This window comes from Pristiophorus japonicus, chromosome 10, assembly GCF_044704955.1.
Source record: "Pristiophorus japonicus isolate sPriJap1 chromosome 10, sPriJap1.hap1, whole genome shotgun sequence".
Taxonomy (NCBI): Eukaryota; Metazoa; Chordata; class Chondrichthyes; family Pristiophoridae; genus Pristiophorus; species Pristiophorus japonicus.
This window is the reverse complement of record NC_091986.1, coordinates 20,265,101-20,337,189: the sequence shown is the minus strand read 5'-3', so window position 1 is coordinate 20,337,189 and position 72,089 is coordinate 20,265,101.

The following is a 72,089-nucleotide window of genomic DNA, read 5'->3' as shown; positions in this document are numbered from 1 at the left end:
AGGCCCAAGGCAAGACCACAGAAGCCAGAAGGTGGGGACGCGGGGTCCGACTCTCTGGACGATCCTACATCTGCTGCTGAGGAGCTCCGATTCTCACCTGTCAATTGCTAGGTCTGTTCCCTTGGATGAGAGCGCGGACTTTGAGGAGTCTGCATCGCCACGCTCCAGAACCCATTCCCATCTAGTGGTTCTCCGGTTATTCCTGCCTCCGCTCTGGAGGTACCGGCCCCAAGCACCTCATCACAGGGCACCCCATTTGTCCCGAGGATGTCACCGACCCCGCGGAGGTCTCGTTGACGCGGCAGGTCTGTTCCACGAGCACCACATGATAGCGGAGAGATGGTACATTTGTCCAGGAGGACTGTAGATAGTGGTGACCAGCTCATCGAAGCATTGGGGGTATCCCGACAGCTGGCCACCATGACAGAGCACATTCCACGGATGGCGAAGGCCCTGGATGCGATAGCCAGGAACACTGCTGCCACAGGCCTCCCAGTGATCCACGAGCGCGGCACTCCACCCCTAGGTTCCACACCACCACTGCGAATGACAGATGAGAGCAAGGATTAAGATCCTGCTTCTGAATCAGAGAATGTTGCCCCCTCGGCACCCCCCGCTCCCGTACTCATGCAACTACCACCTCTGCCTTCATCCCCCCCAATGAGGCATCGCCTGAGGAGCTCCTCGGCTAGGTGCCGTGGAGCAAGGAGGGGAAGGGGTAGAGGTGGGGAGAAGAAGGGGAGGGGAGAAGGAAAGTGAGGTGCATGTCCACAGGTGATGGCTGTGTTATATCTCCACCTGGGTGTATGCAATTTGTTGCAATGTATGGGGGGAGGGTACCACCCTCCTGCTTTGCCTTTGTATTCTGTGTTGCTGGACATGTGGAACATTTGAATGATGTCAATGGTGGAAAAAGTGGGGTGTGAGCGGGGGTAGTGTGTTATTGCCTGTGATACTTATGATTTCAGACCAATGTTGGTATAAAAAATTTTTTATTGAACATAACCTCATTGCGCATTGTTTCAGATAGCTGGACGGTTACACACTGATGATTCCTTAACATGAAAGGGCTAAATACAACTTAACTTCAATCAACATTAATTTTAACGAGCACTAAGGTGATGGGCACCATTGATGTCTGAGCTGCACGCACACAGCAGTGTGTCAGCATTGTCACTCACATCAACACTCTTTCAGGTAAATCATTCAGATATCAGCTCCTCACGTAAGAGTCTTGTAGCTATCTAGCCACCACGGGCCCTTTCCTGCACTCTGGAGGGGGTCATGGGCATGGTTGCATAGCCAGCCTGATTGTCTGGCCCTAGGTCAGCATCCAGTCCCTCGTCATCCTCTTCCTCTCTCTCCTGAGGTGGAGCATCAGTGCCTTCTGGCAATTCTTGGCCACTCCTGATAGCCAGATTGTGCAGCATGGAGCACACCACCACGAATTTACATACCTGCTCATTGCTGTATTGTAGCTCCCCTCCTGAGTGGTCAAGACATCTGAAGCGCAGCTTAAGCACAGTTATTGTTTGCTGGCCCCATTGCATTGGAAGTTAAATAACGATTGATCAGAAGCAATGATTTCCTCACTAAAATACACCAAGAGTAAACCCCCAATAGCCCAAAGTCTGAAAATATATCTGTTGAGATGTTCACTTCACCTGAGAAAAATTCCAGAGTCAATGCAAACTCCCCCAAAGTTGAAGCAGCCTTTTGAATGAAGCGATCTGCGATTTTAAAAATGGCAGCCACACCGCTGGTGTTCGTTCAGAACAGTTTCACTTTTTCTGGGCGTTTTTTTGGGCGAGCGATATTGTGAGCGATATGTGTGCAAGGTGGTGAAAGTGACAGTGGGCGATCTCCTGGGCGTTAGTTTCGCCAAATGTGCTCTTCACAACAAAAAAAAGTGGGCAGGCGGTATTATTGAATCTCAGCGTTAATTCCGTGGTGAAAGCAACGCTGGCCGATATTATGGGCGTTGATTTCGCCCATTCTGATGGTTCCGCCCCAAAAAAGTGAGCGGGCAGTAATATTTTTCCCAGCGTTAAGCACATGGGGAAAGTAACGCTCGGCGATAAGTTTCCTACAGGTGCCCGGCAGTTTCTATTTTGTGCCAAAATGGGCGTTATACGTCATTTCAGCGGTAAAATGGGTGTTAAGTGGGCGTTAAGCATGTAAAAAATGTGAAGGTTCCAGCACATAGCCTCAGAATAAGGTGCCAATTCTGGCCAGTTACGCAAGTTTGGCCAGCTGAGAGTTACTCCAGTTCTGCTTAGGCCAGTGTATGTGGCCTCTGCAGAAAAACTTTCCGGAGAGTTAAAGCAATTGGCGCAGGTAAGGAAATTGGACAGCAGCAGCAGGAAAGGTAAGATTGAGGGGTATAGAGAGATAGGTGGGGGGGGGGAAGTGGGTGTGGGGAGGGGGGGTGGTGGGGGAGAGGGGGCGAGGGCGTGGGGGGAAGCCTTTCGAGTGTAGTTAGGTGCGGGGTCTGGGAGGGAGGAGGCCATTCGTCCTGGGATGGGGGCGGGGTAGCGCACCGGCAAGCCCTGCGGCCTGGGCTAGGAGCGGGGAGTGGGACCGGCAAGGCACTCTGGGCCAGTGTCGGGCAGGGGATCGGACCGGCAAGGCACTCAGCCAGGGCTAGGAGCGGGGAGCGGGACCGTTAAGGCACTCGGGGCTGGGGGGGGTTGGGGGAGGCGGCGGCGGGGGTGGGGAGTGAGACCGGCAAGGCACTCGGGGCTGCGGGTGTTGGAGGGGCGGGGTGGTGGTTAGTGGGAGAGCTGGAGCTGGAGCTGGTCCGGCACAGGCAAGTGGCTCGGGGTGGGCTAGGGAAACAGACCGACAAGCCCTTCGGCCAAGGCTAGGGGTGGTGAGCGGGACCGGCTTTAATAATAGGAGCTGAGTTGCTGCAATATATTTTAACGTGTTTTTAAGTTGATGCAATATGTTTTAATGTGTTGGGAGCTGGCTGTATGTTTCACTTTGCAGCCTCAGCTCGCATTGTGTCCCTGGTTATCATGGCAACCCAATCTTTTTGGCGCAGATCAAGGCTCCACCCCCAAAACTAAAGGACAGGTTAGGCTATGCCAAACATGAAGAAATCCAACTGGGAAACTTAAAACTTTTTTTTTTGTTGTACTTGGGCCCCCAAAAAACGGGCGTAACTCTTCAAGTACGCCAAAAAAAAAGCTTTGGGGAAAATTGAGCCCATAGTCTTAGAAGAAGGGGTCATCCATTTAAAATTGAGATGAGGACAAATGTCTTCTCTCAGAGGGTTTTAAACCTGTGGAATTTTCTGCCCCAGAGAGCTGTGGAGGCTGGGTCATTGAATATATTTAAGGCGGAGATAGACAGATTTTTGAGCGATAAGGGAACAAAGGGTTATGCGGAGCGGGTAGAAAGTGGAGCTGAGTCCATGATCAGATCAGTCATGATCTTATTGAATGGCGGAGCAGGCTCGAGGGGCCATATGGCCTACTCCTGCTCCTATTTCTTATGTTCTTATAATTGGACCATCTCAAGCTCCACTGAGATTCATTCTACTTTACCAAAACTGTTTACCACTCTGGAATGATCCTGGCAGCAAAGATAATGCTAAACTCCTTTTCACCATGACTAACTGTCTCCTTAAACCGATATCCCCTGCCCCCTCCACTGCCATCTATAATAAGCTCATGAGCTTCTTTGTCACCTGAAGCCTGTCTGTCTCGATCATAATGTGAGCTGTATGTTTGTCACTAAAATAGGGAACATTAATTTAGCTGCCTCTGCTGTTTTCTCCCCATACCTTTACCCATCTAACATCCCTTTCTTGTTTCTCTCCCGTCTCCCCACATACCTTCTCTGATTTCATCTTATCCATGAGACCTCCTGCTCCGTTAATCCCATTCACAATAAACTGTTGATGGTTCATCTTCATTTGCTGGCTGCCATTCTAATTGGTCTTGCAAGTGATTCACATTCCTGACACTGTCACCCTCCATTTTCAAAATACCCGGATAGATTTTTATCATCGCTGCAGGGCAGTAATCTGGCAGAGTCGATCACCTACCTTTTATGGGACCTGCCTGATTTTCATTCCATTCACTTCTGGTGAAGTTGCAGATCTACCCATGTCACCAATCACTGTTCAAAAACACAACCCAACCCCTCTGTCTTTGAAAACTATGTATCATTTCCAAAATCCCTTTCTGCTCCAAAGTCCTTGAATGTGTTACTATCTCCCTGATCTGTGGCGATTCCCCTGTTTGAATCTATCCAAACAAGCATCCAATCCTCCTACTGCACCACAGTCATGACCAACATTCTATGTGACGATGACCATGATGCATTATCTCTTCTTGACCTTTCTGCAGCCTTTGACATGACTGCACCATCCTCCTCCAATTTTTTCCAACATTGTCCAACCAGTGGGAATATCCTTGCTTAGTTACACTCTTACCTATCTAATCGTAGCAAGAGCACCTCTAACAATGACTTTGCTTCCCATTCCTATACCATTACCTCTGGAGTTCCCATAGAATCTATCCTTTGCCCCCTCTTCTTCTTCATCTATGAGCTGCCTCTTGGTGAGATCATTCCGAGATGTGGACTTAGCTTCCCCATAGAGATCCAGTTCTGCCTCTCCACAACCTCTCTCAATCCTTTCACTGACTCTGTACTGTCAGACTGCTATTCCAACAAGCAATCTTGGGTAAGCTGCAATTTCCTTCATCGAAACATTAGGAAGGTGAAGCCACAAACTACATACTTCTGTGACCGTCTCTCGACTGTTCGCAACCGTGGCATCATATTTAACCCCAGCTGAGATTCCCACACTATAACCCCAAGTTTCCACATGATTTGCTCGTGATTTTTTAGGAGCAACTGGTGTAGAACGGAGTGTCTTAGAAATCGGAATTCTCATCATTTAGTTTGCTCCAGTTCTAGTCAGTTAGAACAGTTTCACTTTGGAACAGAATTTTTTTTTCAAAAGGGGGCGTGTCCGGCCACTTACGCCTGTTTTCAAAGTTTCGGCAGTGAAAACTTACTCCAAACTAACTTAGAATGGAGTAAGTGAAGATTTTTGTACGCTGGAAAAAACCTTGTCTACACTTTAGAAAATCAGGCGTAGGTTACAAATCAGGCGTAGGGAATGGTGGGGGTGGGCGGCGGGGGTTTAAACGGAAGTTTACAAACATTAAACACTTCAGTTTTACAAATAAAGAGCCATCATCAATAATAAATAATAAATACATCAATAACTCAACCAATAAATCAATCAAATAAAATTAATAAGAAATAATTTTTTTTTTAAATCAATTAATAAAACATTTTCTACTTACCGACTGCAGCACCGGGAGCCCTCCAACAGCGTGCTGGGATGCCCCCCCCCCCCCCCAGTGTGTCTCTGTCAGTGTCTCTATCTGTCTGTGTGTGTCTCTCATTCTCTGTCTGTCAGTGTCTGTGTTTCTGACAGCGAGGGGATGGGGAGGAGGGGGGGTAGAGGGAGGGAAGGGGGAGGGATGGGGGAGAAGGGGGAGGGATGGGGGAGAAGGGGGAGGGGGCGAGAAAGGAGATGGGGGGAAGGAGATGGGGAGGGAAAGGAGATGGGGGGAAAGGAGATGGTGGGGGGGGAAAGGAGATGGGGGAAAGGAGATGGGGGGGAAGGAGATGGGGAGAAGGAGATTGGGGGGGGAAGGAGATTGGTGGGGGGGAAGGAGATTGGGGGGGCGGGAAAGGAGAAGGGGGAGGGAGGCTGAATGGGCCGGGCACGAGACTTCGGGCAGGGCCCGTCCCCAGCACCAGATTTACAGGTAGGTGGCGTTGGGTCGGGTCGGGGGGAGCGCGGGAGAGAGGGAGAGGGAGGTCAAGTCGGGGGAAGGGAGGTCAGGTCGGATCCAGTCCGGGGGCGGGGGGGGCGGGAGTGGGAGTCGGGTCGGGTCGGGTCCGGTCCGGGGGCGGGGAGGGGGGAAGCGGGAGTCGGGCCGGTGTCGGGTCCGGTCCGGAGGCGGGGGCGGGGGGGCGGGGGGGAGCGGGAGTCGGGTCAGGTCTAGTCGGGTGGGGGGGGGGAGCGGGAGTGGGAGTGGGAGCGGGAGTCGGGTCCGGTCCGATCCGGAGGCGGGAAGTGGGAGTCGAGTCGGGTCGGGAGGAAACAGGAGCTGGTCGTGGGATGAGCCTTATTCACGCAGCCCCAGTGAGGCCATTCGGCCAGGGCTAGGGGCTGCGTGCTTCGGCCCCTCCCACACAGATTTGGGCGCCTGGAGCTACTGCACATGCGCGCCCACTGTAGCGCGCATGTGCAGAGGTCCCGGCACTGTTTTCAGCGCAGGGACCTGGCTCCGCCCCCTACAGCTCCTGCTGTGCTGCGCCGAGGGCCAGAGGACCTGCAGGGAGCTGGAGAATCTGGAGGGTTTTTTTAGGCGCACTTTGTGGCGCGAAAAACGGGCGTCCAGGTCGGGACTGCGCCGTTCTAGGCGCGGCTCGAAACTTGGGCCCTATATTTTCACATCACAAAGGCTGCCTAATTCTACCTCCACCTGTACCCATTCTTCCGCTAATCTTCTGTTGAAAGCATCATCCATGTCTTTGGCACTTTCAAAGTTGACCAATCCGATGTTTTCCAGACTGGATTCCCAACCTCCATTCTCCGTAAACTTTAGCTCATCCAAACCTTGGCTGCCCATATCCTATCGCACACTAAGTCCTGCTTACCCATCACCCCTGTCCTTGCTGGCCTACATTGACTGCAGGTTCCTGAATATCACCTGTTTAAAATTCTCATCCTCATGTTTAAATTCCTTTGTAACCTTGCCACTCCCTATCTCGGTAACCCTCTCCAGTCTGACAACTCCTCCCACCCAACCAAACACTACATTTCTCTTATGCTAACCCCCACCCCCCCACCCCAGTATGGGCGAGCATGTCTTTAGCCATCATGCTTTGAAATGATCTCCCCAAACTCCACCGCCTCTCCCACTTCCTCTTCTCCTTTAAGATCCTTCTAAAAAACGACCTCTTCGATCAAGCATTTAATCACTTCTCTTAATACCTCCTTCTTTGGTTTGGCATCCATTTTTGTCAGTTTTGCCTCTGTGAAATATGTTGGAACATTTGTTTATGTTAAAGGTAATTTATGTGTTGTTCTTGTCGCTGTTATCATTGCAATCGTTGTTCATCCACCCCTCCCCCAGCCCTTGTTCGCCCCACCACTGGTGGCCTTGTTTCCAGTTGCCTGGGCCCCATGCTTTGGAATTCCCTCCTGAAACCTTTCTGCATCGCCATCTCTTTATCCTCCTTTAAGACGCTCCTTAAAACCCACCTTTTTAACCAAGCTTTTTGTCACTCTTCTAATATTTGCTTCTTTAGCTCAGCATCCATATTTTCCTTATGCCTGTTTGAAGTATTGTATCACTTGAGGGTGGATATTGTTGGGCTTGAAAACACAGTGTCGGGCCCAGGAAACCGAACTCTACGATTAACCTTTTGAAACATTCTGGGCTAGAACCTCCACTTTTTTTGCATGCTTACCCACTTAGCGCCCATTTTACCGCTGAAATATCGCCCACTTTGCCACAAAATGGAAACTGACAGGCTTTTTTCAGAGACTTATTGCCGAACGTTACTTTCCCAATGGGCTTAACGTGGTAAAAAAGAGTTTTCAGCTCGCCGGCTTCTCACCCATTCTCAAAACACCTAGTTTACAGCAACTCCGCCATGCGGAGAATGAACTCGGTCCTGGTGGCCAGGTGTCAGGATATGCCCCCCAATGCTTCGAAGAACTGGTCACCAATGTCTACAGACCTCCTGGACAACTGCACCATCTCACCGCTGTCATGTCTCGCTCGTGGAACAGACCTGCCACGTCCACGGAACCTCCGCGGAGTTGGCGCCTTCCTGAGGACAAATGGGGTGCCCTGTGGCGAGGTGTTTGGGGCCAGTACCTCCAGAGTGGTGGCAGGAATGACCGGAGGACCACTAGATGGCCTTGGGGTGGAATGGCTTCTGGAGCGATGCAGGTTCTTCGAAGTCCGCGCTCTCATCCATCGAGAACAGACCCAGCGGATTGACAGAAGAACAATCGGAGCTCCTCAGCACCAGATGTAGTAGGATCATCCGCCGACTCCGGCCCCACACTCCCACCTTCTGGCCTCTGTGGTCTTGCCTTGGGATGTGCTGCTGGCTGAGCTGCAAGGTACAAATGAGGTTATAAGAGGAGAAGGAGGTGCTAGGGTCACAAGGTGAGTCCAGCGCTACACACAGCATATGCACGACAAAAGCACCACGCTCTAAAAATCATCGCAGACATCACATTTCATGACCATCAACATATTGTGCATTGCAATGATTTTCAATAGGTCAGCATTATTTCTATGACACTTTTAGAAATCATCTATCATATATGATTGTTTGGATATGAGTGGGTGTGGCATCTATTGACTTTACATCACGCAATGGTGTAAGCTTTACTCACATGGCATCACTTCAGGGTCTGCAGATGCGTCCGTGGCTGTCCGGGGGTGTTTCCCCACGAGTGCGAGCACCCGCTCCTCCATCTCAGTGATGTCGCTGGGGACTGGTGGCCCCCCACCCGTTCGCCTCTGCACGGACCTCATCGTCGATAGCTTCTTCTGTAAAAGCTGACAGGACGACATGGCATGAGATCATTGCATGATATCATTGCTAGGTACTGTCACAGAGACTGATACAACACATAACCGACATGTAATCATGATTATTATGGTAATTATCATTCTTTACCTAAAGACGTGACCGTGACCGCAGGCTTTGAGCAAAACATTCCCGGTAAAAGTGCAAGACCTCACATCTGCTGATAGTCACTCATGACCTTTACAAATCAAATTACATAAATACATAAGTACATGTAAATCAATGTAATACTTTTGCGGATGCCACAAGGTCGTTCCATCATTTGCGGCATTGGTTGCCCTCACGCACATCTTTGGTCGCCGACGAGACCCCTCGGCTATCTCGGTCCTTATTCTCTAGTATACCTTTGGGGTGGGCTTCCGACACTCTCCCTGTGCCAAATCACCTCAGCGTAACTCGACCTCCTGCAGGAGGGAGGCATTTGCCTTGTCTGAGAACCTCCTGGCTCTTTTGTGGCCTCCAATGTGCTCCTCTCCCACCTCACTGCTCTCTTCAGTGTTAGTCTCCACAGCGTGTAGTGATGCCTCCTCTCTCTCCATTATAGGGCAAATTCGGTCAACTATGTGGCTGGTAACAGCTAATTTTTGTTTGCCTACATGCTGTGAAGCTCTAAAGTCTCCCTCCTTCCTCCCAAAGCAGCCACACTACACCCAGCCACGCCTTCAGTCCCTCTGAGCTCCCTCTCTCTCTGCCTCCTCTTTTGCGCATATCATGATGACCCTTGACCTTCGGAATCACAGGAATCGAGCGTTGCCATGCCGTTGCTAAGGATGGTCACACTTTACTGGAGACGGTCAAAAAAATTTAACGCTACCGCCCATTTGATATCGCTCGCGGTAACGCCCATTTTCAAAAATGTAAACTAGGTGTTTTGAGAATGGGCGAGAAGCCGGCGATCGGAAAATCCTTTTTTACTGCCCGCGCCGGAAATAACACCCATTTTTGGGGCGATAAGTCCAAAAGTGGTTCTAGCCCTCTGTATAAAATGCTTAATGTAAAGCACAAAATCTGTAAATACTAACTTCCTGTAATATGCAATAACTCCTGGCGACTCCTGTTTAAAATGCTTAATATTAATCTGTGCTAGAAACCCCAAAGACAATAGAAGCAATACTGACTATTGAGAAACCTTTTGTGGAAATGTAAACACTGATACTGACCAGACCTTTGTAGAAATGTAAATACCAATCCTGAACACAGTGAGATCCATGATAGCGTTAGACTAGACAATAGGTCAGTTTCCGAAGTGCTAAATGCATGCTCACAGAAGATAGATCATCGATGGATCAAAGGAAGGATTGGATGAGTGGCAGTAGCCATGGAAACAACACCTGAGAAAAGGCAGGGACAAACACACAGACAGAACAGCAGCCGGCAGTCGTCAGAGAGGGGTGACCTGGTCAATCATCAGAAGTTGTGTTCCACGAACCCGTCCAACCACCGGGTCGTGCGCAGGGAAACTGAGGCAGAGGGGCTGAAATTCAGGTGCACCAGAAAGCTGCCGCAGCTATGAGTTTTTAACGCGTACTCATCGCTGGCACTCTTGGTGAGCTGAGTAGCTCCATTTTCAGGACTTTGAATTTTTTTGAGCCTTAGACTCAAAGCCAGGCTGACTGGCAGAAAATGGGTTGGTTGGGCCGTCCACCGCTGTCAATCAACGTGGTGGGGGATGGAGCTGAAAATGGATAGGTAAGTATTTCTTTTATTTTAATTTGACGGTGCATCTAATAGGGTGGGATGGGGTCTAGGCCGAAAAATCCCTGACCTTAATTTAGATTGGGTCAGCTTGTTAACCACCGAGTGGTGGCCATTCGATGTTTAGGATTACATCTCTTTGAGACCCAGAATTTTGACCCAGAGACTCAGTAAAGATGGGTGGGAACACGGCTGCCATCAAGGAAGGGTGACCTGGTCAGTCATCAGAAGACACGCATCACGACACGTCAGCGGATCACTGGGACTGATATGTCCAAGATAAACTAATGTGATTGAGTACTGTAGACGTGAGTAAGTGTAACCTTAGTCTCTTTATTCTCACTCCAGAGTGTTGGTACAGCATGTGAGGGCTGATTATATACAGTGCTCCCAAGGGATGCTGGGGGTGATAGAATGCTGGTTACATAGGGTTACACACATAACATCATTCCCTCCCAAAGTCAATAGTACACTTATTTACATGGTGAGACGATCTGGGGCTTTTCGCTCCCTTGTCGATCAGGTGCAGGTGAGTTGGTTGGTTCATCGCTGGGCTGCTGCGCAGCTGGTCTTGCTGGGCTGCTGGGGATAATGAGTTCAGCTTCATGGTCAAACGTGATGTCGGTTGCCACTTATGTGTGTGTCGGAGGGTCAAAGTTGGTGGTGACTGATACGTTCCTAGTAAAGGATGAAACTGAGTACTGTGTACAATGAGCAAGTGTGACCTTAGCTCCTTTCATAAGACTCCAGAGTGCAGGTACCTTGTGGGTGGGGGGGCCTGCTTATATACCATGCTCCCAAGGAATGCTGGGATCCCTTGGGACTCCAACAGATAGACCCTCTTATGATAGTGTAATACAAGGGGTTAAATACATAACATCACTCCCCCGTGATGTCAATAGTACACTTACTTACAAGGTGAAACGAGCTGGGGCTTTTCGCTCCCTTGTCGATCATCTCGGTACAAATGCAGGTGTGGGTATAATGAGTTCAGCTTCGTGGTCAACCATGATGCCGGTTGCCACTTGTGTGTGTGTCGGAGGGTCAAAGTTGGTGGTTTCTTCTTCGGGTTGTTTGTAGCTGTTGGTGAACCGCAATTTGATTTGGTCCAAATATTTTCTGCACGTTAGTCCATTGGCCAATTTGACCTGAAACACCCTACTCCCCTCTTTGGCTATGACCGTGCCAGCGAGCCATTTGGGACCATGTCCATAATTGAGTACAAACACAGGATCATTGATCTCAATATCGCGTAACAAATTTGCGCGTTCATGTTACACACTTTGTTGATGCCGCCTGCCCTCCACGTGATCATGGAGATCAGGGTGAACAAGAGAAAGCCTTGTTTTGAGCGCCCTTTTCATGAGCAGCTCGGCTGGGGGAACTCTGGTGAGTGAGTGGGTAGCGGTAGCTGAACAGCACACGGGATAGTCGGGTCTGCAGGGAGTCTTCCGACACACCTTTCAAGCTTTTTATGATGGTCTGAACTGCCCGTTCTGCCTGGCTGTTGGATGCAGGTTTGAACGGGGCAGATGTGATGGGCTTGATCCAATTGCGTGTCATGAACTCCTTGACTAGGACATCAGGCAGGCCGTGCATGGCAAACATGGTTCGTAGGCTTTCAATAGTGGCCGTGGACGTGTTTACAGACATTATTGCACATTCATTCCATTTTGAGTAAGCGTCCACGACAACCAAAAACATTTTGCCTAGAAATGGGCCCGCATAGTCCACGTGGATCCTCGACCACGATTTGGAGGACCACGACCACAAACTTAGTGCTGCCTCTCTGGGTGCATTGCTCAGCTGAGAGCAAGTGTTGCACTGGCGCACACATGACTAAATCTGAGTCATTGCCTGGCCACCACACATGAGATCTGGCTATGGCTTTCATCATTACAATGCCTGGGTGGGTGCTGTGCAGTTCACATATGAACGTATCTCTGCCTTTCTTGGGCAAGACCACGCGATTGCCCCACAACAGACAGTCCGCCTGCAGGGACATTTCGTCTTTGCGCTTGTGGAACGGCTTAATTGCCTCCTGCATCTCCGCTGGGACACCGAACCAGCTCCCATGGAGGACACAGTTTTTTTACCAAGGACAGTAAAGGATCCTGGCTGGTCCAGGTCCTGATCTGGCGGGCTGTAATGGGGGACTTTTGGTTTTCGAATGCATCCATGACCATAAGCAAGTCCGCTGGCTGTGCCATTTCCACCCCGGTGGTGGGCAAAGACAGCCAACTGAGAGCATCTATGCTGTTCTCTGAGCCCGGTCTGTGGTGGATTACATAGTTGTATGCCGACAGCGTGAGCATCCATCTTTGGATGCGGGCAGAGGCATTGGTGTTAATCCCTTTGCTCTCAGAGAACAGCAATATGAGCGGCTTGTGGTCAGTTTCAAGCTCAAACTTGAGGCCAAATAAGTACTGGTGCATTTTCTTTACCCCATAAACGCACGCCAGAGCCTCTTTTTCAATCATGTTGTAGGCTCTTTCTGCCTTGGACAAACTCCTGGACGCATAAGCGACCGGTTGCAAAATCCCCGATTCGTTAAGCCTGTTGTAACACACACCCGACCTGTAACCAGTATGTCGTCCTGGAAAACCACGGTGCAAGGAATCGACTTTAGCAGACTCTCCATGTTCCGTTGGAACATTGCCGTGGCCGACGGAATCCCGAATGCACATCCATTATAGATGAACAGAACTTTGTGCGTGTTGATGCAGGTGAGGCCTTTCGAAGACTCCTCCAGCTCCTGCGTCATGTAGGCCGAGGTCAGGTCCAACTTGGTGAACTTCTTCCCACCAGCCAGGGTCGCAAATAGGTCAACTGCCTTGGGTAGCGGGTACTGGTCCTGTAGCGAAAAACGGTTAATCGTTACTTTATAGTCCCCACAGTTTCTGACCGTGCTGTCCTCTTTGACTACCGGGACAATCGGACTAACCCACTCATTGAATTCTATCGGTGCGGTGATGCCTTCTCGCTGCAGCCTGTCCAGCTCAATTTCCACTTTCTCATGCATCATATATGGTACCGTCCATGCCTTGTGGTGGATGTGTCGCGTACCGAGAACCAAATGGATCTGCACTTTCGCCCCCGAGAAGCTTCCAATGCCTGGCTCGAACAACGATGGAATCCTGCTCAGAACCTGGGCACATGAGACATCGTTGATGGACGAAAGCGCTCGGATGTCGTCCCAGTTCCAGCGGATTTTTCCCAGCCAGCTTCTGCCAAACAATGTGGGGCCATCCCCTGGCACAATCCATAGCGGGAGTTCGTGTACTGCTCCATCATAGGAGACTTTGACTTCTGCACTGCCGATTACAGGGATTAGTTCCTTGGTGTAAGTTTGGTGTGAATGGGGCTGAGCTTGGGCCTATGTGCCTTTTTGCCCCATAGCCTGTCGAAGGCCTTTTTACTCATTATGGACTGACTCGCACCCGTGTCCAGTTCCATAGATACTGGAATTATATTCAGTTCAAATTTCAACATTATTGGTGGACATTTCGTGGTGAATGTGTGCACCCCGTACACTTCTGCCTCCTCGGTACGAGTCTCCAATTCAGCCTGATCCACGCTGGATCTATCTTCGTCTGCAACGTGGTGGTTTGCAGGGTTTGCAGGGTTTGCAGCTCGCCTGTACCTTCGCTGGAGGTGTCCCTTTGTTGCACGCTTGAAGCGGCATTGATGGGGCCGATGATCACCTCCACAGCGCCAACAAGGTGTTAACTGCCTCGCATTAAAGATTGATGGCGGACTCTGGGTCATCTGAGGTCAGGTAGCTGCAGCCGACGTGTACATTCTGCCATGTATATTCCTGCTCGAAAACGACATTACTTTGTGCACAGTACTGGGCAAAACTTCTTTACTCTGCGAAATCTGGTTGGTGTTGTCGCTGGTGGATATAAATGTCTGGGATATCGTTATGGCTTTACTTAGATTCAGAGTTTCAACAGTCAACAGTTTGCGAAGGATTACCTCATGGCCAATTCCCAGTGCAAAAAAGTCTCTCAGCATTTGTTCAAGGAATCCCTCAAATTCGCAATGTCCTGTGAAGCGCCTTAGTTTGACCATTTAGCTCGCCACTTCCTGGCCCTCCGAACGTTGACACATGTAGAAACGCTATCTCGCCATCAAAACGCTTTCCTTAGGATTTAGGTGCTCCCGGACCAGCGTACACAATTCTTCGTAGGATTTAGCTGTTGGTTTTGCCGGAGCTAGGAGATTCTTCATGAGGCCATAGGTTGTTGCCCCACAGACAGTCAGGAGGATCGCCCTTCGTTTGGCAGGATTCTCGTCTCCTTCCAGCTCGTTGGCCACAAAGTATTGGTCGAGTCTCTCCACGAAGGCCTCCCAATCATCTCCTTATGAGAACTTCTCCAGGATACCAACTGTTCCTTGCATTTTCGCGCGGTTGTTCGTTACCTCGTTGTCAATTGATACGTTCCTAATAAATGATGAAACTGAGTACTGTGTACAATGAGCAAGTGTGACCTTAGCTCCCTTAATAAGACTCCAGAGTGCAGGTACATCGTGGGTGGCCTGCTCATATACCTTGCTTCCAAGGGATGCTGGGATCCCTTGGGACTCCAACAAGTAGGCCCTCTGGCGGTAGTGTAATACAGGTTACAAGGGGTTAAATACATAACAGTGACCTCTTCGGGTTGCTCGTGGCTGTCTGTGCATCGCAGTTTGGCTTGGTCCAAATGTTTTCTGCAAGTTAGTCCATTAGCGAGTTTGACCTTAAACATCCTACTCCCTTCTTTGGCTATGACAGTGCCAGCAAGCCATTTGGGACCATTTCCATAGTTGAGTTAAAATACAGGGTCATTGATTTCAACATTGCATGACAAATTTAAGCGATCATTGTACATGCTTTGTTGATGCCGCCTGCCCTCGACATGATCATGGAGATCAGGATGGACGAGAGAAAGCCTTGTTTTGAGTACCCTTTTCATGAGCAGCTTGGCTGGGGGTAGCCAATGTAATTCCACTTTTTAAAAAAGGAGGGAGAGAGAAAACAGGGAATTATAGACCGGTCAGCCTGACATCGGTAGTGGGTAAAATGATGGAATCAATTATTAAGGATGTCATAGCAGTGCATTTGGAAAGAGGTAATATGATAGGTCCAAGTCAGCATGGATTTGTGAAAGGGAAATCATGCTTGACAAATCTTCTGGAATTTTTTGAGGATGTTTCCAGTAGAGTGGACAAGGGAGAACCAGTTGATGTGGTATATTTGGACTTTCAGAAGGCTTTCGACAAGGTCCCACACAAGAGATTAATGTGCAAAGTTAAAGCACATGGGATTGGGGGTAGTGTGCTGACATGGATTGAGAACTGGTTGTCAGACAGGAAACAAAGAGTAGGAGTAAATGGGGACTTTTCAGAATGGCAGGCAGTGACTCGTGGGGTACCGCAATGTTCTGTGCTGGGGCCCCAGCTGTTTACACTGTACATTAATGATTTAGACGAGGGGATTAAATGTAGTATCTCCAAATTTGTGGATGACACTAAGTTGGGTAGCAGTGTGAGCTGCGAGGAGAATGCTATGAGGCTGCAGAGCGACTTGGATAGGTTAGGTGAGTGGGCAAATGCATGGCAGATGAAGTATAATGTGGATAAATGTGAGGTTATCCACTTTGGTGGTAAAAACAGAGAGACAGACTATTATCTGAATGGTGACAGATTAGGAAAAGGGGAGGTGCAAAGAGACCTGGGTGTCATGGTGCATCAGTCATTGAAGGTTGGCATGCAGGTACAGCAGGCAGTTAAGAAAGCAAATGGCATGTTGGCCTTCATAGCGAGGGGATTTGAGTACAGGGGCAGGGAGGTGTTGCTACAATTGTACAGGGCCTTGGTGAGGCCACACCTGGAGTATTGTGGACAGTTTTGGTCTCCTAACCTGAGGAAGGACATTCTTGCTATTGAGGGAGTGCAGCGAAGGTTCACCAGACTGATTCCCGGGATGGCGGGACTGACCTATCAAGAAAGACTGGATCAACTGGGCTTGTATTCACTGGAGTTCAGAAGAATGAGAGGGACCTCATAGAAACGTTTAAAATTCTGACAGGGTTAGACAGGTTAGATGCAGGAAGAATGTTCCCAATGTTGGGGAAGTCCAGAACCAGGGGACACAGTCTAAGGATAAGGGGGAAGCCATTTAGGACCGAGATGAGGAGGAATTTCTTCACCCAGAGAGTGGTGAACCTGTGGAATTCTCTACCGCATAAAGTTGTTGAGGCCAATTCACTAAATATATTCAAAAAGGAGTTAGATGAAGTCCTTACTACGAGGGGAATCAAGGGGTATGGTGAGAAAGCAGGAATGGGGTACTGAAGTTGCATGTTCAGCCATGAACTCATTGAATGGCGGTGCAGGCTAGAAGGGCCGAATGGCCTACTCCTGCACCTATTTTCTATGTTTCGATGTTTCTATAACCCCGGTGAGCGAGTGGGGTCTGGTGCAGTAGCTGAGCAGGACTTGGGACTGGTGGATCTGCAGGGAGCCTTCCGACACGCATTTCAAGCTTTGCTTGATGGTTTGGACTGCCTGTTCTGCCTGGCCATTGGATGCGGGCTTGAACGGGGCAGATGTGAAATGCTTGATCCCATTGTGGGTCATGAATTCCTTGAATTCAGCACTGGTGAAGCACAGCCCGTTGTCGCTGACAAGGACATCAGGCAGGCCGTGCGTGGCAAACACGGCTCGTAGGTTTTCGATGGTGGCAGTGGACGTGCTTACAGACATTATTACACACTCAATCCACTTTGAATAAGCATCCACAACAACCAAGAAAATTTTGCCTAGAAACGGGCCAGCGAAGTCAACGTGGATCCTAGACCACGGTTTGGAGGGCCATGACCACAAACTTAGCGGTGCCTCTCTGGGTGCATTGCTCAGTTGAGAGCAAGTGTTGTGTTGGCTCACACAAGACTCCAAATCTGAGTCGATGCTGGGCCACCACACATGGGATCTGGCTATAGCTTTCATCATTACTGTGCCTGGGTGGGTACTGTGTCGGTCGCGTATGAACGTTTCCCTGCCTTTCTTGGGCAAAACCACGTGATTGCCCCACAAAAGGCAGTCTGCCTGTATGGACATTTCGTCTTTGCACCGCTGGAATGGCTTGATCTCTTCATGCATCTCCGCTGGGATGCTGGACCAGCTCCCATGAGGACACAGTTTTTTACATGGGACAGTAAAGGATCCTGGCTGGTCCAGGTCCTGATCTGTCGGGCCATAACGGGTGACTTTTCGTTTTCAAATGCATCCATCACCAAGAGCAAGTCTGCAGGCTGTGCCATTTCCACCCCGGTGGTGGGCAATGGTAGCCGACTGAGAGCATCAACGCAGTTCTCTGTGCCTGGCCTGTGGGAATTACATAGTTATATGCAGACAGCGTGAGCGCCCATCTTTGGATGCAAGCAGAGGCATTGGTATTGTTACCTTTGCACTCTGAGAATAGCGATATGAGTGGCTTATGGTCAGTTTCTAACTCGAACTTAAGTGCAAACAGATACTGATGCATTTTTTTTACCCGGTAAAAGCAGGTCAGAGCTTCTTTTTCAATCATGCTGTAGGCCCTTTCGGCCTTGGACAAGCTCCTGGATGCATAAGCGACCAGTTGCAATGTCCCCAATTCGTTTGCTTGTAGCAACACACACTCCACCCCATACGTCGATGCATCGCAAACGTTTACAAGCAATATACAGAACAGTTTGAAGGAACATAACAAATTTCAGACTTTCTCAAAAGCTGTCTCTTGTGTTTTCCCCCATACCCAGTCATCTCCCTTGCGTAGCAACACATGTAGAGGTTCTAGCAAGGTGCTTAACCCGGGTAGGAAATTACCAAAATAATTGAGGAGTCTCAGGAACAACCACAGCTCCGTCACATTCTGTGATCTCGGTGCGTTCTTGATGGCCTCCCTCTTGGCGTCGGTGGGTCTGATGCTGCCTGCTGTGATTCTTCTCCCTAAGAACTCGACCTCTGGTGTCAGGAAAACATACTTCGAGCGTTTCAACCTGAGTCTCACACAATCTAGCCGATTTAGAACCTCTTCCAGGTTCTGCAAGTGTTCGATGGTGTCCCGACCTGTGACCAGTATGTCGTCCTGGAAAACCACGGTGCGCGGAACCGACTTTAGCAGATTCTCCATATTCCTTTGAAAAATAGCTGCAGCCAATCGAATCCCAAACGGGCATCTATTATAGATGAACAGACCTTTGTGCGTGTTGATGCAGGTGAGGCCTTTCGAAGATTCCTCCAGCTCCTGCGTCATGTAGGCCGAGGTCAGGTCCAACTTGGTGAACGTCTTCCTTCCTGCCAGGGTCGCAAATAGGTCGCGGGTACTGGTCCTGCAGCGAAAAATAGTTCATCGTTACTTTATATTCCCCACAAATTCTGACCATGCCATCACCCTTGAGAACCAGAACAATCAGACTGGCCCACTCGTTGAACTCCATCGGCACGATGATGCCCTCTCGTTGCACCCTGTCTAGCTCGATCTCCTCTTTCTCTCGCATCATGTATGGCACCAAACGTGCCTTGTGGTGGATGGTCGTGTACCGGGAACCAAGTGGATCTGCACCTTCGCCCCTGAGAAACTTCTGATGCCTGGCTCAAACAACGACAGAAACTTACTCAGAACCTGGGCACATGAGGCGTCTTCGATGGACAAAAGCGCTTGGATGTCGTCCCAGTTCCAATGGATTTTTTCCAGCCAGCTTCTGCTGAACAGTGTGGGGCCATCTCCTGTTGCTATCCATAGTGATAGTTTATGCACTGCTCCATCATAGGAGACTTTTACTGCTGCGCTGCCAATAATAGGGATCAGCTCATTAGTGTAAGTTCTCAGCTTGGTGTGAATGGGGCTCAGCTTGGGCCTGTGTGCCTTGTTGCACCACAGCATGTCGAAGGTCTTTTTGCTCATGCTGGACTGACTCGCACCCGTGTCCAGTTCCATGGATACTGGAATTCCATTCAGTTCAACTTTTAACATGATCGGTGGACATTTTGTGTTGAACGTGTGTATCCTGTACACTTCTGCCTCCTCGGTTTGAATCTCGAGTTCAGGTTGATCCACCATGGATCAATCTTCCTCTGCAATGTCATGGTTTGCAGAGTTTGCAGCTCACTTGCACTTTCGCTGGAGGTGTCCCATTGTTCCACAACCTTTGCATGTATAGTGTTTGAAGCGGCATCGATGAGCTCAATGATCACCTCCGCAGCGCCAACAAAGTGTTAACTACCTCGCATGAATGCTTGATGGAGGACTCTGATTCATCTGAGATCATGCAGCTGCAGGTGTGTACGTTCTGCCATATACATTCCTGCCTGAAAACAACATTACTTTGTGTACAGTACTTGCAGAAACATCTTTATGCTGCGAGATTTGTTTGGTGTTATCGCTGGTGGACATAAATGCCTGGGCTTTGCTCAGGTTCGGAGTTTCAACAGTCAATAGTTTGAGAAGGATAACCTCGTGGCCAATGCCAAGCACAAAAATGTCTCTTAGCATTTGCTCCAGGAATCCATCAAATTCACAATGTCCTGTAAGGCACCTTAGTTCGGCGACGTAGCTCGCCACTTCCTGGCCTTCAGACTGTTGACATGTGTAAAATCGATACCTTGCCATCAGAACGCTCTCCTCCGGATTTAGGTGCTCCCAGACCAGCTTACACAGTTCTTCATACGATTTGGTTGTTGGTTTCACCGGAGCAAGAAGATTCTTCATGAGGCCAAAGGGTGTTGCCCCGCAAACGGTGAGGAATATCGCCTTTCATTTGACAGCATTCACACTCCCTTCCAGTTCATTGGCCATGAAGTATTGGTCGAGTCGCTCCATGAAGGCCCCCCAATCGTCCCCCCAATCGTCCCCTCTGAGAATTTCTCCAGGATACCAACAGTTCTCTGCATTTTCGCGTGATGGTTCCTTATCTTGTCGCCAGTTGTCATGTCAAAGATAAGCTAACGTGATTGAGTACTGTAGACGTGAGGAAGTGTGACCTTAGTCTCTTTATTCGAACTCCAGAGTGTTGGGACAGCATGGGAGGCCTGCTTATATGCAGTGCTCCCAAGGGATGCTGGGATCCCTTGGGACTCCAACAGAGATGCTATCTGGTGGCGGTAGAATGCTGGTTACATAGAGTTGCATACATAACAGGGACGATAGTGAGCACGCAGGGAACTGAGGAACTGGTAACTATAACGTAGCATAGCAGCTCAAGGGACAGACTGATCGGTGTAATATTGATAACAGATTGATCAGTACTCAGTAAAATCTGCCACGCACAGTGGGAATTATAATTGTTAGTGTCTTTTCATTATTTTCCAGTGTCAAACTCTGAGAAGTAGCCAGTAGTGTTAACTAATTGTTCTTGCCCGCTACAAATTAATCGGTGACGAAACCATCGTCCTGCAGTATCTTGGACATTTTTCTATGTTAACGGTGCCGTACAAGTAAATTTCTTCGACTATGTCATGGAAATTGATGGGGCCCTTGTTTCTGGGAGCTCATGGCTGAGGTACAGCACGAGGAGGTAAATGTACAGCATTGCCATTGCGCACTTGTGTGACAAAAGTGTATGATGTTAGTTTTCTCGACTGGCATGCTGCTTGGGAACGTGAACTTTGAAATTAGGAGGATTAAAAGGGAGCTGGGCTTGTTCTACCCAGCTCTTGTACGAAGCACCAACAAGGGCGAATAGGAAGGTGGTGCTGCACTCAAGAGGCAGTCCTGCAGCCTCTGATGGCTTACAGTTCAGATCACTTTTCTGAAAGCAAGTGTTCTGAGGCTTGATAGGTAAATGGATTTTTCTTTTTCTGATTTCCTATGTTCTTAAGTGAGCTGACCTTATAACTCATAACATCAATCTTGACTACTAACCGTGAAGACATATTTCAAATTCAGCTGCTCTCTATATATTATTCTGTGTGTAGTATTCTCTTTATAGGAACATGGGACCAGGTGTAGGCCATTTTGCCCCTAGCCATTCAATGAGATCTTAGCTGAAATGTGACCTAACTCCATATATCCACCTTTGGCCCATAACTTTGCTTTTAATAAATTTGGTTCACAAAAGTCTAGCAATCTCAGATTTAAAATCAACAAGTGATCTACAACAACAACTTGTATTTATATAGCGCCTTTAATGTAGTAAAACATTCAAAGGCACTTCACAGGAGTGTTATAAGACAAAACAAATACAGTTGACACCGAGCCATATAAGAAGATATTACGGCAGAAGAGGTAGGTTTTAAGGAGCGTCTTGAAGGAGGAAAGAGAGATAGAGAAGTGGAGAGGTTTAGGGAGGTAGTTCCAGAGCTTGGGGCTTGGGCAGCTAAAGGCACGGCCACCAATGATTGAGCAGTTATAATCAGGGATGCTCAAGAAGGCAGATTTTGAGGAGCACAGACAACTAGAGGGGTTGTGAGGCTGAAGGAGATTGCAGAGATAGAAAGTGAGAGAAATAATTACTTTGCTTCGGTCTTCACAGTGGAAGACACAAAAACCATGCCAAAAATTGCTGGTCACGGGAATGTGGGAAGGGTGGACCTTGAGACAATCACTATCACTCGGGAGGTAGTGCTGGACAGGTTAATGGGACTCAAGGTAGACAAGTCCCCTGGTCCTGATGAAATGCATCACAGGGTATTAAAATAGATGGCGAAGTTATAGCAGATGCATTCGTTATAATCTACCAAAATTCTCTGGACTCTGGGGAGGTACCAGCAGATTGGAAAGCAGCTAATGTAATGCCTCTGTTTAAAAAAGGGGGCAGACAAAAGGCAGGTAACTATAGGCCGGTTAGTTTAACATCTGTAGTGGGGAAAATGCTTGAAGCTATCATTAAGGAAGAAATAGCGGGACATCTAGATAGGAATCGTGCAATCAAGCAGACGCAACATGGATTCATGAAGGGGAAATCATGTTTAACTAATTTACTGGAATTCTTTGAGGATATAACGAGCATGGTGGATAGAGGTGTACCGATGGATGTGGTGTATTTAGACTTCCAAAAGGCATTCGATAAGGTGCCACACAAAAGGTTACTGCAGAAGATAAAGGTACGCGGAATCAGAGGAAATGTATTAGCATGGATCGAGAATTGGCTGGCGAACAGAAAGCAGAGAGTCGGGATAAATGGGTCCTTTTCGGATTGGAAATCGGTGGTTAGTGGTGTGCCACAGGGATCGGTGCTGGGACCACAACTGTTTACAATATACATAGATGACCTGGAAGAGGGGACAGAGTGTAGTGTAACAAAATTTGCAGATGACACAAAGATTAGTGGGAAAGCGGGTTGTGTAGAGGACACAGAGTGGCTGCAAAGAGATTTAGATAGGTTAAGCGAATGGGCTAAGGTTTGGCAGATGGAATACAATGTCGGAAAATGTGAGATCATCCACCTTGGGAAAAAAAACAGTAAAAGGGAATATTATTTGAATGGGGAGAAATTACAACATGCTGCGGTGCAGAGTGACCTGGGGGTCCTTGTGCATGAATCCCAAAAAGTTAGTTTGCAGGTGCAGCAGGTAATCAGGAAGGCGAATGGAATGTTGGCCTTCATTGCGAGAGGGATGGAGTACAAAAGCAGGGAGGTCCTGCTGCAACTGTACAGAGTATTGGTGAGGCCGCACCTGGAGTACTGCGTGCAGTTTTGGTCACCTTACTTAAGGAAGGATATACTAGCCTTGGAGGGGGTACAGAGATGATTCACTAGGCTGATTCCGGAGATGAGGGGGTTACCTTATGATGTTAGATTGAGTAGACTGGGTCTTTACTCGTTGGAGTTCAGAAGGATGAGGGGTGATCTTATAGAAACATTTAAAATAATGAAAGGGATAGACAAGATAGAAGCAGAGAGGTTGTTTCCACTGGTCAGGGAGACTAGAACTAGGGTGCACAGCCTCAAAATATGGGTGAGCCAATTTAAAACCGAGTTGAGAAGGAATTTCTTCTCCCAGAGGATTGTGAATCTGTGGAATTCTCTGCCCAAGGAAGCAGTTGAGGCTAGCTCATTGAATGTATTCGAATCACAGATAGATAGATTTTTAACCAATAAGGGAATTAAGGGTTATGGGGAGCGGGCGGGTAAGTGGAGCTGAGTCCACGGCCAGATCAGCCATGATCTTTTTGAATGGCGGAGCAGGCTCGAGGGGCTAGATGGCCTACTCCTGTTCCTAATTCTTATGTTCTTATGTTCTTAAGTAAGTGGCGAGGCCATGGAAGGATTTGTAAAATGAGGATGAAAATGTTGAAATCGTGGCATTGCTTAACCGGGAGACAATGTAGGTCAGTGAGCAAAAGGGTGATGGGTGAGCGGGACTCGGTGCGAGTTAGGACATGGGTTGGTGAGTTTTGGATCACCTCTAGTTCACGCAGGGTAGAATGTGGGAAGCCAGCCAGGAGTGCATCGGAGTAGTCAAGTCTAGAAGTAGCAAAGGCATGAATGAGGGGTTCAGCAGCAGATGAGCTGAGGCAGGGGCGGAGACAGGCAATGTTATGGAGATGGAAATAGGCAATTTTGTTTAAGACATAATTATGTTGCCGGAAGCTCATTTCTGGGTCAAATATGACATCGAGGTTGCGAACAGTCTGGTTCAGCCTCAGACAGAGACTAGAGAGAGGGATGGAGTTGGTGGCTAGGGTACGCAGTTTGTGGTGGGGACCAAAGACAATGGCTTCGGTCTTCCCAATATTTAATTGGAGAAAACTTCTGCTCATCCAGTACTGGATGTCGGACAAGCAATCTGACAATTTAGAGACCAGCATCAATTGACATTTGTGGAAGAGAGTTACAAACTTCTACCATCCTTTGCGTTTCCTAATTTCCCTCCAAGGCCAATATATCCATCCTAAGGTGTGGTGCCCAGAACTGCTCACAGTACAGAAGAAATTGGAGCAGGAGTAGGCCATTTGGCCCCTCGAGCCTGTTCTGCCATGTAATAAGATCATGACTGATCTGATCTTGGCCTCCACTTCCCTGGTTGCTCCCCATAAACTTTGGCTTCCTTATCATTCAAAAACCTGTCTATCTCCACTTTAAATATATTCAATTGGCCTCCACAGATCCCTGGGGTGGAGAATTCCAAAGATTCACGACTCTCTGAGAGAAGAAATTCCTTCTAATTTCCATTTTAAATTGGTGAACCCTTATTCTGAAACTATGCCCCCTAGTACTAGATTCCCCCATAAGGGGAAATATCCTCTCTGCACCAACCTTGTCAAGCCCCCTCAGAATATTATACATCTCAATAAGATCACCTCTCATTCGTCGAAGGTCCAATGAGTATAGGCCCAACCTGCTCAACCTTTCTTCACAGACAACCCCTTCATCTGAGGAACCTTCTTCTGAATGGCGCCAGATTAGGAAAAGGAGAGGTGCAGCGAGACCTGGGTGTCATGATTCATCAGTCATTGAAGGTTGGCTTGCAGGTACAGCAGGCGGTGAAGAAGGCAAATGGTATGTCAGCCTTCATAGCAAGGGGATTTGAGTATAGGAGCAGGGAAGTCTTACTGCAGTTGTACAGGGCCTTGGTGAGGCCCCACCTGGAATATTGTGTTCAGTTTTTGTCTCCTAATCTGAGGAAGGATGTTCTTGCTATTGAGGGAGTGCAGCGGATGTTCACCAGGCTGATTCCTGGGATGACAGGACTGACATATGAGGAGAGACTGGATCGACTGGGCCTGTATTCACTGGAGTTTAGAAGGATGAGAGGGGATCTCATAGAAACATATAAAATTCTGATGGGACTGGACAGGTTAGATGCAGGAAGAATGTTCCCGATGTTGGGGAAATCCAGAACCAGGGGACATAGTCTCAGGATAAGGGGTAAGCCATTTAGGACTGAGATGAGGAGGAACTTCTTCACTCAGAGAGTTGTTAACCTATGGAATTCCCTACGGCAGAGAGTTGTTGATGCTAGTTCATTGGATAAATTCAAGAGGGAGTTAGATATGGCCCTTGCGGCTAAAGGAATCAAAGGATATGGAGAGAAAGCAGGAACGGGGTACTGAAGGAATGATCAGCCATGATCTTATTGAATGGTGGTGCAGGCTCGAAGGGCCAAATGGCCTACTCCTGCACCTATTTTCTCTGTTTCTATGTTTCTAACCAACCTTGTGAACCTTCTCTGAACTGCCTCCAATGCAAGTATATCCCTCCTTAAATAAGGAAACCAAAACTGTACGCAGTACTCCAGGTCTCACCAATGCCCTGTACAGTTGTAGCAGGACTTCTCTGCTTTTATACTCCATCCCCCTTGCAATAAAGGCCAACATTCCATTTGCCTTCCTAATTACTTGCTGTATCTGCGATGGCATGTGGCACTCAACTAGTTACAGTTTGCCATTTTGAAAATGACCCATTTATTCTGACCCACTGTTTTCTGTTATTTAGCCAATCCTTTATCCATGCTAATATATTACCACCAACCACGTGAGCTCTTATCTTGTGCAGTAACCTTTTATGTGGCACCTAATCGAATGCCTTCTGGAAATCCAAATACATGTGCAATTTTTCAATCGAAAGGAAAGGTTCCTGAATTGAGATAATTTGGAAGATTATAGTTGAAGCATCTGCAAAGTGCTCACCTAATTCCTTTAAAATCCTGAGATGGAAACCATCTGATCCTGGGGATTGTCACTCTTTAGTGCCATTATTTTCTTCAGTACTATTACTTTGCTTACATTAAAGGTGTTGACACCCTGTCGTTGATTCAATATTAGTTTCCTTGGGAATTCCGGCATGTTGTCATCTTCCTCTACTGTAAATATTGGCTTTTAAAGTAATTATTTAACAAACCCACCATTTCCTTATTACTATTGACAATATCACTGTCTTCGGTTGTCAAGGGACCAACATTGTTCTAGATCACCCTCTTTTTTCCTGCATTAAATAATGTAAAAATAAAGTGTGTTTCACTATTTCACCTGAATCTTGGAATATGCCTAACGGATGAATAAAGAACCAATGCGTCTTAGTATTTCATCCACTTTTGGACTAACTATTTTAAACTCTACTTCCATGTTATTATTTTAGCACTTGTTATAATTTGCGAAAAGTTAAACATCCTAAGATTATGATCTTAACATCGCCATTTGTCTCTTGTACTCCATATCTCACAACAGAGTTAATGTCATGGAGCAGACTAAATTTGTAACTCAGGGACTTATTAGATGTCTTAAGTGTTTTTCTTTCAATGTGAGAAGTGTTAAAGATAGTGGAATTGCAATCTCAAGTGGCACCAATTGCTGATTTGTATCTCAGCAGCTTTGTACAGGCTGCTGTGTGTACCTTTGCACCTTCCAATATGCAAGGAGTGACCTTCACCGGGTTAGGTCAAGAGTACAGAATATTAACAGCAGCATTACATTTGCACAAGCTTTCCCAATATTTATGCTGTAAAATATTTAGAGAAGAGAAGGAATGATTCATAAGGATAGAAATTTAATCTTAACTCAGTGACAAAAAAAATAAGCTAATGTTACAGATGGTAAAGTTGGGACTTTCTGGAATGGAAAGACTAATAGTGCCTACAGTTAATGATGTCATACATTTTGGTCAAAATATTTTCAATAAATATTGCCTGTATCTACGTTGTAAAAGTAAAGATTACATCATTGAAAATGAACCATTATGCATATATATGTTACGCAAACAATGTTGTTAATTTTTGTTGAAAATTGAGAATATAGAGTTTGTTTTCTTCAATTCTGTACCTTTTAAACATGTCCTTTAATGTTACAAAATGTTACTGTTATTGTTGATTTAATGTTTTCAGTAACTACAGCCACAGTTCATATTTCAATATTTTCAATTCCCTTATTATTAGTGCCAGCAGTAGGGAAATATCTTGAGCACGAGGAAAGTAACGTGTTAATGTGAAGGGCAACTATTCTTAGACAGACCCAACTCTCTTTTCTGTATGCCTGGTATTACTAACCCAGCATCTGTACATACTCAGCACCATTATCAGTGACAGCATATACAGTAGGACGCTAATTGATCTGAAATAAATGTAAGCACACAATATCCCAGAATTTGTGGTCAGCGACAAAGTGATAGCGATCTCTGTGGCATGAATTTCAGCTCTCCCGACCTTAGTTTTAATCTGGCGACAAACCAAGTGAATCTCCAGCATCCAGCAACAGTGATCCATCAAACAGGCTGAGCATCCCATTTCATTGAAGAATTATCACAGCCAGCAAACCAGGAAATAAAATGCACAGATTCTAATTTACTTTTTAAGTAAAAACTTTTTACAGAGTGCAAAATAAAGTCTGGATCATACACTTAGGATTAAGGTAGAAGCAAAAATATAATAAACCAATTAAAAAATATATATATATTATTTTATAAACCATGTTAATAATGTTAATGGAAATATTTGACATTCCACAAATATAAAATTCATTTTTCAAAGCCAGAACGGTTGTTTAGGAACAAATACACCATTAAAAAAACAGTTACACCTCTTTTCACAGGGCTTAACTTTTTCGATGTCGGTGATGGTGTTGGGCGATGGCGGGGTGGTGGGGGGGAGGGGGTTAACAGCAATATTCCAACATAATAGGGACGTTTTTGTCCTTCTGTGTGATTTGAATTGATTGCCTGCTCTGGGGAGTTCCACATTGCAAGCTATGGCACAGCAGGGAATGACTGACCGCAACTTCTGGTTTTCCACGTTTAGCTGCGAATGTGCTAAATCCTGAAGTTGCTGTCCGTTTCAGGGGGGGTATTGATTGTGAACGCTCAGAGTTTCGCCGTTATTACCAACAACATCCAACATGCACTGCACATGTTTGTAATTGACAATCCAATCACAACATACTCATGTCAGCCAATATGGATTGTAAATTGCATTGGGGATTTTGATACAGCATCATAGATATTTCATCACAGAAGGAGGTAATTTGGGCTGTTCAGTCTTTGTTGATCCTAGCTCCATGTCTGAGCAATGTCAGAGTCTCATTTTCTCTGCTGGGTATATCCTTTCTGCCACTTCATTGAGAAGGTTATTATTTACAGTATATTTCTATTCTTTCCCCCAAAACATACAGTTTCACATTTACCCAGATTGAACTGCATTTACCTTATATATGCCCACTGCTTAGACTATCTATATTCTCAAGTATTATTCCTCATAGCTTACTATGCCCCTTAATTTGGCAACACTAGCTCTTTTTGATATTGTGTCCTCTGTAATGTCATATATATATCATACTAGTACATCTTGCTAATTCTGAAATTTACTCCGTCACTTTGCTTTCTTGTTTTCTGATCCTACTTTCCTTCAGCCATCCCTTCATCCACACTGTCACTTTACTCTTAATACCATGGGCCTTAATTTGCAAATATAGGTCAAATATACAACATCCACTGCATTTCCTTTGTATATAACATTTGATAATTTCCTCCATTAAAATAGTCATCCATACGAACATAAGAAATAGGAGCAGGAGTAGGCCATTCAACCCTTTGAGCCTGCTCTGCCATTCAATAAGATCATGGTTGATCTTATACCTCAACTCCACCTTCGCGCACTATCCCCATATCCCTTGATTCGCTTGATATCCAAAATCTATCAATATCTGTCTTGAATATACGCAACGACTCAGCATCCATAGCCCTCTGGGGTCGAGAAACAGACAGACACACACATAAATACGCTGATGTACACATATATATACACATACACAAATATAGAAAACTTGCAGACTGGGCAGTTAAGTGGCAAATAAACTTTAACATAGATAAATGTAGGAACAATGCACTTCCATAGTAAAAATAGAAACATCACCTAGGCCTTAGAAAATGAGAAACTCAATATGATAGATGAGCAAAGGGATCTAGAGATACAGGTAAACAAATAATTAAAATCAGCAAAACAATTAAAATGCTAACAAATGACTGGGATTTATTTCTGGAGGTATAGAATTCAAAAGTATTGAAGCTATGTTAAAATTATATATGAGCCTGGTCAGGCCGCACTTACAGAGTATTGTGCACAGTTATGGGCTCCATACTATAAAAGGGACATAGAAGCACTAAAAAAAGGGAAAAAAAAATTTATAAGGATGATGTGCCCTTTCCACAATCTGTGTTGGCTCTTGCTGATTAGTCATAACTTTCAAACCACTAATGTGATCCCTCGGACACTAAAAGGCTGCAGGGTGACTTGGACAGGTTAGATGGGTGGGCAAATGCATGGTAGATGCAGTATAATGTGGATAAATGTGAGGTTATCCACTTTGGGGGCAAAACCATGAAGGCAGAATATTATCTGAATGGTGGCAGATTAGGAAAAGGGGAGGTGCAGCGAGACCTGGGTGTCATGGTACATCAGTCATTGAAGGTTTGCATGCAGGTACAGCAGATAGTGAAGAAAGCAAATGGTATGTTGGCCTTCATAGCAAGGGGATTTGAGTATAGGAGCAGGGAAGTCTTACTGCAGTTGTACAGGGCTTTGGTGAGGCCCCACCTGGAATATTGTGTTCAGTTTTGGTCTCCTAATCTAAGGAAGTGCTGCTATTGAGGGAATGCAGCGAAGGTTCACCAGACTGATTCCCGGGATGGCGGAACTGACATATGAGGAGAGACTGGATCAACTGGGCCTTTAGAAGGATGAGAGGGGATCTCATAGAAACTTATATAAGATTCTGACGGGACTGGACAGGTTAGATGTGGGAAGAATGTTCCCGATGATGGGGAAGTCCAGAACCAGGGGACACAGTCCTAGGATAAGGGGTAGGCCATTTAGGACCGAGATGAGGAGAAACTTCTTCACTCAGAGAGTTGTTAACCTGTGGAATTCCCTACCGCAGAGAGTTGTTGATGCCAGTTCATTGGATATATTCAAGAGGGAGTTAGATATGGCCCTTATGACTAAAGGGATCAAGGGGTATGGAGAGAAAGCAGAAAAGGGGTACTGAGGGAATGATCAGCCATGATCTTATTGAATGGTGGTGCAGGCTCGAAAGGCCGAATGGCCTACTCCTGCACCTATTTTCTATGTTTCTATGTTATTGTGGTCTTTAGAAGTCTTCCTGCGGCTGACATTAGATCAGCGGATGAACTGGCTTATCCCTAACCCTTTGTTGAATGCTTTGCAACATTCACCACACTCTTGTGTATTTTCTACTTCCAAAGAAATGTTGACAATAGTGGTTGGTACATTAGCTATTTCATCATTAATCTCACTCAGTACTCTGGAATATCTAAGCATGGTGACACATGAAGCAGGATTTTTCTTAGATGCAAAGCTTAATTTTGGGGTGTTCACTCAGTAGAAACATAGAAACATAGAAAATAGGTGCAGGAGTAGGTCATTCGGCCATTCGGCCCTTCGAGCCTGCACCACCATTCAATATGATCAAGGCTGGTTAAGGCAAAAAGGATGAAGTCGTGTCCCGGCAGAAATGTGCCAATTTTGTCGGGTAGTTCGGACCAGAGGTGAGAAAGGTACCCATCTCAAATGGGAGGACACGTCATCCTAATATATATTTAGCAGCAGATGAGGTATCCACACAGTTCTTGCAGTTCTATCATGCAGGATGCCTGGCATTAAAAGCACCTATTTTAAATGTGATTCCAGGGTTTCCAGGCAGTGAACATCCAGGAGGTTATGGAAATGACACAGCACAATAAAGATGAACTAACTTCAGCCATTTATGCACTATTTTTCAATTTTCTTTAATTTTTCCCACTGGCACTTAGTTTCTAAAGAGCTTTTGTGGAAATTGATGAGAGTTTTTGGCTTAAATCTTCCTGGAAATAAAAAGTCGAGTTTATGACGCAAGCCGTTATTAATGCGCAAATCGGTCAGCAAGTTCGGAGGATGAAGTGTGAGTTGTGAATCGCCATTATTGCTAGTTGATTTACGCTGCTCCCTCATCAACCTCGCACAAACAGCAGCTCTCCATCAACATCCCCATTATTTTTAAAAACTTGCTGGATTTGCACATTAAACTTGAATTAAACTTGTTGCAAATAGTTGCATACTTAACAGCTTAAGTACTTTTTTAATGATGTGAGAATTGTTAAAGCAATGCCAATTGATCTCTCCAGCTCAAAAAGGGAATCATTTAGATTGTCAAAGCTCATTCTTATAGATAGTCAATTCTACTTAGAGATTTTAAAAAGTTTAATTTTGCATTTTCATATGTTCTTTTTATCTTTCCTTTCTGTCTCGTTTTCTCTCTTAATCCAATCTTTTTTCCTTCTGTTTTTTCTCTCAATGTACCTGATTTGACTATAATTTACCCACTGTAATTCACCCTCCTTCTCCATTGTTCCTTTGTTTCTTTCTCAATCCTTAAATATTATTAGTCAATGAGATAGATGGTTGGTCCTGTCATTCACTAAGGTCCCAGCTGCTCTGTTGCCTTCGTCGCACTACCAGCTGTTTACAGGGCAAACATTTTCGAACTGAAGTGTATGGGGTAAAAGTCTAACTAATTACATATTACTTAGGATATACAGCACAGAAACAGGTTAGTTGGCCCAACCAATCCATGCCAACGTTTATACTCCACTCATCTTTCTTCATCTAACTCTATCAGCATAACCCTCTATTCCCTTCTCCCTCATATGTGTATCTAACTGCCCCTTAAATGCATCTATACTATTCGCTTCAACCATTCCCTGTGGTAACGAATTCCACATTCTCACCACTCTCTGGTTTTTTCTCAATTGCTTATTTGATTTCTTGGTGACTATCTTATATTGATGGCCTCAGTTTTGCTCTTCCCCACAAGTGGAAACACTCTCTCTGTATCGACTCTATCAAAACCTTTCATAATTTTAAAGACCTCAATGAGGTCACCTCTCAGTCTTCTTTTTTCAAGAGAGATAAGCCTTTTCGTCCTTTCCTGATATCTTTACCCTTGAATTTCTGGTATCATTCTTGCAAATCTTCTCTGCAGCCACTCCAGTATCTCTATCTCCTTTTTATAATATGGTGACCAGAATTGCACACAGTACGCCAAATGTGGTCTCACCAAAGTTTGACATAACTTCATTACTTTTCAATTCTATCTCTCTCGAAATAAACCCTGGTGCTTGGTTGGCTTTTTTTAAACCTGCGCGGCTACTTTTAGTGATTTGTGTATTTGTACTCTGCTGTCGCTTTGATCTTCTAGATATTATAGGAAGGCGTGATTGCACTGGAGTGGGTGCAGAGGAGATTTACGAGAATGCTACCTGGAATGGAGAATCTTAGCTATGAGGACAGATTGGATGGGCTGGGTTTGTTCTCCTTGGAACAGAGGAAGCTGAGGGGAGACCTCATTGAGGTGTATAATATTTTGGGGGGGCGGGATATAGTGGATAGCAAGGGCCTATTTCCCTTGGTGGAAGGGTCAATTACGAGGGGGCATAGGTTTAAAGTGTTGGTGGAAGGTTTGGAGGGGATTTGAGGGGAAGCTTCTTCATGCAGAGGGCTGAGGGGGTCTGGAACTCACTGCCTGGAAAGGTGGTCGAGGCAGAAATCCTGACCACATTTAAAAGGTGCTTGGATGGGCACTTGAGGTGCCGTAACCTGCAGGGTGACAGAACGAGAGCTGGTAAGTGGGATTAGTCTGGATAACCTCTTGGTGGCTGGTGCAGATACGATGGTAAGTACTTCAGGGAGTCTAATACAGCCAGAGTGATCTCCTGCACTAGTTTCGATCGCCTGGATGGGTCGGAGAGGAATTTTCCCATATTTTAGTTCCCCAATTGGCCTGGGTTTTTATCTGTTGCTTTTGCTTCTCCCAGGAGATCCGGGTGGGGTGGAGTATAAAATAAGAACATAAGAACATAAGAAATAGGAGCAGGAGTAGGTCATAGGCCCCACAAGCCTGCTCCGCCATTTAATATGATCATGGCTGATCCGATCATGGACTCAGGTCCACTTCCCCACCTGATCCCCATAACCCCTTATTCCCTTATCGTTGAAGAAACTGCTTATTTCTGTCTTAAATTTATTCAATGTCCCAGCTTCCACAGCTCTCTGAGACAATGAATTCCCAAGATTTACAACCCTCTAAGAGAAGAAATTTCTCCTCATCTCTGTTTTAAATGGGTGGCCCCTATTTCTACGATTATGCCCTCTAATTCTAGTCTCCCTTATCAGTGCCCTCTCTGCATCCACCTTGTCAAGCCCCCTCATAATCTTATACGTCTCGATAAGATCACCTCTCATTCTTCTGAATTCCAATGAGTAGAGGCCCACCCTACTCAACCTTTCCTCATAAGTCAACCCCCTCACCTCTGGAATCAACCTAGTGAACCGTTTCTGAACTGCCTCCAAAGCAAGTATATCCTTTCGTAAATATGGAAACGAAAACTGCACGCAGTATTCTAGGTGTGGCCTCACCAATATCTATATAACTGTAGCAAGACTTCCCTGCTTTTATAATCCAGCTGCTTTGCAATAAAGGCCAAGATTCCATTGGCCTTCTTGATCACTTGCTGTACCTGCATACTATCCTTTTGTGTTCCATGTACAAGTACCCCCAGCTCCCACTGTTCTGCAGCACTTTGCAATCTTTCTCCATTTAAATAATAACTTGCTCTTTGATTTTTTTCTGCCAAAGTGCATGACCTCACACTTTCCAACATTATACTCCATCTGCCAAATTTTTGCCCACTCACTTAGCCTGTCTATGTCCTTTTGCAGATTTTTTGTGTTCTCCTCACACATTGCTTTTCCTCCCATCTTTGTATCATCAACAAACTTGGCTACGTTACACTCTGTCCCTTCTTCCAAGTCGTTAATATAGATTGTAAATAGTTGGGGTCCCAGCACTGATACCTGTGGCACCCCACTAGTTACTGATTGCCAACCAGAGAATGAACCATTTATCCTGATTCTCTGTTCTCTGTTAGTTAGCCAATCCCCTATCCATGCAAATATACTGCCCACAACCCCGTGAACTTTTATATTGTGCAGTAATCTTTTATGTGGCACCTTGTCAAATGCCTTCTGGAAGTCCAAATACACCACATCCTCTGGTTCCCCTTTATCCACTCTGTTCGTTACATCCTTAAAGAATTCCAGCAAATTTGTCAAACATGACTTCCCCTTCATAAATCCATGCTAAATCTGCCTGACCGAATTTTGTTTTCCAAATGTCCAGCTACTGCTTCTTTAATAATGGACTCCAACATTTTCCCAAGTACAGATGTTAGGCTAAATAGTCCACAGTTTCATGCTTTTTGTCTGCCTCCTTTTTTAAATAGGGGCATTACATTTGCAGTTTTCCAATCTGCTGGGACCTCCCCAGAGTCCAGGGAATTTTGGTAAATTACAACCAATGCGTCCACAATCCCTGCTGTTGCGATACATGAGGTATTGCAGTTGTGTTGAGCAGACTGGTTTGGTCAGATGCTCTTTCCCTGTCCGCCATTGTTCATTGTTCATAGGTTTGTATGTAACCTTCAGGGCTGCTGACCGAGGGCCATGTAGCTCTTTGTCGGCCGGTGCGGACATGATGGGCCGAAATGGCCTCCTTCTGCGCTGTAAATTTTGATGTTTTTATGTTTCTACCCCATTTACATTCATATTTTCTAAGTAATATGTGACCTCCCTAATTTTCTTCCCAAAATGTACTACCTCACATTTATCTGTGTTGAAATTAATTTGCCAATTATGTGCCCATTCTGAAAGTTTATTCATGTCATCCTGTAATATGTTGCAATCCTCCTCAGTATTGACAATCCACCTCCCACCAGCCCCCCCGCACCCCCCCACCCGCCCCGCCCCCCCCCCACCCACCCACTAATTTGGTGTCATTCGCAAATTTCAAAATTGTGCTTTTGATTCCGAAGTCTAAATCATTAATATAAATTGTGAACAACAGTGGTCTCAGGACTGATCCTTGTGGAACACCACTACCCACCTTCTGCCACTGTGAATAGCTATCGTTTACCCCTTCTCTCTGCTTTCTGTCTTGAAGCCAGCGAGCTATCCACTCTGCTACTTGTCCCCTGACTCCGCATTCTCTGACCTTATACATTAATCTATTATGTGGTAGCTTATCGAAGGCCATTTGAAAATCTGGATAAATTACATCTACGACATTACCATTGTCCACTCTCTCTGTGGCCACTTTAAAAAATTCAATGAGGTTGGTCAAGTAAGACTTTCCCTTTTGAAATCCACGCTGACTATTCCTCATTATATCTTTGCTTTCGGGATGTTCTTCTATTTTCTCCTTTAGTGGGGATTCCATTATTTTTCCTACCACAGATGTTAACCTGACTGGTCTATAGTTCTCTGGACAAGTTCTATCTCCCTACTTAAATATATGTATTATGTTAGCTATTCGCCAGTCCTCTGGCATGACACTTAAGAACATAATAACATAAGAAATAGGAGCAAGAGTAGGCCATACGGCCCCTCGAGCCTGCTCCGCTGTTCAATAAAATCGTGACTGATCAGATCTTGGCCTCAACTCCACTTTCCTGCCTTTTCCCCATAACCCTTGACTCCGCTATAGTTCAAGACTCTGTCGATCTCAGCCTTGAATATATTCAATGATCCAACTTCCACAGCTCTCTGGGTTAGAGAATTCCAAAGATTCATGACCCTTTGAGGGAAGAAATTCCTCCTCATTTCCATCTTAAATGAGCGACACTTTATTCTGAATCTATGCCCCCTCGTTTGCAACTTTTTCAAATGGCTTATTAAATAGGTGTAGTAATGCCTCTGCTACCTCTTGCCTAGATTATTTTAAAATGCACGGATATAATCCATCCAAACCAGGGGTTTTATCCTCTTTGAGTTTGATTAGGTCGTTTAATATATTTCCTCTTTTTATTTTAAATGTTGTTACCTCATTTCTAGTCTCATCATTCGATATCATGTCCCTCTGTTCTGTCTCCCTGGTAAATACTGAAGCAAAGTAATTATATATGTCTGTCACCTCTCTATCGTTGCCTGTGGTATTATCCTGTCCAGCCCTTAATGGCCCTATTCCATCCCAACCTTCCTTTTTTTATTTATGGGCCTGTAATATATTTGAATATTTTGCATTATGTTCCTTGTCCGTTGTGCCCCGTAGAGGACAAAATCCGCACTGTGACTCCGGTAGGAGCTCCTCAGCCACAGGGAAGAGATGGTTGAGAAGGACTCTAATGACTCTAATCACAGTGGCTGATAATAGGGAGATTCCTCTGTAGTTGCCACAGTTGGACTTCTGTATGGCTCAGAGACATGGACCACGTACAGTCGACACTTCAAGTCGCTGGAGAAATACCACCAACGATGTCTCCGCAAGATCCTACAAATCCGCTGGAAGGACAGACGCACCAGTGTTAGCGTCCTCGACCAGGCCAACATCCCCAGCATTGAAGCACTGACCACACTTAATCAGCTCCGCTGGGCAGGCCACATCATTTGCATGCCAGACACAAGGCTCCCAAGGCAAGTGCTCTACTCGGAACTCCTTCATGGCAAGCAAGCCAAAGGTGGGCAGAGGAAACGTTTCAAGGACACCTTCAAATCCTCCTTGATAAAGTGCAACATCCCCACTGACACCTGGGAGTCCCTGGCCAAAGATGGCCCTAAGTGGAAGAAGTGCATCCGGGAGGGCGCTGGGCACTTCGAGTCTCATCGCTGAGAGCATGCAGAAATCAAGCACAGGCAGCGTAAAGAGCATGCGGCAAACCAGTCCCACCCACCCTTTCCCTCAACGACTATCTGTCCTACCTGTGACAGAGACTTTGGTTCTCGTATTGGACTGTTTAGCCACCTAAGGACTCAGTTTTAGAGTGGAAGCAAGTCTTCCTCGATTCCGAGGGACTGCCTATGATGATGTGATGATGCTCCTTGTTAATTCAATTTCATAGTTCCTCTTTGCCTTTGTAATTGTTTTTTGACTTCTCTCCTAATCTCTTCGAATTCTCCCTTATCATGCTCTCTCCTGCTGTCCATTTACTTAATGTATGCCTCTTTCGCTTTCTTCACCCTCAATGTTTGTAAGGGTAGGAATGAAATTAAAAATGAAATTAGGACAGCAAAGATAGAGCATGAAAATATTTTGGCAAAATCAAGGAAAACCCAAAGATGTTTTGTAAATACACTAGGAGCAAGAGGATAACTAAATAATTAGTAGGCCTATTAGAGATCTTAAAGGTAATCTGTAGGTGGAGGCGGAAGAAGTGGGTATGGGTCTTAATGAATGTTTTGCGGCTGTTTTCACAAAAAGAGGAGCGATGCAGACATTACAATCAGGGAGGAGGAGTGTGAAATATTAAATGAAATAAACATAGTGAGAGAGGAAGTATTCAGAAGTTTAGCAGCTTTGAAAGTGGATAAATCACCAGGCCCAGATGAAATGTATCCCAGGCTGTTAAGAGAAACAAAAGAGGAAAGAGCAGAGGCTCTGACCATCATTTTCATAGAAACATTGAAACATAGAAAATAGGTGCAGGAGTAGGCCATCCGGCCCTTCGAACCTGCACCACCATTCAATAAGATCATGGCTGATCATTCCTTCAGTACCCCGTTCCTGCTTCCTCTCCATACCCCTTGATCCCTTTAGCCGCAAGGGCCATATCTAACTCCCTCTTGAATATATCCAATGAACTGGCATCAACAACTCTCCGCGGTGGGGAATTCACAGGTTAACAACTCTCTGAGTGAAGAAATTCCTCCTCATCTCAGTCCTAAATGGCTTAACCCTTATCCTTAGACTGTGTCCCCTGGTTCTGGACTTCCCCAACATCGGGAACATTCTTCCTGCCTCTAACCTGTCCAGTCCCGTCAGAATTTTATATGTTTTTATGAGAACCCCTCTCATCCTTCTAAACTCCAGTGAATACAAGCCCAGTCGATCCAGTCTCTCCTCATATGTCATTCCTGCCATCCTGGGAATCAGTCTGGTGAACCTTCGCTGCACTCCCTCAAGAGCAAGAACATCCTTCCTCAGATTAGGAGACCAAAGCTGAACACAATATTCCAGGTGGGGCCTCACCAAGGCCCTGTACAACTGCAGTAAGACTTCCATGCTCCTACACTCAAATCCCCTTACTATGAAGGCCAACATACCATTTGCCTTCTTCACCGCCTGCTGTACCTGCATGCCAACCTTCAATGACTGGTGTACCATGACACCCAGGTCTCGCTGCACCTCCCCTTTTCCTAATCTGCTGCCATTCAGATAATATTCTGCCTTCGTGTTTTTGCCCCCAAAGTGGATAACCTCATATTTATCCACATTATACTGCATCTGCCATGTATTTGCCCACTCGCCTAACAGTTCCAAATCACCCTGCAGCCTCTTAGCGTCCCCCTCACAGCTCACACCGCCACCCAGTTTAGTGTTATCTGCAAACTTGGAGATATTACTCACAATTCCATCATCTAAATCATTAATATATATTGTAAAGAGCTGAGGTCCCAGCACTGAGCCCTGCGGCACTCCACTAGTCACTGTCTGCCATTCTGAAAAGGACCCGTTAAATCCTACTCTCTGCTTCCTGTCTGCCAACCAGTTCTCTATCCACGTCAGTACATTTTCCCCAATACCATGTACTTTGATTTTGCACACCAATCTCTTGTGTGGAACCTTGTCAAAAGCCTTTTGAAAGTCCAAATACACCACATCCACTGGTTCTCCCTTGTCCACTCTACTAGTTACATCCTCAAAAAATTCCAGAAGATTTGTCAAGCATGATTTTCCCTTCATAAATCCATGCTGACTTGGACCAATCCTATCACTGCTTTCCAAATGCGCTGCTATTTCATACTTAATGATTGATTCCAACATTTTCCCCACTACTGATGTCAGGCTAACCGATCTATAATTACCCGTTCTCTCTTTCTCCTTTTTTAAAAAGTGGTGTTACATTAGCTAACCTCCAGTCCATAGGAACTGATTCAGAGTCGATAGACTGTTGGAAAATTATCACCAATGCATCCACTATTTCCAGGGCCACTTCCTTAAGTACTCTGCAATGTAGACTATCAGACCCTGGAGATTTATCGGCCTTCAATCCCATCAATTTCCTTAACATAATTTCCTGCCTAATAAGGATATCCTTCAGTTCCTCCTTCTCACTAGACCTTCAGTCCCCTAGTACATCCGAAAGGTTGTTTGTGTCTTCCTTTGTGAAGACAGAACCAAAGTACTTGTTCAATTGGTCTGCCATTTCTTTGTTCCCCGTTATAAATTCGAATCCGACTGCAAGTGACCTACGTTTGTCTTCACTAATCTTTTTCTCTTCACATATCTATAGAAGCTTTAGCAGTCATTTTTTATGTTTCCGGCAAGCTTCCTCTCGTACTCTATTTTCCCGCTCTTAATTAAACACTTTGTCTTCGGCTGAATTCTAAATTTCTCCCAGTCCTTCGCCTTGCTACTTTTTCTGGCTAATTTGTATGCCTCTTCCTTGGATTTAACACTATCCTTAATTTCCCTTGTTAGCCACGTTGAGCCACCTATCCCGTTTTATTTTACTCCAGACAGGGATGTACAATTGTTGAAGTTCGTCCATATGATCTTTAAAGGTTTGCTATTGCCTATCCACCGTCAACCCTTTAAGTATCATTTGCCAGTCTAATCTAGCCAATTCGCGCCTCATACCATCAAAGTTACCTTTCCTTAAGTTCAGGATCCTAGTTTCTGAATTAACTTTGTCACTCTCAATCTTAATAAAAAATTCTACCATATTATTATCACTCTTCCCCAAGGGGCCTCGCACAACAAGATTGCTAATTGGACCCTTCTCATTACACATCACCCAGTCTAGGATGGCCAGCTGTCTGGTTGGTTCCTCGACATATTGGTCGAGAAAACCATCCTTTATACACTCCAGGAAATCCTCCTCTACCGCATTGCTACCAGTTAGGTTAGCCCAATCAATATGTAGATTAAAGTCGCCCATGATTACTGCTGTACCTTTATTGCACACATCCCTTATTTCTTGTTTGATGATGTCTCCAACCTCACTACTACTATTTGGTGGCCAGTACACAACTCCCACTAGCGTTTTCTGCCCTTTGATATTCCGTAGATCCACCCATACTGATTCCACATCATCCAGGCTAATGTCCTTCCTTACCATTGCATTGATTTCCTCTTTAACCAGCAATGCCACCCTGCCTCCTTTTCCTTTCTGTCTATCTTCCTAAATGCTGAATACCCTTGAATGTTGGGTTCCCAGCCTTGGTCACCTGGACCATGTCTCGGTGATGCCAATCACGTCGTACCCGTTAACTGCTATCTGCGCAGTTAATTCGGCCAACTTATTCCGAATACTCCTCGCATTGAGGCACAGAGCCTTCAGGCTTGTCTTTTTAACACACTTTGACCCTTTAGAATTCTGCTGTAAAGTGGCCCTTTTTGTTTTTTGCCTTGGGTTTCTCTGCCCTCCAGTTTTACTATTCTCCTTTCTATCTTTTGGATTCTTGTCCATTTTCTTCCCCTCTGTCTCCCTGCATAGGTTCCCATCGCCCTGCCATATTAGTTTAACTCCTCCCAAACAGCACTAGCAAACACTGCCCCTAGGACATTGGTTCCGGTTCTGCCCAGGTGCAGACCGTCCGGTTTGTACTTGTCCCACCTCCCCCAGAACCGATTCCAATGTCCCAGGAATTTGAATCCCTCCCTTCTGCACCACTGCTCAAGCCACGTATTCTTCTGAGCTATCCTGCAATTCCTACTCTGACTAGCACGTGGCACTGGTGACAGTCCTGAGATTACTACTTTTGAGGTCCTACTTTTTAATCAAACTCCTAGCTCCCTAAATTTGTCTCGTAGGACCTCATCCCGTTTTTTACCTATATCGTTGGTACCTATATGTACCACAGCAACTGGCTGTTCACCCTCCCTTTTTAGAATGTCCTGCACCCGCTCCGAGACACCCTTGACCCTTACACCAGGGAGGCAACATACCATCCTGGAGTCTCGGTTACAGCTGCAGAAACGTCTATCTATTCCCCTTACAATTGAATCCCCTATCACTATCGCTCTCCCACTCTTTTTCCTGCCCTCCTGTGCAGCAGAGCCAGTCACGGTGCCATGAACTTGGCTGCTGCTGCTCTCCCCTGATGAGTCATCCCCCTCAACAGTACTCAAAGCGGTGTATCTGTTTTGCAGGGGGATGACCGCAGGGCACCTCTACACTACCTTCCTTGCGCTGCTTTGCCTGTTGGTCTTCCATTCCCTATCTGGATGTGTACCCTTTTCCTGCGGTCAGACCAAATCGCTAAACGTGGTATTCACGTCATTCTCAGCATCGTGGATGCTCCAGAGTTCATCCACCCGCCGCTCCAGTGCCGCAATGCGGTCGGTTAGGATCTGCAGGTGGATACACTTCCCGCACACGTGGTCGTCAGAGACATCGGAGGCGTCCCTGACTTCCCACATAGTACAGGAGGAGCATAACACGTGTCCGAGCTCTCCTGCCATGACTTAACCCTTAGATTAACCTAATTGGGCAACAACAATGCTAAATGTTACTTACTGATATAGAAAAGAAAAAGAAAAGTTACTCACCAATCACGACCCAATCACTTACCCCCTTGGCTGTGACCTCACCTTTCAATTTCTTTCTACTTCTTTTTTGCCTTCTCTCCCTGCTGCACCTCTCCGACGAATGCTGGCCTTTTGTAGGCATCACCATGCTGCCGCTCCACCTCCCGACTCCCTGCTCCAATCCTTTCTGGCTACAGGTGTGGTGCCGGAAGACTGGAGGACTGCTAACATTGTATCTTTAGTTAAAAAGGGAGAAAGGGATAGACTGAGTAATTACAGATTAGTCAGCCTAACCTTGGTGGTGAGAAAATTCAGAGGGACAGAAAAAATCTTCATTTAAAAAGACATGGATCAATCGGGGACAGTCAGCATAGATTTGTTAAGGGAAGGTCATGTCTGACTAACTGCATTTTTTTGAGGAGGTAACAAGGAGGGTTGATGAGGGTAGTGCATTTGATGTAGTGTTTTTGCATTTTAGCAATTCTTTTGAAAAGGTCCCACATGACAGATTGGTCACGAAAGTAAAAGCCCATGGGATCCAAGGCAAAGTGGCAAGCAGATCCAAAATTGGCTCCGAGGCAGGAAGCAAAGGGTAATGGTTGATGTGTGTTTTTGTGACTGGTAGGCTGTTTCCAGTGGGGTTCTGCAGGGCTCAATACTGGGTGCTTTGCTTTTGTGGTATATATCAATCCTTTAGACTTGAATATAGGGGATATGATTAAGAAGTTTGCTGTGTGATTGATAATGAAGAAGAAAGCTGGAAACTGCAGGAAGATATTAATGAACTGGTTATGTGGCAAATAGAATTCAATCGGAGAAGTGTGAGGTAATGCATTTGGGGAGGGCTAACAAGACAAGGGAATACACATTAAATGGTCGGACACTGAGACATGTTGAGGAACAAAGGGACCTTGGAATGTATGTCCACAGATCCCTGAAGGTAGCAGGCCAGGTTGAAACAGTGGTTAAGAAGGCATACGGAATACTTGCCTTTATTAGCCGAGCCATAAAATACAAGAGCAGGGAGGTTATGCTTGAATTGTACAAAACACTGGTTAGGCCGTAGCTGGAGTACTGTGTGCAGTTCTGGTCACCAAATTACAGGAAAGATGTGACTGTACTGGAGAGGATACAGAGGAGATTGACGAGGATGGTGCCTGGACTAGAGAATTTTAGCTATGAGGAAAGATTGGATAGGCTGGGTTTGTTTTCTTTGGAACGGATGAGGCTATGCGGAGACCTTATTGAGGTATATAAAATCATGAGGGGCCTAGATAAAGTGGATAGGAAGGACTTATTGCCCTTAGCAGAGATGTCAACAACCAGGGGGTTTAGAGGGGAGTTGAGGGGAATTTTTTTCACCCAGAGGATGGTGGGGGTCTGGAACTCACTGCCTGAAATGATGGTAGATGCAGTAGCGCACAACACATTTAAAAAATACTTGGATGTACACGTGAAATGCCGTAACCTATAGGGCTGTGGACCAAGAGCTGGAACGTGGGATTAGGTTGGAAACCTCTTTGTTGGCTGCCGTGATATGATGGGCCGAAATGACCTCCTTCCATGCTGTAAATTTCTATGATTCTATGATTTCTAAGAACATCCCAGGTTACTACTGCTTACCATTCAGACTGTGTTCATGGGCCGAAAATTGCAGCCTCTCTGGGTGCGTACGATGTGCGCACGCTCCCGAAGAGGCCCCGCAAATGCCAGTTCTCGGCGCGCAATGCGCATGCGGCAAGAAGTGGCTGCTGCAAACTGTAAATTTCTATGATTCTATGATTCTAGGAACCAAAAGCTACCGGAAGCTGCGCAGAAGCATTCTACGCATAACCGCCAGGTCCCAAATGTAAAAAATAATGTTCGCAACAACAGACAGAAGATGTGGCAAGTGCTGAAGCATATCACTAATAATGTTTAATTAATGTCCCTGCGACTGTTTCAGGAATCTCCAAATACTTCTAGTCCCAGAACAGTCAATTGCAAAATATTAACAAACCCAACTATCTGTGGGCTAACGCGACGGTGCGGGGGCCAAACTCTCCCCCAACCTGAAAACCGCCGACTCTGACCAACCACAATTTAATGCACAAACATGTGGCTCGTACCTGAATAAATTCTACAAGTCACACAATAAATAAATTAAACTACAACAGAATAAGATTTGTTAAAAAAATCTGCTTCTCAATTCCTTATTTTGGGAAGTCCGGCGACAAGAAACAAAAGAAAACACTGGAACTGTGCATGCGCTACTCCTTCTGGTTCGTTGGCAGCAGTCACATCCTTTGGAAAATTGGGAGTAGACAGACCATGTTCCTTTCAGCCTGTCTGAAACATATATTCAATGACCCAGCCTCCACACCTCTCTGGGGCAGAGAATTCCACAGATTTACAACCCTCCGAGAGAAGAAATTCCTCCTCATCTCAGTTTTAAATGAGCAGCCTCTTATTCTGAGACTATGTCCCCGAGTTTTAGTTTCCCCTATGAGTGGAAATATCCTCTCTGCATCCACCTTATCGAGCCCCCTCATTATCTTATAAGTTTCGATAAGATCACCTCTCATTCTTCTGAACTCCAGTGAGCATAGGCCCAACCTACTCAACTTATCTTCATAAGTCAATCGCCTCATCTCTGGAATCAACCTAATGAACTTTCTCTGAACAGCCTCCAATGCAAGTGTATCCTTCCTTAAATACGGAGACCAAAACTGTACGCAGTACTCCAGGTGTGGCCTCACCATTGCCCTGTACAGTTGTAGCAGGACTTCTCTGCTTTTATACTCCTCCCCCCCTTGCAATAAAGGCCAACATTACATTTGCCTTCCTGATTACTTGCTGTACCTGTATACTAACTTTTTGTGTTTCATGCACAGGGACCCCCAGGTCCCTCTGTACTGTAGCACTTTGCAATTTTTCTCCATTTAACTTATAATTTGTTTTTCTATTTTCCCCTCCCCTGCCTCACCAGAGGTCCGCTATCGGCGAGGCAGGCAGCCCACGTTCCCTGCTATAGAACGAGCTGCCTCTGGAGGCACGATGGATGTCGGCAGCTCGCCTCCATTATTAAAATGAAGCCAGAGATCCAATTTCAGGTGAGCCGCTGGCCTTCAGCTTCTGCGGGGTGTTCTTTATGTTGGGTCCGAAAATGAGCCCAAACCAATTTCTCCCCCGTTGTTTCTACAGCTGAACAAATTATGTCAAGTTAAAAGCGTTAACACATCAATTATAGTTCCTAAAGAATCCTGCATTTAAATCAAAGACACTCAAACATTTTCTGGTTGAAATGTTTTATTCTAACTTCTCTGTGAATCTCAGATTAGTGGCATTTTCACCCCGCAGCTGCCCCCCTCCCCACCCCCCACCCCTCTCCACCCTACTTGGTTCAAATCATTCTGCACATATACAATCTGATTTCCCTGAAGGATAATCTAACAATCTTCCTACTTTTAGTGAACACCGTATTTTTTTGAAGACTACTACTGTATAGCATCGTAATTCTAAGCTCCTACTTCTCCTACAGTGCCAGATGGATCCGCAATGCTTGGCTGATGCTTTTGAGAAGGATCCTCGAGAGATTGAGGTTGCACTTTTTTTCCTTTGGTTACGGTCCATTTCAGCTTCAAGAAGAAATTAGATTCAAATGGTAATACCGGGAGTTAGCAAAACATTAGTCAAGATAGGGTGTGAATGGCGGGATAATGACCAGCTGATATTAGAGACAAGGAGAATGAAAGAAAGACAGAAACAGACTCTAGGGGAGAGCGGGGGCCGGGGCAAAAGATGGCAAAGATTGACAGCAGCTATGCTCTGAAATTGTTGAATATTGGCATTACCATTTGAATTTGGGCCATCATCCTTTTTGTCTCTCTAATCTCTCCTGCCTTCCAACCTATCACAGACCTTCCCTTTTGTTCTTTCTTCCCCTCCCCCTTTCAGCGCTTGTTAAGAATCTGTTCTTTCCGAACACTTTCCAGTTCTGACGAAGGGTCATTGACCCGAAACGTTAACTCTGTTTCTCTCTCCACAGATGTTGCATGACCCGCTGAGTTTTCCAGCATTTCCTGTTTTTATTCCGAGTTCCAGCATCCGCAGTACTTTGCTTTTGTAGAACAATTACAGTGGCCTTTGGTACTGAAACAGTGCCAAGACGTGTAACAGCAGCTATAGTGCTAAACTGGACAAGGAGGAAAATCTTGGCCATAGACTTAGCATCAATGAACTCTCTCCATATAATATGGAATTTTGTTTTACAAATTACAACATAATTTCACCTCATCAGATTTAATTGAGCAAAACAAAAGAGAATGACTAAAATAATTGCTGCAATTTGCTTAGTTTTTCAAATGAAGAATTTTTTCCATATCCAGGAAGTCTTCAATTCCTACCGTTCGTTCCTAATTAATATTTATTTCACTTTTATGTCTTAAATTCTGTGCAATTTCAGTTTGTTAGGCACATCCCTCTGAATTGCTTAATTTTTTGTTGCTAATAGACGAGTTAATGTTGCAAACAAAGTATTCCTACACAACTGTTCTGCTCATACTTGTGTACGAACAAAATGTGCCATATGGGAGATACAAGATGTCATGTATTCAACCAGCATTGGAACCCATGTATAATCTGACCTAAGTTGTACACTGTGAGAACACTGACCACTAGGTGGTGAACTTGTGGGAGACACTCCTAACCTAGACCTTCAGATATAAAAGGGGAAGCTCCACCCACTTCCATCACTTGAGCGCTATGGAATAAAGGACAGGTCACAGACTGACCTTCTCTCAAGCATGGGCCTCGTGTGCATTTATACTGTATAGTAAGGACGTATCAGATGGCGATGAGAAACTGGGATTTAAACCATGCGAGCATGGCCACGAGCAGAATAGATGAGAGGTACTGTGTTAAGGAATGGTTGGGACAGAGATTCAACATTGTTAAAGCAGCACACAGTTCTCCAGGCAGACAAGGGCAGTTGGGCATGCCCCAACATGTAGTCGAACCCAGAGGGGGAGTTCGACAGAGACAATGGCAAGCTGAACGGCGATTCACGCCATTGCAAGTGACAATGCGACCAGTAATGGGGCCATCAACACCTGTTAATGACGCACTCAAGGGCAATAACAGGGGCAGTCAGGGACGATCGACTGGCAAGGGACCTTTTGTTTCAAACAGAAGCTCATGCTGGAGGCGTGAAGGCACACACTCAGCCGGAGTTTGCAGAGATGAGCAAAATACCTGCAGAAATTGCAGAAATGAACGCTGGGGGAAATCGCTGGAAGCTGAAGTTCAACGAGTTCATGTGGAGCACATATACAGTTCATACACCAGGACGCCACCGATAATGATGAAAGTGCTCCTCAATGGCATCCCAGTATCAATGGAGCTAGACACGAGGACCAGCCAGTCCCTGATGGGTATCAAACAGTTCAAAAAGTTGTGGGCGTCCAAGGCCAGGAGGCCAAAATTATCGCCGATTGACGCACAGCTACGGACATACAAAAAGGAGATCATTCCGGTGCTAGGCAGCGCCACGGTAGTCGTGACCCACAAAGATTCGGAGAACAGGTTGCCACTCTGGGTTGTCCCGGGGGACGATCCCGCACTACTGGGGAGAAGTTGGCTTGCTGTCATGAACTGGAAATGGGGCGATGTCAATGCAATTTCCTCTGTGGAGTGAGTATCATGCTCACAGATCCTGGACAAATTTGACTCATTATTTCAACCCGGCATTGGCACTTTCATGGGGGCCAAGGTAGTGATTCACATAAACCCGGACGCCAGGCCAGTACACCACAAGGCCAGAGCGGTGCCGTACGTGATGCGGGAAAAGGTAGAAGGCGAATTGGACCGCCTGCTGAGGGAAGGCATCATCTCCCCAGTCGAATTCAGTGACTGGGCGAGCCCGATTGTGCCGGTGCTCAAGGCGGATGGGTCGGCCAGGATATGTGGTGATTACAAGGCCACCATCAATCGGGTGTCACTCCAAGACCAGTACCCGTTACCGAGAGCGGAGGACCTCTTTGCGACGCTATCCGGTGGCAAACTTTTTTCAAAATTGGACCTGACCTCAGCTTACATGACCCAGGAGCTGGTGAGTGAGTCAAAGAAGCTGACCACCATCACGACACACAAGGGGTTGTTTGAGTACAACAGATGTCCGTTCGGGATTCGCTCGGCCGCCGCGATCTTCCAACGATATATGGAAAGCCTCCTCAAGTCGATTACAGGGACGGTGGTTTTTCAGGACGACATCCTCATCATGGGTTACAATACTGAAGAACACCTCCACAACCTGGAGTAGGTGCTAAGCACAACTGGACCGGGTAGGGCTGTGACTGAAAAAGGCAAAGTGTGTCTTCCTAGCTCCAGAGGTAGAATTCCTGGGGATGAGGGTAGCAGCAGACGGGATCAGCCCTACTGCGTCCAAGACGGAAGCGATCAAGAGAGCACCCAGACCCCGTAACATGACGGAGCTGCGTTCATTCCTGGGGCTCCTGAACTATTTTGGTAACTTTCTTCCCAAATTGAGCACGCTGCTAGAGCCGCTACACGTGCTCCGACGCAAAGGTCGCAAATGGGTTTGGGGGGACAGCCAGGAAAGGGCTTTTAATAGAGCACGCAATTTGTTATGTTCCAACAATCTGTAAACGCTATATGACCCATGTAAGAAACTTGTGTTAACGTGCGATGCGTCGTCCTATGGTGTCGGGTGTGTGTTGCAGCATGTCAATACCAAAGGTCAGTTACAGCCGGTCGCTTATACCTCCAGAAGTCTGTCCCAGGCAGAAAGAGGCTACGGGATGGTAGAAAAGGAGGCGCTCGCATGTGTATATGTAGTAAAGAAAATGCACCAGTACCTGTTTGGCAGGAAATTTGAGCTGGAGACAGATCACAAACCCCTAACGTCCCTTTTGGCTGACAACAAGGCTATAAATGCAAACGCATCGGCCCGCATACAGAGGTGGGCACTCACGTTATCAGCCTATGACTACACAATTCGGCACAGACCGGGCATCGAAAACTGCGCCGATGCACTCAGCAGGCTCCCACTAGCCACCACTGAGGGGGCTACCGAGCATGCTGCTGAGATGGTCATGGCTGTTGAAGCTTTCGGAAGTGAAGGCTCACCCGTGACAGCCCGTCAGATTAAAGTCTGGACAAATAGAGACCCGCTATTGTCTCTAGTCAAGAAATGTGTCCTGAATGGGGACTGGGCAGCCACATACAGGGCATGTCCTGAGAAATTTAAACCACTTCACAGACGCAAGGATGAACTCTCGATTCAGGCCAATTGCCTACTGTGGGGAAACCGCGTACTCATGCCCCAGATGGGCAGAGAGGTGTTCATCAGATAACTCCACAATGAGCACCCGGGCATTGTCACGATGAAGGCAATTGCCAGGTCACACGTTTGGTGGCCAGGGATAGACGCAGATCTGGAACTTTGTGTTCGCAGGTGCAACACGTGTGCCCAGCTGGGCAATGCGCCCAGGGAAGCCCCCCTTAGCCCCTGGCCATGGTCCGCCAAGCCTTGGTCACGCATCCATGTGGACTACTCAGGTCCTTTCATGGGAAAAATGTTTTTGGTTGTAGTAGACGCCTACTCCAAATGGATCGAGTGTGACATTTTAAATTCAAGCACATCCTCTGCCACGGTAGAAAGTCTACGGGCAATGTTCGCCACCCACGGTCTACCAGACATCTTGGTCAGCGAAAATGGCCCGTGCTTCACAAGCACTGAATTCCAGGACTTCATGGCAGGCAATGGAATTAACCATGTTAGAACGGCACCGTTCAAGCCGGCCTCAAACAGCCAGGCAGAACGAGCAGTGCAGATATCAAACAGGAGATGCTCAGAATCCAAGGGGGTTCCCTACAATGCCGCTTATCATGCCTCCTGTTGGCCTACAGATCCCGACCACACTCGCTCACAGGGGTTCCACCCGCAGAGCTGCTAATGCAAAGGACGCTCAAAACCCGGTTATCCCTTATACACCCCACCATGAAAGAAATTGTCGAGAGCAGGCGCCAGTCACAATATGACTACCATGATAGGAATGCGAGGGTGCGATGTATTGATGTAAATTACCCTGTTTTTGTCCTCAACTACGCTGCAGGGCCCAAATGGCTCGCAGGCACTGTAGTTGCCAAAGAGGGAAATAGGATTCTGGTAGTTAAACTTGCCAATGGACAAATCTGCCGCAAACATGTGGATCAAACAAAAAGGAGGTTCAGCAACCCCATAGAAGAAGCAGAGGAAGAACACGATATAGAGTTCACTCCTCCACAGGTGACCGAACACAGGAACCAAAGGGAGGAGAGCCCAGTCACTGTGGGCAGTCCGGACAGGCCTGAGGCACCGCAAACAGCTGACACTCAGGCCAGCGCCCAACAACCGGAGCCCCAACTCAGGCGCTCTACAAGGGAGCGTAAACCACCAGAGAGACTCAACCTGTGATCCCAATAAGACTTTGGTGGGGGAGGTGATGTCATGTATTCAACCAGCATTGTAACCCATGTATAATCTGACCTAAGTTGTACACTGTGAGAACACTGACCACTCAGTGGTGAACTTGTGGGAGACACTCCTAACCTAGACCTTCAGATATAAAAGGGGAAGCTCCACCCACTTCCATCACTTGAGTGCTATGGAATAAAGGACAGGTCACAGACTGACCTTCTCTCAAGCATGGGCCTCTTGTGCACAAATTATCCAGTTAGCAATATTCTGACCCAATATCCTACAGAAAGATAGGTATCTGGTAATTAACTATTTTGGTTTATAACAATATGAAGCCGAAATGAAAATATTACTCAGAGACATTGGGGGCAAAATTGCTCTGCTTCCCGATTGTGGGCGGTAACCTTCCGTCCCCTCCGCAGAATTGCCCTTACCGCCCCTGAAAGGGAGTAGAGCACAATCTCCTGCACTCCACTTCCTTTGGGGGTGGACATTGGGGGTGAGGTCCTGGGGCAGAGAATCAAGTGCTATGTGGATGCTCTGTGTAGCGCTGATGCGCTTCAACGGCCCTCCCCTTCGCTTAAAGGGGAGGGCTGCTGCGCACTCTGCATGGCCTCTGATGATCTCCACTGGCTACCAGAGCAGTGTGCGACTGGGCCAGCAGTCCGGTACCCAAGTCGACGGCACGGGGCACTGGCGCCCGTCCCTTTAAGAACCGCCCTGAGAGTGGATGTCGGCCAGCTTCACAATCCGCGGAGCTGGCGTTGACATCCGCTCGAGGCAGCCTCGCGGCACACGGAGCAATTTCCCCCGTGGGGCGTTAAAGGGTCGGCGCGGGGCGGTGAGGGGACGCTGTGCACAGCGATGATATCATCGGCAGTTGCGCGGCAACCCTGGGCGCTAACTGTGGGGCACCTCCGCAAACTACCGGCCAATTTCCCAGGAGGCGGTAAATCCCCCGCCCCTTCCCCAGGCGAAAAGTGTCTTGCTAATGGGGCTATAAAAAGGGGCAATTTCACCCCCATTATATATAGAACTTTAAAATATTGCTTTAGAAATATATATTGCAGATAAACATAGAAACATAGAAACATAGATGCAAGAGTAGGCCATTCGGCCCTTCGAGCCTGCACCGCCATTCAAATCCTTTATTAACTGATGTGAGACATTGTACTTCATATAATATTATTGATTTTGAAGGGTGAACTAGTCTATGGACATATCAGGAAATGTCAGGTGTACTTGCTGTGATTTTTCACTCACTTGGTTGGAAAATTGGGGGAGCTGCCTGCTATTTCCTGACCTGTAGTACAATTGAGTGGGCAGTGTCCCTACAATTTCCAGATATGCACAACGAGTACGTAAGGCTTCATGCAAAGATAACACCTTTGTACACTTTACCTTTCCATCTCTAGTGCTGCCTGAACTTTTCATATTTTATCCTCGGGATCCATAATGAGAGCAATGATTAAGAAAAGGCTATTTGGCTCTTTAAGCCTATTTCATTTGCAGCCCGTGTACAATCAGTTCTAGCACAGATTCTGCCTGAATATCCTGAGGAAAAGATTTGCCAGAACCAAAGGTCAATCCACAAAAGTTAAAAATTTAAAGTCCTAGATCTTACAACTGAGACTAGTTGCCTTCCTTGGGATGATATCTCCAGAGAAATCCAAGATAAAAATCAAAAAGGGCCACATTACAGCATAATTCTAAAAGGACAAAGAGTGTCAAAAAGAGTGTGAAAAAGACAAGCCTGAAGGCTCTGTGTCTCAATGCAAGGAGTATTCATAAGAAGGTGGACGAATGAAGTGCGCAGGCAACTATTAATGAATATGATATAATTGGGATTACAGAGACATGGTTCCAGGGTGACCAAGGCTGGGAACTCAACATCCAGGGGTATTCAACATTCAGGAAGAATAGACGGAAAGGAAAAGGAGGTGGGGTAGCATTGCTGGTTAAAGAGGAAATTAACGCAATAGTAAGGAAGGACATTAGCTTGGATGATGTGGAATCTGTATGGGTAGAGCTCCCGAATACCAAAGGGCAGAAAACGTTAGTGGGAGTTGTGCACAGACTACCAAACAGTAGTAGTGAGGTTGGGGATGGCATCAAATAAGAAATTAGGGATGCGTGCAATAAAGGAACAGCAGTTATCATGGGCGACTTTAATCTACATATAGATTGGGCGAACCAAACTGGTAGCAATACAGTGGAGGAGGATTTCCTGGAGTGTATTAGGGATGGTTTTCTAGACCAATATGTCGAGGAACCAAATAGAGAGCTGGCCATCCTAGACTGGCTGTTGTGTAATAAGAACATAAGAACATAAGAATTAGGAACAGGAGTAGACCATCTAGCCCCTCGAGCCTGCCCAGCCATTCAATAAGATCATGGCTGGTCTGGTCGTGGACTCAGCTCCACTTACCCGCCCTCTCCCCGTAACCCTTAATTCCCTTATTGGTCAAAAATCTATCTATCTTTGACTTGAAAACATTCAATGAGCTAGCCTCAACTGGTTCCTTGGACAGAGAATTCCACAGATTCACAACCCTCTGGGAGAAGAAATTCTTTCTCAACTCGGTTTTAAATTGGCTCCTCCGTATTTTGAGGCTGTGCCCCCTAGTTCTAGTCTCCCCCACCAATAGAAACAACCTCTCTATCTTGTCTATCCCTTTCATGATTTTAAATGTTTCTATGAGATCACCCCTCATCCTTCTGAACTCCAAAGAGTAAAGACCCAGTCTACTCAATCTATCATCATAAGGTAACCCCCTCATTTCTGGAATCAGCCTAGTGAATCGTCTCTGTACCCCTTCCAAAGCTAGTATATCCTTCCTTAAGTAAGGTGACCAAAACTGCACGCAGTACTCCAGGTGCAGCCTTACCAATACCTTATACAGTTGCAGCAAGACCTCCCTGCTTTTGTACTCCATCCCTTTCGCAAAGAAGGCCAATATTCCATTTGCCTTCCTGATTACCTGCTGCACCTGCAAACTGACCTTTTGGGATTCATGCACAAGGACCCCCAGGTCCCTTTGCACCACAGCATGTTGTAATTTCTCCCCATTCAAATAATATTCCCTTTTACTGTTTTTTTTCCCAAGGTGGATGACCTCACACTTTCCGACATTGTATTCCATCTGCCAAACCTTAGCCCATTCGCTTAACCTATCCAAATCTCCTTGCAGTCTCTCTGAGTCCTCTACATAACCCGCTTTCCCACAAATCTTAGTGTCATCTGCAAATTTTGTTGCACTACACTCTGTCCCCTCTTCTAGGTCATCTATATATATTGTAAACAGTTGTGGTCCCAGCACTGATCCCTGTGGCACACCACTAACCACTGATTTCCAACCGGAAAAGGACCCATTTATCCCGACTCTCTGCTTTCTGTTCGCCAGCCAATTCTCTATCCATGCTAATACATTTCCTCTGGCTCCGTGTACCTTTATCTTCTGTAGTAACCTTTTGTGTGGCACCTTATCGAATGCCTTTTGGAAATCTAAATACACCGCATCCATCGGTACACCTCTATCCACCATGCTCGTTATATCCTCAAAGAATTCCAGTAAGTTAGTTAAACATGATTTCCCTTTCATGAATCCATGCTGCGTCTGCTTGATTGCACTATTCCTATCCAGATGTCCCGCTATTTCTTCTTTAATGATAGTTTCAAGCATTTTCCCCACTACAGATGTTAAACTAACTGGCCTATAGTTACCTGCCTTTTGCCTGCCCCCTTTTTTAAACAGAGGCGTTACATTAGCTGCTTTCCAATCCGCTGGTACCTCCCCAGAGTCCAGAGAATTTTGGTAGATTATAACGAATGCATCTGCTATAACTTCCGCCATCTTTTTTAATACCCTGGGATGTATTTCATCAGGACCAGGGGACTTGTCTACCTTCAGTCCCATTAGCCTTTCCAGCACTACTCCCCTAGTGATAGTGATTGTCTCAAGGTCGTCCCTTCCCACATTCCTGTGGCCTGCAAATTTTGGCATTGTTTTTGTGTCTTCCACTGTGAAGACGGAAGCAAAATAATTGTTTAAAGTCTCAGCCATTTCCACATTTCCCATTATTAAATCTCCCTTCTCATCTTCTAAGGGACCAACATTTACTTTAGTCATTCTCTTCCGTTTTATATATTGGCAAAAGCTTTTACTATCTGTTTTTATGTTTTGCGCCAGTTTACTTTCGTAATCTATCTTTCCTTTCTTTATTGTTTTCTAAGTCATTCTTTGCTGTCGTTTAAAATTTTCCCAATCTTCTAGTTTCCCACTAACCTTGGCCACCTTATACGCATTGGTTTTTAATTTGATACTCTCCTTTATTTCCTTGGTTATCCACAGCTGGTTATCACTTCTCTTGCCGCCCTTCTTTTTCACTAGAATATATTTTTTTTGCGCACTATGAAAAAGCTCCTTAAAAGTCCTCCACTGTTCCTCAATTGTGCCACCGTTTAGTCCTTGTTTCCAGTCTACTTTAGCCAACTCTGCCCTCATCCCACTGTAGTCCCCTTTGTTTAAGCATAGTACCCTCGTTTCTGATACAACTTCCTCATCCTCAATCTGTATTACAAATTCAACCATATTGTGATCACTCATTCTGAGAGGATCTTTTACGAGGAGATCGTTTATTTTTCCTGTCTCATTACACAGGACCAGATCCAAGATGGCTTGCTCCCTTGTCGGCTCTGTTACATACTGTTCTAAGAAACAGTCCCGTATGCATTCTATGAATTCCTCCTCCAGGCTACCCCCTGCGATTTGATTTGTCGGTTAAAATCCCCCATGACCACTGTCGTTCCTTTTTCACATGCCTCCATTATTCCCTTGATTATTGCCCGCCCCACCGTGAAGTTATTATTTGGGGGTCTATAAACTACAATGACCAGTGACTTTTTCCCCTTACTATCTCTAATCTCCACCCACAATGATTCAACATTTTGTTCATTGGAGCCAATATCATCCTTCACAACTGCCCTGATATCATCCTTTATTAACAGAGCTACCCCACCTCCTTTCCCTTCTTGCCTATCTTTCTGAATCGTCAGATACCCCTGTATGTTTAATTCCCAGTCTTGGCCACCTTGCAACCATGTTTCTGTAATGGCCACCAAATCATACCCATTTGTAATGATTTGTGCCCTCAACTCATTTACTTTATTTCGAATGCTGCGTGCATTTAGGTAGAGTGTTTTCATCCTCGTTTTTAAACCATGATTTTTAGTTTTTACCCCTCCTGCAGCCCTTTTATATTCAGTGGCCCTTTATGTTTCTTGCCTTTGGTTTCTCTGCCCTCCATTTTTACTCATCTTTTTTCTGTTTTTTGTTTTTGTCTCCTTTTTGTTTCCCTCTGTCTCCCTGTATTGGTTCCCATCCCCCTTCCATATTAGTTTAACTCTTCACCAACAGCACTAGCAAACACTCCCCTAGGACATTGGTTCCATTCCTGCCCAAGTGCAGACCGTCCAGTTTGTACTGGTCCCACCTCCCCCAGAACCTATTCCAATGCCCCACGAATTTGAATCCCTCCCTGCTGCACCACTGCTTAAGCCACGTATTCATCTGTGCTATCCTGCGATTCCTACTCTGACTAGCATGTGGCACTGGTAGCAATCCCGAGATTATTACTTTTGAGGTCCTACTTTTTAATTTAACTCCTAGCTCCTTAAATTCGTCTCGTAGGATCTCATCCCTTTTTTTACCTATGTCGTTGGTACCAATGTGCACCACGACAACTGGCTGTTCTCCCTCCCTTTTTAGAATGTCCTGCACTCACTCGGAGACATCCTTGACCCTTGCACCAGGGAGGCAACATACCATCCTGGAGTCTCGATTGCAGCCGCAGAAACGCCTATCTATTCCCCTTATGATTGAATCCCCTATCACTATCGCTCTCCCACTCTTTTTTATGCCCTCCTGTACAACAGAGCCAGCCATGGTGCCATGAACTTGGCTGCTGCTGCTCTCCCCTGATGAGTCATCTCCCTCAACAGCACTCAAAGCAGTGTATCTGTTTTGCAGGGGGATGACCAGGTGGGACCCCTGCACTACCTTCTTTGTACTACTCTTCCTGCTGGTCTTCCATTCCCTAGCTGGCTGTGGATCCTTCTCATGCACTAAGACCAACTCACTAAACGTGCCACTTATGTCATTCTCAGCATCGTGGATGCTCCAGAGTGAATCCACCCTCAGTTCCAATTCCGCAACGGAGATGGAGGCGGATACACTTCTCACACACGTAGTCCTCAGGGACACCGGAAGCGTCCCTGAGTTCCTACATGGCACAGGAGGAGCATATCACGTAACCGAGCTCTCCTGCTATGCCTTAACCCTTAGATACCCTTAAATTGGTAATAACAATGTTACAGTTCACTTACTTATATAAAAAATAAAAAGAAAAGCTACTCACCAATCACCAGCCAATCACTTACCCCATTGGCTGTGATGTCACCTTTTGATTCCTTTCTACTTCTATTTTGCTTTCTCTCCCGCTGTAGCTGCACCGGTACGCCTTTTATAAGCCGCTCCCGCCTCTCACCAACTGCCGTTGGCTCTCGATCTCCCGCTGGGCCTTTTATAGGCTGCTCCCGCCTCTCACCAACTGCCGCTGGCTCTCGATCTCCCGCTGGGCCTTTTATAGGCCGCTCCCACCTCTCACCAACTGCCGATGGCTGTTGATCTCCTGCTGGGCCTTTTATAGGCCGCTCCCGCCTCTCACCAACTGCCGTTGGCTCTCGATCTCCCGCTGGGCCTTTTATAGGCTGCTCCCGCCTCTCACCAACTGCCGCTGGCTCTCGATCTCCCGCTGGGCCTTTTACAGGCCGCTCCCGCCTCTCACCAACTGCCGCTGGCTCTCAATCTCCCGCTGGGCCTTTTATAGGCACTCCCGCCTCTCACCAACTGCCGCTGGCTCTCGATCTCCCGCTGGGCCTTTTATAGGCCGCTCCCGCCTCTCACCAACTGCCGCTGGCTCTCGATCTCCCGCTGGGCCTTTTATAGGCCGCTCCCGCCTCTCATCAACTGCCGCTAGCTCTCGATCTCCCGCTGGGCCTTTTATAGGCCGCTCCCACCTCTCACCAACTGCCGCTGGCTCTCGATCTCCCGCTGGGCCTTTTATAGGTCGCTCCCGTCTCTCACCAACTGCCGCTGGCTCTCGATTTCCCGCTGGGCCTTTTATAGGCCACTCCCGCCTCTCACCAACTGCCGCTGGCTCTCGATCTCCCGCTGGGCCTTTTATAGGCCGCTCCCGCCTCTCACAAACTGCCGTAATGAGAGAGGACTAATTAGCAATCTTGTTGTGCGAGGCCCCTAGGGAAGAGAGAGCATAATATGGTAGAATTCTTTATTAAGATGGAGAGTGACACAGTTAATTCAGAGACTAGGGTCCTGAACTTAAGGAAAGGTAACATTGATGATATGAGATGTGAATTGGCTAGGATAGACTGGCAAATGATACTTAAAGGGTTGACAGTGGATAGGCAGTGGAGACATTTGTAGATCACATGGATGAACTTCAACAATTGTACATCCCTGCCTGGAGTAAAAATAAAATGGGGAAAGTGGCTCAACCATGGCTAACAAGGGAAATTAGGGCTAGTGTTAAATCCAAGGAAGAGGCTAGAAAAAGCAGCAAATCTGAGGACTGGGAGAAATTTAGAATTCAGCAGAGGAGGACAAAGGGTTTAATTCGGAGCGGGAAAATAAAGTATGAGAGGAAGCTTGCAGGGAACATAAAAACTGACTGCAAAAGCTTCTATACATATGTGAAGAGGAAAAGCTTAGTGAAAACAAAGGTAGGTCCCTTGCAGTTAGAATCAGGTGAATTTATAATGGGGAACAAAGAAATGGCAGACCAATTGAACAAATACTTTGGTTCTGTCTTCACTGAGGAAGACACAAATAACCTTCCGGAAATACTAGGGGTCCGAGGATCTAGAGAGAAGGAGGAACTGAAGGAAATCCTTATTAGTCATGAAATTGTGTTCGGGAAATTGATGGGATTGAAGGCCAATAAATCCCCAGGGCCTGATAGGCTGCATCCTAGAGTATTTAAGGAAGTGGCCTTAGAAATAGTGGATGCATTGGTGATCATTTTCCAACTTTCTATTGACTCTGGATCAGTTCCTATGAACTGGAGGGTAGCTAATGTAACACCACTTTTTAAAAAAGGAGGGAGAGAAAAAACAGGGAATCATAGACTGGTTAACCTGACATCGGTGGTGGGGAAAATGTTGGAATCAATTATTAAAGATGTAATAGCAGAGCATTTGGAAGGCAGTGACAGGATCGGTCCAAGTCAGCATGGATTTATGAAAGGGAAATCATGCTTGATAAATTTTCTAGAATTTTTTGAGTATATAACTGGTAGAGTGGACAAGGGGGAGCCAGTGGATACCGTGCATTTAGACATTCAAAAGGCTTTTGACAATGTCCCACACAAGAGATTAGTGTGCAAAATTAAAGCACATGGTGTTGGGGGTAATGTATTGACGTGGATAGAAAACTGGTTGGCAGACAGGAAGCAGAGAGTCGGAATCAATGGATCCTTTTCAGAATGGCAAGCAGTTACAATTGGGGTGCCGCAGGGTTCAGTGCTGATACCTGTCGAAATCTCGACTCACAATATACGACTCAGACAGCTTCAGCCCGGCAGATGTTCTTTTAATTTTACTTGCTAGCAAGGGAAAAGTCTCACTCAGTCAATGGCTAAGTGAACACCTTCGAAATGGTACAATTTCACAAGATATTTATACAGTAAAAACCCAAGTTATGGCCTCTTTCTGTGTATTGGCTCTGTCTTGCAGTCAGTGAATACAGATAAAGAGTTAATTACTACATTCTTGTCCTGACATGGTTTCCAAATATTTCCTTTTGTCAGTGTTATTAGTTGGCCGGTCAGCCATTACTCGATGAGAGTGTGGTAATGAGCTATTTTCGGCATTGCATTGTGTCAGGATTGTCCAGTTTCCTGGTCAGTTATCATTTTGCATGAAATGGATGAGGTCTGTACAAGAGATAATGGCTGGTGGTTTGAGTATCTCAAAAAGGGTGGGGCAGAGTGGAACTGGTGTTGTATGGACAATAGGAGAGCACCATGGGTGGTACTTGTCTCAGCAGGACTTGTCTCCGAGCTGTCTGGTGGCCATTGATTAGTTATCAGCTGTTTCAAGCCAGGTTTAGCTGTTTAAGCAAACCGACTGTCTGATGCAGAAATTTCTGGAAGGACCAGGACTCCATTTTGTTTTATTTGACAAAAGGGCACAAAAATAAAGTGTGATACAGCTTAGATAAAAATACATTTCCACATACCCCAGCTATTTACAATATACAATAATTATCTAGATGAAGGAATTGAGTGTAATATCTTCAAGTTTGCAGATGACACTAAGCTGGGTGGCAGTGTGAGCTGTGAGGAGGATGCTAAGAGGCTGGACAGGTTAGGTGAGTGGGCAAATGCATGGCAGATGCAGTATAATGTGGATAAATGTGAGGTTATCCACTTTGGTGGCAGAAACAGGAAGGCAGAATATTATCTGAATGGTGACAGATTAGGAAAAGGGGAGGTGCAATGAGACCTGGATGTCATGGTACACCTGTCAATTAAAGTTGGCAAACAGGTACAGCAGGCGGTGAAGAAGGCAAATGGAATGTTGGCCTTCATAGCGAGGGGATTTGAGTATAGGAGCAGGTAGGTCTTACTGAAGTTGTACAGGGCCTTGGCGAGACCACACCTGGAATATTGTGTTTAGTTTTGATCTCCTAATCTGAGGAAGGACATTCTTGCTATTGAGGGAGTGCAGCGAAGGTTCACCAGACTGATTCCCGGGATGGCAGGATTGACATATGAGGAGAGACTGGATCGACTGGGCTTGTATTCACTGGAGTTTAGAAGAATGAGAGGGGATCTCATCGAAACATACAAAATTCTGACGGATTGGACAGGTTAGAGGCAGGAAGAATGTTCCCAAAGCTGGGGAAGTCCAGTACCAGGGGTCACAGTCTAAGGATCAGGAGTAAGCCATTTAGGACCAAGATGAGGAGAAACTTCTTCACTCAGAGAGTTGTTAACCTGTGGAATTCTCTATCGCAGAAAGTTGTTGAGGCCAGTTTGTTAGATATATTCAAAAGGGAGTTAGATATGGCCCTTACGACTAAAGGGATCAAGGGGTATGGAGAGAAAGCAGGAAAGGGATACTGAGGGAATGATCAGCCATGATCTTATTGAATGGTGGTGCAGGCTCGAAGGGCCGGATGGCCTACTCCTGCACCCATTTTCTATGTTTCTATGTCTATGTTTTTAGTTACAGCATTTGATTATCTCTATCTCAATTTATCTTTAAAGCTTTCAGATATTCAACTAGCACTTGGAAAAAAAAAGAATGGTTAACTGACAGGGCCTCAATTTATTATCTGTGAATATATTCCACACACGCATAATTCTGAGGAGGAAATAAAATTGCTTTAGGCTTTTCTTGCTTGATGCATGTTAATTTTATGTGCATTGTTGGAGTTTCGGAGACTTCTGTTCCTGGGCCTCTATGCAAAGGCCTGCTGGAGAAGCGACATATTCCAGGAGCGTATCCACTTCGTATGCATCACTGGGATCACGTGGGCCGGCCCAACCTATCAGAGTAGAGGTATTCCCATTCATACTTGTGGTGATTCCAATCACCATGTATGAATGGGAATACCTCCAAAATAATACAAGCACGTAAGATAATTAAAAAAAAATCACATATTTAAAATTAATCAAAATGGAATTTAATTAATTATTTAAAACAAAATGTAATCTTTTGAAAAATAAGTTCACGTATTTTGAAGGGTCTAGCAATAAACTTACCTTATTTAATAGGATTTTAAAAGTTTAAATTATTGAAAATAAAGTATTATTCTGTGCTTTAAAAGTCTTACGCTGATAAAAGGAGGCGTTGGGCAAATAACCCAACTCTCCGCCCGTGGAGGCCCTTTAGTTTCGAATGCGTGCGATTTGTCAAGAGAATTCATGACAGTTCGCAAGTCTCAGGTTTAAGGGCACGCACTTTGCATACCGAAACCCTAAACTTGGGGGGCCCCACGTGCACGTGCGCACCTCATACGCGCCTGTGGGGAGCACGGATTCAGGCCCCTTGTCAGCAATGCGGTCGGTCATTGAGCGACAAACCACCAGAGTGGTGCCTACAAGCAAGACAAAAGCATGCTGATGGCACAAATAGCTGGAGCAGATCTGCACTGATGATGGCAAGATACTCGGGTCAAAAGTCTGAGATGTGATCAAGGTAGATATCCAAACTATTGGAATTATATTCAGGACAATCGTAAAAGAGGAATTAAGAGGAGGTGTAACAGTACAATGGCCTCTGCTCATGGGAACCTTTATCCAGTGTTAGGGGTTTGCCTCAAATAGTGGCATATGTACAGAAGTAAAGAAACAGGCTGGTTGCTTTCAAGTCACCACTAGTCCTCAACGGAGAATATTGTAGCCAGTGTTTTTTACTTGTATACAGAAATAGCATGTGAGTAAGTCAACAAATACAGGAAAAAAAACTAGAGTGCTTCACCCTCGAAACATTGTGCCTGGCCTGGAGGCACAGAAAGCTGATGGCTCCAAGGGCCCCTGGGATCCTTCCATGGAACCAGGTTGCAAACATTTGGTGTAGAATATTACTGCAGTGTTCAACTTTTCTTCCACTAAGATTGCCCTCCAGAATATTGCTCCTTTGTTGCAGATCTGGTTTCAGATGTGATCAAGGTAGATATCCAAACTATTGGAATTATATTCAGGACAATCGTAAAAGAGGAATTAAGAGGAGGTGTAACAGTGCAATGGCCTCTGCTCATGGGAACCTGTTGAGGTACAGCCCCCTTGATGCTGAGAGCAAAGGCCATCAGCAACTTGCATTTATATAGCACCTTTAAACATCACAAGGCGCTTCACAGGAGCATTATGAAACAACATTTGACACTGAGCTACATAAGGAGGTATTGGGACAGCTGACTAAAAGGTTTTAAGAAGTGCCTTAAAGGAGGAGAGCAAGGGAGAGAGGTGGAAAGGTTTAGGGAGAGGATTTCAAGCCCACACATGCTTTCTCCACTTCTTACTGTACTCATCCCCATGTATTTACCCTTCCTCCCTCCTACCACAGCCAAAGCAAAGTAGCTAATTCAGGAAACCTCTGTGAAAAATTCCTCTCTGAACCTTGAAGGTGACCAGACAAACCTCAGAAGAGCCCAGATCTGTTGGTTATTATCCAGAATCTTACTATCCATCTGCAGTGATCTTGTAGCTTTTAGGAGATAAGCAGGAAGGGGAACAGAACAGAGCATTGGGGCATCCCACCAATAACCTGACCCAGTGGAACATCATCATCATTGGCAGTCCCTCGAAATAGAGGAAGACTTGCTTCCACTCTAAAAGTGAGTTCTGAGGTGACTGTACAGTCCAAAAAGGGAATTACAGTCTCTGTCACAGGTGGGACAGACAGTCGTTGGAGGAAAGGGTGGGTGGGGAGTCTGGTTTGCCGCACGCTCCTTCCGCTGCCTGCGCTTGCTTTCTGCATGCTCTCAGCGACGAGACTCAAGGTGCTCAGCGCCCTCGTAGATGCTCTTCCTCCACTTAGGGTGGTCTTTGACCAGGGACTCCCAGGTGTTGGTGGGGATGTTGCATTTTAACAAGGAGGCTTTGAGGGTGTCCTTGAAACGTTTCCTCTGCCCACCTGGGGCTTGCTTGCCGCATAGGAGTTCCGAGTAGAGCGCTTACTTTGGGAGTCTTGTGTCAGGCATGCGAACAATGTGGCCCACCCAACGGAGCTGGTCGAGTGTGGTCAGTGCTTCAATGTTGGGGATGTTGGCCTGATTGAGGACACTAGCGTTGGTGTGTCTGTCCTCCCGGGGGATTTGCAGGATCTTGCGGTGACATCGTTGGTGTTATTTCACCAGCAATTTGAGGTGTATGCAGTATATGGTCCACGTCTCTGAGCCATACTGGAGGGCGGGTATCACTACAACCCTGTAGACCTTGCTGATATTAGGCTCCCGAGGTATGGAAAGTGGTCCACGTTGTCCAAGGCCGCACCATGGATCTTGATGAATGGGGGACAGTGCTTTCCTACTGGAAAGTAGCCTGGTTAAAACCACCTTTTATCTACAGTCCTTTAGTCTATTTAAATGTGACCTTTTCTATAATATGTAAGTGTTAATTATAAATGCTATAAGTGGAACTGGTTATATTTAAATTCCTCCTTCCTAATTTTAGAGCACAACTGTAGAGAGCACGATGTAGTGGTATTTTGTGGTGACACGGTTGTAATACATTTAGCCCCTAAGGTAAAAGGATTGTTGAGTGTCTGTTTACAAACACTGACATATTCATTAGATGGCATTTTCCTCGGCTAGCAATGGCAATTGTGCAGATTAAATATTGGCCTTAAGCCTTCGACTTGTGAAAAATGCATTTATACTTACTGATGGTTTCAGGTTTCCACAATGCCGATGAAAATGTTTTACATAGTGAATCTAATAGATAACTGGGATCATAACTGAGGAAAGAATTAAAGGGAAAGTGTTTGTGCACAAATTTAAAATGACGAATTACAACATTAAGTAGTTTCTAGATCAAATTCACGCAGGCCCTAATGATCAGAACACGATAAAAAGTGCTCACAGAGCCACATATGAAAACAAATTAAATTGCATAGCAAGATAATAAAAATACAGGAAGCTAAAGCCTACAGAAAATGTATAATATCCACATAAAATGCTTAATTCTCCCAAAAAGGCAATGCCTGAGGTAATTTAAGCCCAGCAGAGAAGAAATACATTTTTTATGACAGGATTTCCAGAGTGAGTTAAATTTCCACAGTCAGTTCCACTGCGTTGTCAGTAACCCTCAAAGTTGCAGAAAACTATAACCTTGATGCTGCTGGGACCTTGCAGACACCTTGCTGTGACCATCAGGCTTCAGTCAGTTCAAATGCATACCACATAACAAAAAGCATCACACGGCAGATGCTGGGAAGCCAAAACAAAACAAAAAGTGCTCTAAGCACTCAGCAGGGCAGGCAGCATCTGTAGAGCGAACAGATGAGTTAACGTTTTGATAAAGGCTCACACATGAAATGTTAACACATCTGTTCTCTGTGTAAAATGATAGCTGATCTAATTAAGATGATGCTTAACCAGTTGTAAGAAACCACAAGTAATAAAACAACTCCTGCTGTCAGGTTTAGCTCAGTGGGTAGCACTCTTGCCTTCGTGAGGCGAATGGAATGTTGGCCTTCATTGCGAGAGCGATGGAGTACAAAAGCAGGGAGGTCCTGCTGCAACTGTACAGGGTATTGGTGAGGCCGCACCTGGAGTACTGCGTGCAGTTTTGGTCACCTTACTTAAGGAAGGATGTACTAGCTTTGGAGGGGGTACAGAGACGATTCACTAGGCTGATTCCGGAGATGAGGGGGTTACCTTATGATGATAGATTGAGTAGACTGGGTCTTTACTCGTTGGAGTTCAGAAGGATGAGATGTGATCTTATAGAAACATTTAAAATAATGAAAGGGATAGACAAGATAGAGGCAGAGAGGTTGTTTCCACTGGTCGGGGAGACTAGAACTAGGGGGCACAGCCTCAAAATACGGGGGAGCCAATTTAAAACCGAGTTGAGAAGGAATTTCTTCTCCCAGAGGATTGTGAATCTGTGGAATTCTCTGCCCAGGGAAGCAGTTGAGGCTAGCTCATTGAATGTATTCAAATCACAGTTAGATAGATTTTTAACCAACAAGGGAATTAAGGGTTATGGGGAGCAGGCGGGTAAGTGGAGCTGAGTCCACGGCCAGATCAGCCATGATCTTGTTGATTGGCGGAGCAAGCTCGAGGGGCTAGGTGGCCTACTCCTGTTCCAAATTCTTATGTTCTATGTTCTTTGGAGTCAGAAGGTTATAGGTTCAAATCCCACTCCCGAGATTTGAGCACACAATCTAGACTGACGCTCCAGTGCAGTACTGAGAGAGTACTGCACTGTCGATGGTGCTGTCTTTCAGATGAGATGTTAAACCGAGGACCCGTCTGCCCACTCAATCGGATCTTAAAGATCCTATGGCATTAGTCAAAGAAGAGCAGGGGAGTTCTCCTTGGGGTTCTGGTCAATATTTGTCCCTCAACCAACATCAATAATTCGGATTATATGGTCATTATCACTTTGCTGTTGTGGGACCTTACTGTGCGCAAATCGGCTGCCGCGTTTTCTATATTACAACAGTGACTGTACTTCAAAATTACTGGATTGGCTGTAAAGTGCTTTGGGATGCGGTTATGAAAGGCGCTATATAAATGCAAGTCTTTCTTTCTTTATACCACTGCTTAGCCTCCTCACGGGTCACAAACCGGCCGCACTCCGCTCACGGGGTGAAATTAACGAGGAGGTGCGTCGGCCATTTTTTTTCCCTGTGCCGACGTGTTCAGCGCAACACTGATGACACTGCCCACCTTCCGCCCCGCTCCCAACGCACCTCCACCCCTCAGCCACCCCAAAACACTGCCCCAATCATTTTCTTTTTAAAAGAGGGCAATTTCGATCAATTCTCTGCCCCATCGATTCGGGCGGAGAATCATCACTTAATTCAAATTATCCGCCCCAAACAGGGCGGAGGGCAATTTTGGCCCCGTCATCTTTGGCTCATTGGGGGCACTCTTCCCTCTGAGTCAGATGATCATGAGTTCATGTCATACTCTAGTGTATCGGCCACCCTTTATAGAACCCTTCCGATTTTCATTCCATTAATTCTCTTCCAAGGGTGGACGATTCAATCCACTAGATGACTGCCCATGCGGTGAAGATGAAAATCTACCCCATAATCTCGGCTGACACTTCAATGCAGGACTGACAAATTGCTGCACTGTCGGAGGTGGCGTCTTTTGGATGAGACCTTAAACCAAGGCCTGCTGAAGGGGATGAAAAAGATACCATGGCATGATTCAAATAACAGCAAGGGAGTTCTCCTGGTGTTCTGGCCAACACATCCTTCATGATTATCCAGTTAAATATCTAAATTCTTTTTCTGGAGCCTTGCTGTGCACAAATTGATTGCCTGCATTTCAATGGTGACTTCACTTCAAAGCTATTTCATTGTTGTGAAATGCCTTTGGATGTTCCGAGGTTATGAAAGGCACTATATAAATGCAAGTCCTTTTTTCTTTGAATGATACGTCTGTGTGTTCCGACGGTCCGAGGCAGCATGAAAGATTCCATGCAATTATTGAAAGAAGAACAGGGAGTACTGCAACATTCCCTCTTAGCCAACACCACCAAAAATAAATCACGTGGTTATTCATATCATTGCTGTTTGTGGAATTGTGTGTGCACAATAGTCGCTGTCATTGCCCATTGAAAAACAATCACTCACACAAACCACTACGTGAAGTCAAAATAAATTTATTGTATTGGAAGTGGGATATTTTTGAAGGATGTGTTAAGGCACAATTCTTTCTTCTCTAGAATTATTCAAGGGGGCTATAAAACTATATTATATATGTTAGAAAACTAATGGTCTATGGGCATGATTTACTTGAATTTTGAGAAGTTATTTGATAAAGTTCTGCACATGAGACTTTTAAAGAAGGTTAAGGCTTACCGAATCAATGATAAATTAGCTTGCTAAATTGTAAATTGGCTTTCCAACAAAAAGCAGAAGGTGATGATAAATGGACAGATTCCTCTCTGGAAACAGTCACTAGTGGTTCCACAAAGGTTCATTCTAGATCTCATGCTCTTTTCATTACTCATATACACTATGAGAAGGACATTTCTCATTATATTAGCAAATTATGTGGCTGGGCAACTATTGCAAGAAAGATTAATTGCAGGACAGATAAACGCATGGGCCTACAAGGCCTGTGCCCAGGGGCTCTAGCCAAATATCCACCCCAGTAACACTCACCATAGTGAAAAAAAAATGCATACAACTGCTACATCAGTTCCATTTAAGCATGGTATATTGACATATGATTTGTTTTATCATTCATGCAGTTTTTAAACAATCTATAAAGCCTCTTGCTTCATATATTTTACTACACATTTGTCTTTCAATGGATTGGGCGAGGTATTTGTGGAGATTGCAGAGGGACCTTGAATGTTCTTGGTGTCCATTGCTCCAAGAATGTTTTATCTGGCTCTGAATTTAATTTTATCCAAAGGCACTGAAAAAATTAAGTTGATGGTTTTAGGTGATGGACATTAAGTGTGAAGTAATCCATATTTTTTTGATTCCTACTCGGAAGTTTCGGAAAAGTGCCCAGAGTCAGCCCGCCGGGGACCAGGCAAGCGACAGGGATAGCTGTCGGGACCATTCCGCGGCGATTGGGAATGGAGCCGCGAGTCCACGGGAAAGAAGCCTAAAAAAGCTTTCCTTGTGGGATCAGGAAGAGCACACGAGGAAAGTCTTTTTAATAAAAAAATTAACTTTTTACGCTTCTTCTGACACCGATCCGTTTCACCTGATGAGAAGCTCTTTACGGCTTCCACTCTCAGGCCACTAAGTTAAAATTGAAGTAGGGTCCTGATGACATTATCAGAACCCAACATGCGTTGGTAAAAAGGACCTTGTCAGCTTCAGGTGGATGTCCTGACTGCCTGAGCAGGTGAGCAGGTTAAAATTGCGATTGATTGGGTCCTGGCCCGGGCAGGAATGTTCCGGGTATGTTAGGATAGTGGTTATGATACTGGACTAGTAATCCAGAGGCCTGGACAAATGATCCAGGGACGTGAGTTCAAATCCCACCATGGCAGCTGGGGAATTTAAATTCAGTTAATAAAATAAATCTGGAATAAAAAACTTGTGTCAGTAATGGTGACCATGAAACTACTGGATTGTCATAAAAACCCATCTGGTTCGACTAATGTCCTTTAGGGAAGGAGATTTGCCGTCCTGACCCAGTCTGGCCGATATGTGACTCCAGACCCACAGCAATGTGGCTGATTCTTAACTCTCCTCTGTGGTTCAAGAAGGCGGCTCACCACCACCTTCTCAAGGGCAATTAGGGATGGGTAATAAATGCTGGTCTTGCCAGCGATGCCGCACATCCCATAAATAAATTAAAAAGAAACCATCAACTTGGTCAGTGGGATAAAATTGCCCCATCTGAGATGAAGGCCAAAGCCAATTGATTATAATTTAAAACATTTATTTTAAATCCTTTAATCCCCTTGCATAGGAGAGAGCTCAGAGAAACAGGAGTGCTTTACCCACCTCCCTCCCCCAATTCCCCCCAGCCCCCTGGCCCCCAAGCTAACTTTCTTCCCTTGGACCAGCCCCTCTGCATCCCCTCCTGGAATCAGGGATTGGATGCCATGCTTGCAGTAGCTGCTGCAGTCTCCCTTGTATTGGAATTTACATGATAGCTAGTTTTGGTAGTGTTAAGTAGGGAAGGGTTAATAGAACATTAGCCTTTGGGTCCTCATATTCACTTCTCTGTCAGAACAGTCCCAAATGGGACATATACTTTCCATTTCCTTGAAATAAACAGCAATAGTGCATGACAAAAGAGAAAAGAGATTACTTTTGTAGCAGTAGTTACTGTCAAGCTTGCCTGCAAAGCCATTTGCTATGTGACTCACACCATGTCACGAAGCAGGAACGGATGGTGAATTGCAATTTCATAAGAAGGCTTAAAATAATGTCAAAAGCATTGCCTTAAAAAGGAAAAAATAAGGACCTCCAAAGCTGTAGATGAGACTATAGCGGGCCATACACATTTAAAAGGAGAAAGCAGACGGTCATGGGGAGAAGTGTCTATACTTAGCTTATAATTAAATAAATGATATTGTAACTGACTATGTGTTATATGAGTGCTTTCAGTTCAAAAGCGATTCTGATGAAACTTATTATTTTCTTCAGAATGTACTAATTAATTATGTAGCGTGTACAACACAGAAACAGGCCATTCGGCCCATCTGGTCCATGCAGGTGTTTATGCTCCACACTAGCCTAATTAGTCAGAGCCTGGAGTTCTCATAATCCAAGTGAACTTTTAGGGACTTTTAAAGTAGCCATTCGTGTGACGGACACATGTTGGTACATTTGCCCAAGTAATTGAAAGGTTTTTAGTCCAGGATACAGAAGCCTGGATAATTAGCCTATGGCATATGCAGACTGGTAGAGTAGAAAGGAAAGTTCTTGAGTAGTCTTGAAGCTGAAATTACTATCGATTTAACCTTGTAGTGAAATTACTTGTATTTAAAATCTGCAGAGTTGAATCTTTCCTGAATCTAACCCACAAAATGACAGTACCAAGAACAGAGTCAGATACTTTTTCACAATAAATGACTAGATTGATTCAATGCCACAGAATGTGCACGTCAAGATCATATATGGTTCTTGTTTGGTGCACTTGTAGATTGGGTATTATCTCAGTTACGTACCAATAGTGAACAGCAGAGGCAAAAGCGCATGTCTTGAATCCAGAAGACACAAAAGGTTCTTGAGAGAAGCAACTGTTAGCAGGTGTGAAAGTAAAAACGGAAAGCAAGATGCTAACACTGGTTGGGGGGCGGAGGGAAATATCCCAGAGAATATAAATCCATTTCAGAAGCAGTTCAGAACAATTGTGAGCTGTATTCAGAGCAACATAGAACTAATACAGATTGAACCTCCCTTATCCAGAACTCCCTTATCTGGAACCACCCCTCGTCCAGAACCATTCCCGGCCACCGGATGGCGCATGCGCAGAACTCCAACATGAACAACTTGAACAAATTGAAGTCCTTCCTCGCTGCCAACTCCCGCAATCACTGGCTTGACCCCGCAATCCACTGCCTCCCCACCCCCCCCCCGTCCCGCCCATGATCTCTCTGCTACAGTCCCAGCCCCAAGCCAGCCAGCCCCGATATCCCCTTGTTCAATATCTGTACCATCCAATTTAACGGGACCATCCCTCGTCTGGAAAAATCCCTTTATCCAGAACAGGCCAGGTCTTGAGGGTTCCGGATCAGGGAGGTTCAACCTGTAACAGAATTAAAGTGAAGAGTTGCATGAGCTACATCAGCAAGTCACAAGCAAGACTTGCTGCAACTTTGCTCAAAAAAAAGTCATATGTGATAGCCAGAGCCAAGTCCATGCTTTTGTAAAATATTTGGAACATAGAACTAAATGCGAGAAAATTTGTGTCGTGCCAGAAACTGATGCTAAATAATGATCACAGCCTAGAATTTGCACTTGGTTGCGTTGGTTTCTTCGGTGCAACTCGCCTAAAATCGGCATAAACGGCTCAAAAGATCGCGGAATTTTAAGCGCAAATTATGTTTCGCGCATCTTGAGTTTCACGATCATTTGCGCTAGTTTAAAAAACATCTGGCCTCGCCCACAAAACTGGCTACACCCCCAGATCGAATTAATCACCATTGACAGTTTTCGTTCATTGCGTCCATTTGCCGGCCTTTGCGAAGGATTTTAAAATTAAGCTGGTTCTTTTCGGTGCAAGGACACTAATAGGAACATTTTCAAAGCTTTTGATTTATTAAGAACCTAACGACTGTACTCAATATAAATAGGAAATGGTTCTGTATATTTTTTTTAAGTCATTTTCAGTTATTTAAAATCAGGTTACTCACAGGTGGTGGACTAGACACTATGATTAAAATGCTAATTTTTTTGTGATAAACCCATTTTCAGCAGTATTAATCAAACTGCACTAAGTTTCCATTCTTAAGTGAATCAAGGAATATTTTTAAAAACAAATTTTCTTTTAAACGTTACTTTTTGAAAGGCTGCCCGATTGCGCTGGTTCATGGTAGATTTTGTGTTCGCTGATATGCAAATGAGTTTGAACAGAAACTGAGAAAAACAAACACTGCTCAACATGGGCGCAATTTGCATCCCCGATCGCCCATTGCATCCTTAGCGGAAACTCTACCCACACAACAGGAATATGCACCCGAAGGCGTTGACCCAAGGCTCACTGGAAATTGGGCCTTGGGCCTGTTCTGCTTAAGACTGGCGAGCACAAGATGGCAAGTGGGTGTCCCAATGCAGCTTCCCAATTCGGACCTTGGAAAAATATAGCCGACTCTGCCGGCGAGACAGCCTACAGGTCGCTTCTGGGAGGGGCAGTGAACTGGAGGCGGGGGCGAGCCAAGGCCGGCACTGGCCTGCTGCTCCTGACACCACAGAAACCCAGGTATAAAAAAGTTACCTACCTTTTTGTGGCCAGTCTTCAGCGATTCTTTTAAGGGATGCTGGTTAGGCCGTTGCAGATTCGGAAGAGCTGACCAAAGACTGCGCCACATATGTTCCATCCAGTTGATGACGAATTTCGAGCGGGGTCCTAAAACAGGGGTTGACATCCTGATTTGCAAAATCAACCTCCTATTTCAGGTGGGCACTCTGGCCACTTGGAAGTGGCTGGCTTTCACTTTAGCACCTGGCACACTTCTGGGAGAGATTGAGGTCAGCGGGTGGGATCGGTGGTGGGTCGTCTGGGAAATGTGATTTTTTTTGGCAGCGGGTCGGGACCCCACTATTAACCCACCGCAGAGCACCTTTCCCAATGTCAGGTCTGTCAGCGCTGAGCTGAGCCGACAGGCAGCGGTGGGTGACCCAATTAAACTCATTAGTATCTAGTTGGCAGATGAGTAACAGGCTTTTTTGAGTTACCTTTTCACTTTGACTTGATGGCCATCGAAAGCACGCTGTTTGGGGACCACAGCTGTCAACCCCTGAGGTGGGAGTTCAGTGGCCATTGCTCCAGCTGATAACTTGACAGCTTCAAATGTAAAGCAAAAGTTCCCACCTGACAGATTATTACATTCCTCAGTCAC